The sequence below is a fragment of the Solanum dulcamara genome, chromosome 5 (genome assembly GCF_947179165.1).
Source record: "Solanum dulcamara chromosome 5, daSolDulc1.2, whole genome shotgun sequence".
Classification (NCBI taxonomy): domain Eukaryota; kingdom Viridiplantae; phylum Streptophyta; class Magnoliopsida; order Solanales; family Solanaceae; genus Solanum; species Solanum dulcamara.
Window position 1 is genome coordinate 76,087,514 of NC_077241.1, and position 71,493 is coordinate 76,159,006.

At 32.6% G+C, this 71,493-nt stretch overlaps 7 protein-coding genes across 12 annotated transcripts in view; 3 read left to right on the forward strand and 4 right to left on the reverse strand.

Moving 5' to 3' along the window:
* Window positions 1–661, reverse strand: part of LOC129889912 (putative transferase At4g12130, mitochondrial) — a 5,008-nt gene extending 4,347 nt beyond the window's left edge. The window contains exon 1 of the mRNA XM_055965384.1: window positions 79–661. Within this exon, the coding sequence (XP_055821359.1) occupies window positions 79–539 (461 nt within the window). The 5' untranslated portion in view covers window positions 540–661. The remainder of the gene's footprint in view (window positions 1–78) is intronic.
* Window positions 662–9,464: 8,803 nt separating this feature from the next.
* LOC129888549 (uncharacterized) lies at window positions 9,465–10,685 on the forward strand. Its single transcript, XM_055963509.1, has 2 exons — window positions 9,465–9,793; window positions 9,891–10,685. The coding sequence occupies exons 1-2, from the start codon at window positions 9,734–9,736 to the stop codon at window positions 10,488–10,490; spliced, it is 660 nt and encodes a 219-aa protein (XP_055819484.1). The 5' UTR covers window positions 9,465–9,733; the 3' UTR covers window positions 10,491–10,685.
* Window positions 10,686–11,216: 531 nt separating this feature from the next.
* LOC129889913 (uncharacterized) lies at window positions 11,217–15,949 on the reverse strand. 4 transcript variants are annotated; one of them, XM_055965386.1, is made up of 7 exons: window positions 15,529–15,940; window positions 13,062–13,121; window positions 12,896–12,978; window positions 12,255–12,319; window positions 12,138–12,171; window positions 11,910–11,980; window positions 11,217–11,783 (listed from the first exon to the last, which is right to left on the reverse strand). In XM_055965386.1, the coding sequence occupies exons 1-7, from the start codon at window positions 15,839–15,841 to the stop codon at window positions 11,765–11,767; spliced, it is 645 nt and encodes a 214-aa protein (XP_055821361.1). In that variant the 5' UTR covers window positions 15,842–15,940; the 3' UTR covers window positions 11,217–11,764. The 4 variants fall into 4 exon arrangements, 2 of the variants coding, with proteins under 2 accessions (XP_055821361.1, XP_055821360.1); XM_055965385.1 differs by having other exon boundaries at window positions 11,217–11,794; window positions 15,529–15,934; XR_008766969.1 differs by having other exon boundaries at window positions 11,716–11,794; window positions 11,910–11,988; window positions 12,082–12,171; window positions 15,529–15,949.
* A 1,091-nt stretch (window positions 15,950–17,040) lies between these two features.
* On the reverse strand, window positions 17,041–22,198 carry LOC129889914 (uncharacterized). Of its 2 annotated transcripts, none has more exons than XM_055965388.1 (7): window positions 22,043–22,198; window positions 19,155–19,634; window positions 18,877–19,043; window positions 18,705–18,785; window positions 18,517–18,592; window positions 18,347–18,439; window positions 17,041–17,578 (listed from the first exon to the last, which is right to left on the reverse strand). In XM_055965388.1, exons 2-7 carry the CDS (start codon window positions 19,618–19,620, stop codon window positions 17,358–17,360), a joined length of 1,104 nt encoding a protein of 367 aa, XP_055821363.1. In that variant the 5' UTR covers window positions 19,621–19,634; window positions 22,043–22,198; the 3' UTR covers window positions 17,041–17,357. The 2 variants fall into 2 exon arrangements, with proteins under 2 accessions (XP_055821363.1, XP_055821362.1); XM_055965387.1 differs by having other exon boundaries at window positions 18,877–19,046.
* A 6,960-nt stretch (window positions 22,199–29,158) lies between these two features.
* LOC129889915 (IRK-interacting protein) lies at window positions 29,159–31,284 on the forward strand. 2 transcript variants are annotated; one of them, XM_055965389.1, is made up of 2 exons: window positions 29,159–29,428; window positions 29,788–31,284. In XM_055965389.1, exons 1-2 carry the CDS (start codon window positions 29,360–29,362, stop codon window positions 31,162–31,164), a joined length of 1,446 nt encoding a protein of 481 aa, XP_055821364.1. In that variant the 5' UTR covers window positions 29,159–29,359; the 3' UTR covers window positions 31,165–31,284. The 2 variants fall into 2 exon arrangements, with proteins under 2 accessions (XP_055821364.1, XP_055821365.1); XM_055965390.1 differs by lacking the exon at window positions 29,159–29,428 and adding an exon at window positions 29,435–29,660.
* A 4,735-nt stretch (window positions 31,285–36,019) lies between these two features.
* Window positions 36,020–50,234, forward strand: LOC129889917 (SNARE-interacting protein KEULE-like). The gene is made up of 21 exons (XM_055965391.1): window positions 36,020–36,323; window positions 38,043–38,101; window positions 38,755–38,836; window positions 41,219–41,297; window positions 42,074–42,124; window positions 42,952–43,048; window positions 43,147–43,179; window positions 44,943–45,068; window positions 45,138–45,329; window positions 45,422–45,505; window positions 45,585–45,683; window positions 45,763–45,839; window positions 46,405–46,501; window positions 47,070–47,195; window positions 47,271–47,366; window positions 47,716–47,835; window positions 47,918–47,995; window positions 48,354–48,550; window positions 48,658–48,748; window positions 48,917–49,006; window positions 49,879–50,234. The coding sequence occupies exons 1-21, from the start codon at window positions 36,251–36,253 to the stop codon at window positions 49,930–49,932; spliced, it is 2,001 nt and encodes a 666-aa protein (XP_055821366.1). The 5' UTR covers window positions 36,020–36,250; the 3' UTR covers window positions 49,933–50,234.
* A 1,114-nt stretch (window positions 50,235–51,348) lies between these two features.
* On the reverse strand, window positions 51,349–55,562 carry LOC129889919 (deoxyribodipyrimidine photo-lyase). Its single transcript, XM_055965393.1, has 9 exons — window positions 55,163–55,562; window positions 53,691–54,031; window positions 53,373–53,613; window positions 52,978–53,135; window positions 52,743–52,779; window positions 52,423–52,481; window positions 52,108–52,189; window positions 51,959–52,030; window positions 51,349–51,705 (listed from the first exon to the last, which is right to left on the reverse strand). Exons 1-9 carry the CDS (start codon window positions 55,463–55,465, stop codon window positions 51,532–51,534), a joined length of 1,467 nt encoding a protein of 488 aa, XP_055821368.1. The 5' UTR covers window positions 55,466–55,562; the 3' UTR covers window positions 51,349–51,531.
* Between the last annotated feature and the right edge of the window lie 15,931 nt (window positions 55,563–71,493).

Below are 71,493 nucleotides of genomic sequence, written 5' to 3' on the forward strand. Positions count from 1 at the left end.
GATACACCAAAGCTACATTTACAATTAACTTCAATTTCATATGCAAAATGACATAAAGCTCAAAACTTGAAAACTCACTTTTTCAGTGTCTGCAGGAGCTCGTCCAATTCAGAGCCATCAACATCAGCAAACAATTCCAGCTCCCCAGGGTCCGGGCCGGGCCTGGAACCAGTCCGATCAAGCTTATCATCAGCCCGAGGCGGCCTGTACAAGAACATATCGTACAAAAACCTTCCTTGAGGAGTCAAAAGAGCAGCATACACCGGAGGAACCGAAACAAAAGGGGCATTGGTAGTGGTTAAAGTGGTCCTATCTTCGGGTTGTGGATCCACTAACCTCCGAACATCGTTGGTAACAAGGCCCTGAAGGAATTTAACGGTTTCGGGTCCGGTGAAACGGATAACGGATCGGGTCTTGAGAAGTGAAGCCATGGGTCCTGCATTTTCGAGCTGGGATTGATGAGAGAAGCGTCTGTATGAATTGTTAATAGTTGAATTTTTGGGTATCAAGAAGGGAAGAGATTGTTTGAAACGATACATTGCTGGCGGCGATGGTGCTTGTGGAGCGGTGAAGATCGCCAGTATATGGAAATTGGGTCTTGGACACCTGGATTTAGACGGTGCTACGTGTTGAATACGGAAGGAAGTTAGGTGTTAGGTGTTCGATAAAATTCCCTACAGAAAATAAATTAGACAGCTTCCGGAAAACTTACTCGCCGTTCAATAATATTTGTCCAATATTTATTTAATTTTATCATATCACACTTTTAATATAATAAATATAATTTTTTGAAAAATATAATAGAAAAATGACTAGTAATTAATGATAAGAGTAAATTAGGAACTAAATTAAAATTATCTCTTGATTTCATAAATTGGACAAGTATTGTTTAACATTTATTTTTAGTATAATGGACAAGTAAAGATGGATGGAGGGAGTACTTTGTTATTAAATATTACTCCCTACATCCCATAATCGTTGTCAATTTAAACAATCTAGAGAAAATCAATTATATCTTTTTCCAACTTTGCCCTTAATTAACATTAATTATTCTAGAATAAATATGCACATAAATAAATAAAGATTAAATAATTAATAAGGGGTATTTTAGCAAATAACGTTCCTAATTCATAATTTCTTAAAGATTATGCATAACCTTATCATGACAATTAAAATGGGAGGGAGGAATATTTAATATTTAATTCATTTTCAAAAATATTAAATTTAAAAATATTCAGAAGATAACATTACCCCTATTTAATTATTTTTTTAAAAATTGTATCAAATTAATAGTAAATAACTATTATTGGACTACCAATTTAAAAGTTGAATAAGATGTCAATCTCTTTATATCTTTATATCTATACTTGTTTTTGATGTATTTACTTTATGATTTAATTTCATAATTATTCTTCGTATTTAATGTATAGAGAAACGGATTAGATTGAAATTGGTCGAATTATAAATGGGTTAAACCATTTTGTATTCGTCTATGTTTGTTCACAAGTTAAATGTCATGTATATGCTGCAAACTCATGGGACGTAAAAAAAAAATAGTATGTGTTTTATCCAAAATAATTTTCTTTACGTAGATATTATTTTATTTTATTTTCATTTGTTGATAAATCGCATCATAGTTTGAGAATGAATCATATATATTCTCTTTATGTTTCATAACTTTGTTTAATTAGTGAGCAATTAATGTGGGATGATTTGAAAAATCTAAAAGGATTTGATCAACTAAGTTCGAGCTATGTATCATCAAAACTTATAATCTAACGTAATATTAATTGATGAGAGTGTACCGCATAATCAGTAATTCAATATTGATTTAATTCTTACTATCCTCCTTCATCATTTTAAGATTTCTCAATGAAAAAAAAAAATGTGCAACTTACATATTTGATTTGCCGATCAAAAAGAAAACCAATTATATTTATTAGTTAAATATGTAATAAATATGTACGATTTTTTATTAAAAATATATATTTTATGTATATCATGTTACAAAATACGTAAAAAATATATAGTTGATTGACTATTATTTTAGTAAACGATTGTATATCATCGTAATTTCCCAAAAAGAAAATCTCAACTTGTGCAACACGACCTAACCTGTTGGGTCCCTAATCAAATTGCTTGCGTGCAAAGAATTAGCCATTAAAATTCTAAAGTAAGATTAATTATTTAATTAGCATTTGAACATTATTTTCCAAGCTACCAAATCCGTGTACTAAAACAAACCAGATGTTTTCTAAGACTACTCTCTCCATCCATCTTTACTTATTTATTATTAACTTTGCACAATTTTTAAAAAATTATAAATAGAACGGTAATTTTATCATATCACCTGTTGAATATAATAAATATAATGTTTTGAAAAATGTAATTGAGAAATGATTATTAATTAATGATAAGGATAAATTAAAAACTAAGTGTAAATTATCTTTTGATTTTATAAATTGAATAAGTACTGTGGCACATCTATTTTTAGTATAATAGACAAATAAAAATAGATGGAGAATAACTTTTTTCAACTATTCTGCAGAATATAACAACCCAATAATAACTAACCAAATTCAATATTTTAAAATTAATGAAACCATGGTAGTTAAACTTGGGCTGTGATTTCCAGTTACATCATCATGTTTGTTTGTGCATAATCCGATTAATTAAAATAAAGATTGCAGCTTGTGTAATTATGTTATTGTAATATAAGGTCCATTTCGGATAAATTTAGTAATCTAATTAACTTTTAATAAATTTCAATCATTACATCAACTTCTTGGCGGGCTGCTTAACAAACTCTATCCAATAATTATTATTGTGATACGTTTATTTTGATTATGTTTTTGTTTTATTTAATTTATTCACCATCACCCCTACTTAAAAAGTATTAACAATCTTATCAAAGGATTAAATTAAATTTGTGTTAAAAAGAATTTTCATTTTTTAGTGATTAATATCTCATAGTTGAAGGCTTGAAGCAAGTTGCAAACCTATAGTGACACGATCAAGTGGGATTAATTAGTGCTATGGGATATTAAAAGTGGCTTTGCACACATATCACTTAAATATTGAAAATTATATATGTATTAAAGTAATTTTTCTATATTTTGTCACAAAAAGTTACTTTTCTATAATTATGTCATATCAAAAATCATTTTTTGTAAATTTTTTTGATATCTTATCCTTGATTTGACATTTATAATATTCACGAGAACTTAAATAATCGCAAAATTAACAAAACAAAAAAAAACTCAACAAAAATTGCATTGGGCGCTAATCTCATGAGAAAATTACACACATAGTGACATATATATAACTTTCAATAGATGAATGACCATTTAAGTAATGAACTCATCCATTTAATAATTTTCATATTGCAACAACTACAGAAAAGTTATATATAACCTTAATTTGGGATGAGTTTTAATTAATTACTATAGTAACTACGTAAGAAAGAAAGAAAGAAAGAAAGGGGGAAAAGAACGTATATCACTTTGAGAAAGAAAAGATCGTATATACAACTTGTCAAAAACTGATAAATTTAACAAAGTCGCACGCACTTATCATGATATCAAAGTGATTGGTGCCATGACATATTTGTGTCTAGAAAAATGTAAATGTTTGTATATACCTCCTATTAAAGTCAAGATTTTCACTAAAAAATATCAAAATATAAAGAATTAAATTCACACAGAAGTTAAAGAGTGTCATATATAATATATTATATATGCATAAATAATTATTTTTATATAGCTCTACAATATAATTTTTTTGATTAAGAGGTATCGATTGACATCCATAAGTACATATGGATCCACCACCGCATTTATATTATATAGTGTTTTTAATTTATATATGCGAAATAAATATTTTTTACATAACTAAGAATGTATTTTTTTAATCTATATATTTCTTAAAAGATCTGTTCAAGCTAAAAATATCATATAATATTTTTGAAAATATTAATATGGATTATATATCTCTTTGACCTTGTGGTATATATGTTGAGTGTAAAGTGTAAACTCACAAAATAATTGTGATTATCTGCTAAATTAATACAATGTTGATAAGCTTTAGCTATATATCGACCTCTCCTTACTGAAATAATTATTATATAGTCAACATCTCTCTATAACAGCCGATTTCTATAATAACATTTTATTATAATTTGTCAATTTTTTAAAATTATTTTTTCATGTTATGTTATGTTATATTATATGTTTTCTATGATAGTATTTCACTAATAACCAAAAAAATATTTTTAAAAAATGATAATGTTATAAAGAAATTTGACAATATAAAAAATTATTATCAATAATATGTCAAAGATTCGATAAATGTATTGAAATCTCTCATTTTCACTTCAATTGACTTTGAGGAAGTAGAATATGTCACTATCCTTCCTTATAATAAAAAATACTTGAATATTTAATAGTACTATGTATTTCAGTTTGGCAGAGAAATATTTTTATAAAAAATAGTTAGAAATGTAAAAAACTAGAGTGATGATTGAAAATGCGTTAAATGAATCTTGAAATAAGATAGAGTGATACTTATTCATATTAATTAACTAATTTCAAGTGTTAAAGGAAAAAAAACTTTTCTAATTCAATAACTAGCAAATTATATGATAATCAGATAGTAGTTAAATATAATATTGTTTAATATTTCTAAATTAATATTTTTAATTTCTACATACAATTTTTTTTTCATAATACATGCATGTTGACTTTAAAAGATGGAAGTAGCCGAGATGAGAATGTTGAGTTGGATGTGTGGGCATACCAGGAGTGACAGGATTAGAAATGAGGCTATTCGGGACAAGGTAAATGTGATCTCGGTGGAAGACAAGATGCGGGAAATGCAACTGAGATGCTTTGGACATGTGAAGAGAAGAGACACAGATGCCCCAGTGCGGAGGTGTGAGAGGTTGGTCATGGATGGTTTCAGAAGAGGTAGGGGTAGGCCGAAGAAATATTGGGGAGAGGTGATTAGACAGGACATGGAACAGTTACAACTTAACGAGGACATGACCTTAGATAGGAGGGTGTGGATGACTCATATTAGAGTAGAAGGTTAGTACATAGTCTCGTTATTCTTCCGTATTAGTAGGCGCATCAGCTTACTATAATTTTTTGTGCTCTGACTTCTGTTAGTATCTCTCTGTTACTTTCTGTACTTTGATTTCTCTATTTTATCTGTGTCGCTTTCGTTATTTGTGTTATTCGTTATTTGCTTTATCATATCGCATTGAACTTCTTAGCCTTATCTGACCTCTTTTTATGCTTCTTTTAAGCCGATGATCTCTCAGAAACAGACATCCTACCTTGATAGGAGTAAAGTCTGCATATACTTTACCATTCCCAAACCCCACATTGTGGAATTTCAGTGGATTGTTGTTGTTGTTATGCATGTTGACTTTATGATGTACGAAGAGATAATAAAAAAAGTACGGCAAATGATGAATGGACAAATGAGAAAGTACGATGACGTGGCAATATAGCCAGCCAACGAGGAAGGAATATATAATCTTTGAAGTCAACGCAATTGTCTGCTAAAATAGTCACAATTTTGTATATTTTTTAATAGAATAATAACAGACGTTTAATTTATTTAATTTAAAAAGGAAAGACAGAACAGGATACGTACGCGGTACTATTTTCTATAAAAAAAACTATATTTTCAAATATATAAGTTAGAAATAGTCAAAAGGGATGAGTTATACAATTAGCAAATGTGATGAAAAATGTTTATATCCTGTTTTATTAAATCTAAAGTTTTGTGGAGATCTAGAATTTCGATGTCTATATATGTATTATAATATAATATATCTATTCCTTATCTTCGACTTAAGTTAAATATTTAATTATGAACTATAGCGTGTACGGAAATTGATATTAAAGTAAAACTAATATACCAAGTATAATGACGATTCAATAAAATCATATCAAAGTTGATATGAAAAGAAAAGATAGTAGTTAAGAAGTCATGTTGGAAATAATGGAGAAAAGAATAGTAGCAACAATAAATAATATGATAAATCGGAGCAAAGAAAACATGTAATAATAAAATCGAAGAACAAGATAGAAGGAGATTGAGTAATATTAATAATAGTGATAAGGAAAACTAGACAATGCCCGACTAATATAGCTAGTAACTATCTACCTTAATTTTCGACCTCCATATCCTTTTATTTAGAGTCATGTCTTAGGTAAGTTGCAGGTGTATCATGACCTTTCTAATTACCTTTATATAATATTTCTTCAGTTGTCACCAACCTCTCCTCAAACCTATCATAGTCAACCTCTCACACTTCCTCATTGGGGCATATATATGTGCATCTCCACGTTACATGCCTGAATCATCACAATCACCTCCCTCATCTTATTCACTATAGAAGTCACTCTCACCATGTCTCGAATATCTTCGTTTATAATTCTATATCCTCTAATATACTCACACATCCATCTCAACATTCTTGTTTTCTTTATTTTCATCTTTTGGACGTTCAAGTTTTTGATCGACAGTCTAACAATTACTTTATAAAATGTACTTCAAATCTTAATTGAAATATTCTTATCACACAAAATATTGAATACGAGTCTATATATTTCATCCATCCAGATTCAATAAATGTAACATCGATATGGGGACATCCATCAATAGGTATGGCAATAGGGCGGGGCGGGTTGCGGATTGTTGCGGGTTTGTGCGGGGTTTAAGGTATCAAATAGGAATCTGAAGAAAGTTAAATCTTTGTAATTAGCAAAAATCAAAGATATAAACTTTTTATATTAAACTTTGACTTTAATTTTAACTTTTTTAAAAAAAAAAAATTCACTAGACAAATATTAATTAGAGTTAATTAGTGATTAAGAAACAATTGTTGAAATGTTAACTAGAAACAATTAATTAGTAGTTTACATGTTAATTAGCAAAAAATGAAAAAAATAATTATGAATTTTATTTTTCACATTAAACTCAATTAAAAGAGAAACAAACATAAAAAATTATGCGGGGCGGGTTTATGCAGAGCAGATCTATATGGGGTGAGGCAGGGCGGGGCGGATTAAAAATGAAAAAAATTATTATGCGGAACAGAACGAAACGATTTAAAAAATTTGCGGGTTGAACTCAACCCGCCTGACACCCACCCCGCCCCATTGCCATCCCTACCCATCTACCTCCTTTGCTAAGAAATGGCAGAAGCACAACGACAGTAGCTCAAACCTACTTATACGTATTAGTGTACGTACGTACTAGCTAGTGTACAACTTATTGTTTAACTTGGTAATTGGTACTGTGTTTTTGTATGTTGGTTGCAGGAAGAAAGAGCATTAAATTAGAGACGGGGAAAACAGAAAATGGGGAGAAGCAAATTAATATTGAGCTGTCATTACTCATTACGAATTATCGTGCCATCTTTTATTACGTCTGCTGAATATTAATAGGAAGTAGACAAGGATTTTGTTGTTTCCATTATCAATCAATCGCCGTATACACTTTTGCTTTTGCTTCTGACTCTCTCCGTTCATTTTCACCGTATTAAAAATAGATTTTCAATAATATTTATTTAATTTAAAAAATTAATAAATTATTTATCGTTTTATATTCATTATACTCTTATTAGTAGGTACTATTCAATATCAAATATATTTTTCAGAATATTAAATTTAATATGTTCAAAGAGTAGTTAATATAGTAATACTATCTCTGTTGTTTATTGTTTCTTAAGGTGTGTGTCAACTGCCAAATCAATAGTAGATAACTATTAGTGGACGGAGAAAGTATTCCATCTATTCCATATTAAGTGAATTTTTGAGGAATTTTTCATTGTTCAAAATAATTGAATTGTTCAAAGTTCAAGATATATGTTTGAAACTTTTTCCATATTTGCCCTTTCATTTATTGAAGTTTTATATTTTCTAGGAGATAAATCACACTACTTGCAAAGTTATATTTATGATTCTACAAAGGGCAATAATATAAAATATGATTCAAATTATGTCATTTAGTGTTTTTCTTAATATGTGCGCATTACCTCACAAATTCACTTAATATGAAATAGAGGGAGTATTAAATTGGTACCCCCAACCCCCAAATACCTTTCTCCTCAAAACATATTGATTTTATCAGTTCAACTTATGTGATGATGTGTGATTGGATATAAAGTTTAAAAAAGAGAAATAAATTGTTCAATTTTTTTTATTTAAAATAAGTTATGAAAAATATTTATGTAATTATAAATCATCTCATTAAAATTAATTTTGTCACTACACATCAAAAAATGTCATTTTTTTTTTGGAGAGAAACGGTTATTACTATACGAAAAAGATTAATTTTTACTCTCGACTAAACTTTCCGTTCAAAAATACTTTTCCTATTACCAAGTGGTTAAAATATACCCTTCAAAATGCATATCTAAATTTACGTGATAATGATATTTTGATGAATGAACACCATACGACATATCACCTCACCTTCATGTTTTCTTGTACCTCTAGCACCATCTTCTCCTTCTATGTACCACGTACACAAATTGATCATTTTCGCATAATAAAAGGCAATGCTACCTTTCTAAAAAATAATTAAGAATAAAAATATCACATTAAATAAAATTGAGAGAGTATTATAGACTTTTCTTTTTCATAATTCCATTTTGGCAAACATTCTCTTTCCTTTTGTGTGAACGTAAAAAAGAATTGAAGTGTAGATTAGGAATAAGTTGGATGTACAGCATTTCCTAATAATTATTATTGAGAAAAAAATGGAATTGCACCGCGTATGCGATGACAAAGGTGAAGTAAAAGGCCAAATACCAATATATTGATATGGTTATATCAATATACCTTACTATTTGTACAATTATAAAAGTTTCGTGAAGATAAAATGATAATTGTAAAAAGCTAATTGTTTTCAAATTTAAAAATATGTTACTTTATTATTTGTCTTAATTTATGTGATACATTCTTATATTTGAAAATAATATAATTTTTGATTTATCATTTTACTTTTGATGAGATAATACATATAGCCACACAAAGATCTTCTTCTTTTTCTTTGGTTTCTTATATCTGGTGTTTGATATCTGTATATTCAAATTCAAATTTAGATTGAGAGTCCACACTTGGAGTAAGGCGTTCCTCTAACAAAAACTATTCTATACTATTCGAATTCAAAACCTCTAGTTAAGAATGAAACAGTACATATCAATTATCACAATATTAATAACATAATATCTATGTCTTATTTAAAGAATAATCTTTTTTTAAAAAAAATATATTTCTTCAACTCTATATCTAATCAAAATAGATTAAAATAAAAAAATATTCAGACAAAAAAATTAAAAATATTTATTTTATTCTATTTGTAAGTGACGAAAAGATGTCGTAGCGCGGTGGAGGGGTGTGAAAAGGCAAAAACTAAAACAGGAGAAGTAAGGCAAAAACATCCACAGAAAAAGCTAATACCACCACGTTGGAATTGCATGGAAACCGAATGTCAACTCTCTTGAAAATTTGACCTCTTCCCTGTTTCATAGCTTTCTAGAGAGTCCCTTCCTTTTTTTTCCCCTCTCTCTGTCTCTATCAATATAAAAAAAAAACCATTGTTATAACTTAATAAGCAAATCCCCATTTTCAATAACACAAGAATTTACCAACTACAAAACCCCATTTACACCAAACAACAGTTTTCAAAACAACCCATTAATAGAGAAAAAGAAATGAAGTTAGTTTGGTCTCCAGAAAAAGCATCTAAAGCTTATATTGATACTGTTAAATCCGTAAGTATATATATATATATATACAATTTCAAGAAATTCCCAATCCCCCTTTTGTTTTTCTTTCCCAGTTATTGATTTTCTTGATTTTTCGATACAGTGTAAGATATTTCGAGAATCTAGTGTAGCTGAGATGATATCAGCTATGGCTGCAGGATGGGACGCACAGATGATTGTAGAAACATGGTCGAGAGGTGGGGTTATGGCTACAAGTATTGGATTGGCTGTGGCAAATCATCATACTGGTGGTAGGCATATTTGTGTAGTTCCAGATGAAGTTTCAAGAACAGAGTATGTAGAAGCTATGGAAAACGCCGGGATGTCGCCGGAAGTTGTGGTCGGAGAACCGGAAGAAGCGATGAATGGGTTGATGGGGATTGATTTTTTAGTGGTGGATTGTAGAAGAAATGATTTCGGTAGAATATTGGGGGTTGCTAAATTAGGACATAGAGGAGCAGTTTTGATTTGTAAAAATGCAAGTTCAAGAATTGCTTCTGATTTCCGGTGGCGGAGTGTCCTCGACGGAAAATCAAGAATCGTTCGGTCGGTTTTTCTGCCGGTGGGTGAAGGTTTGGATATTGCTCATGTCGGAGCCACCGTGAGCGGCGGAGGAAAAATGGGTGGTTCCGGGAAGACAGAAAGTCGATGGATTAGACATTTTGATAGAGAATCAGGGGAGGAATTTGTGATACGCAAGTGATGACGTCCACTGTTCAACAAAATGGAAAATTCAAAATTCTTTTATATGTTTTAATTAATTTCTTTTAGTTCTGTGTATATAGAATAATAGATGATACAAAGTTAATCAGGTTCCTGTTTTTGCCAATTTTGATATGTGCTAGTGCTTATATTTCTATGTTTTTATTGAAAATAGTCATTTTACTTATGAAATTATACTTGTTATTCCGCTTATCTTGGTGATGAAAGTTGTATTAAATTTTGGATTAACTAACACACAACTTTCATAATACTTATTATTGCGCTTATCTTGATGATGAAAGTTATGTAAAATTTTGGATTAACTAGCACAGAGCTTTCATAGTTGTTACAGAAATCAGAATTGACCAAAAACAATAACTTCCGTTACTTGTTCGCGTCTTCGAGCAAGGCAAATAAACATTAAATGCTTAACAATATCTTACGTATTTTTGTTGTTTCTTACATGTCACTACCTAGCAAAAGAAAATACGATAGCCTTCCAACGCATTTTAGACTAATAATTAAAGGAAAAACGCTTGCAATTGCAGATGTACATGTAATAAATACGAGAGACTTTATGTCCAAAAGATTGAAAAGAAAAAAATAGCTTATTACTATTGGAAAATTCCATTCATTTCTTGAAAATATTTCCTACAAAGATACTATCCCTTGTATAAGTAACTCATAAAAAATTATGTGAAAGGTATCCAACTATCCACACATCACATACTTCAATATCGACTCATCTGAATCCAATATATTCATCACAAAGTATATTTAATAGAAATACAATGAATTCAATGCTAAAAACCTTACAAGTCGGATTCATAGAATAAAAATCCTGGACACATGAGATCTCAGTACATAAAAAAGGCAGGTGGCTACATTCTTCTTCTTTTGTAACTACAGAGGCATACTCACCTGAGCTTATCTATCCAATATCAACATAAAGAAAAGAAAGTGCAAAGATCTTTTGCTCTCAGTAAATCCTCTCAGCTAAAGCTTAGGCTGGTCAGCGTCGTCTAGATTCTTTTAGCATATATGGTATATAAGTCATATCAAGAAGGCGCCATCTGAAGGACCTACAAAGGATTCTGGACTAATTCCTCAAAAACATTTTCGTATCGTTTAAAAGTAGGATGAAGAAAATGATCAAAGCACTGGGAGAATTTGATATCAAAGTGCCTACGCTAAGACATCTCGAGCTCTTGGAATCAGTCATAAGTATCTCTGCTTCTTCGCATAGCCTTCTTTTGTGACTGGGCCTTCTTATTGTCAAGTCGTTTGCGCTCCCCTATAGCAGCTCTTTTTAAGAGGGAAATGAGATTGGTCATTCCAGAAAATTACAAGTTTGCATAAAATACAGGCAATTGGTACGTAATAAGTGCATAACATAGGTTATTGATTTGAGAATGCTTACAATTTCGTTATTCGTTTCACTTGCTCTTCAGATGGAGGTGGTGGTACATACGAGGCAGCATCAATTATAGCCTGTGATACTGAGATTAATGAGCAATTAATAATAGACCTGTATATTGAGGAACAAATCTACTCACTGAAACATCAACTGGCATTCAAAGATGAACTACTACCATTCCAATTGATCAGAAGTAAGAACAGTCATATAATGAATGTTCCATATGGGTACCTGTAATTTACTCAAAGCATCTTCGATGTTACCCCTGAAAAGAATCATAGCACAATCAGTTTTGTGGCCTTCACTAAAGTCTAAGCAAACAGAAGAGATTACAGGGAAGAGAATCACTTCTGAGTTCTCGTCTTTGTTGAAGAGATCACAAGCTCTCCATCCTTATTTATCCGATTCTTTTCCTGTTTAGAATATTACAAATTTAGTACAAGTGTTAGGTGAGTTGCAAACATGTAATAAATAAGATAACAATAAGTATAATGCAAATTACGCATAAGAAGCATTATGGCCTTTTCCAGTTATCAGATATGCGAACGTGTAGAACACGCATCATTAATCAGTATACTTCAAATCTTCAATCACCTAATTATGGATCTAGACGTGTGTAGGAAAGTTATCAGCATATGGTAAAGAATTATTGCAACCAGTCCATAGCCTATTGAAACCATACATTTATGGAAAACAACAGTGGCAAAGTGTTCTTTCAAACCATCCTGAAATCATGATAGATGAGCCACTTACTCCACAAAACACCATAAGCGTTCATGATGGTAAACTAGCAAAGAGATGGCGTGCTGTATCTCTCTCACTTGCAAGCGATGTAACAGGAAGAACCAAGAAACGAACTTTTAACATTCTTGTACCAACTTAAATAACAGCTAGCTGAATGAAATGAAAGCTGAGATACTACTTGATCAAGTCCACCGAGTTATCTTTCTAGAGAAAACATAAACAGAGAAATACAGGTGTACGCTCACCATTTGCAAAATCTTCTCTCTGACTCTGTCACTTAACCAGTAAGCATTTTCAACATTGAACCGCATATCCACCTTGGTATTTACTGTAAAGATAGGAATTTCTTGAAAAAGAATGAAATGAAAACTTAGAAGGCAATCTTATCTTCTGAGACAAGCTGTATCAGACCTTTATTGACATTTTGACCTCCAGGACCTCCACTTCTTGCAAAGTTAACGGACACATGATCTGGACCAAACAATAGAACAAAGAAGAATACCACCAAAAGACTATTAGCTTTTCCAGTTTGTTCAATAATTTCAATAAATACAAGACATCCTGATCAAAAAGGTGAATAATAAATCAAAAGCAACACTTCTTCCATGTGAAAAACTAAATCGAATTGAATATAAAAACAAGAACATGTAATTGTACAAGAGATCAACCATTCTCATTTTTCTAACCCCCCCCCCCCCCGGTGTCCTCTCATAAGAGTAAGTTACAAAGATATTTTATAGGTAAGTATAAGAAACTTGGCCTTGCTTTTAGAAAATATGCATGAAAAAGAAAGCTTTTGATGAATATTAGATAGTCCAAGTGGTTCTGGGCTTTTCACTGAGCAGAAGAGCCATATTAAGCAATTTCATACTGTAGCTGTTACAACTACTTCTGTCCTAAGAAATTGAAAAGGAAATCCAGAATAAGTTTAAATTGGCAGTAGTCTCTTTAGTCCTGCTCTGCCTGTGGTGCAGATTTGATATGTATCCCTGTAGTCTTTGATATTGACATTATGCAATACACATGCTTCTTTCCTTTTCAAAGAATTGAAGGTGGTGCCTGGGCTAGTTTGTGCCCACCTCATCTATTCCACCGTGTACTTACTTTTTTCCACAATTTAAGTTATCAGGCAAATCTACTCACCAAGGCTTAGGCTATAAATATTCTAGCAGTCCCTTTTTTAGTAAGGGCGGTCCAAAGTATTTTAACATTTGTGACTATTCTAGACAAATTTCCAGATTACCTACCGCTCTATGCTTCATATACAAATTCCTCAAAATCTTTCTGCTGAAAATCACAAATAACTCTGAGACCAAGTAAACAAAGACTCTAGACCCCAACCCAAAACAAAAAAAGAATCACTGAAGAAGTAACACTCTCAGCATAACGCAAAACTCATTTGATGACACCGATCACCTTATCATATAATACAACTTCCAAGCTAACACCACTATACCTTAGTCATGTCGATATCACTTGTAAGGTAATAAATTTACACAGCTGATTTCAAGAATACCATTTCATATGCAATTAGTCAGTTAAAAGGGATTACGTTTGCTTAACCCTATAAACTTATCAAGTACACCGACACGAAAATGGAAGTAAAAGGATATCAATCGATCAACTATGTCTCCATCAAAACTAGTTGGATGGGCCATTGGGACAATCTCAAAGTGAGATGATACACCAACTAATTTTAAGTGCCAAATCTGCTTCAAGGCTGTACCACTAATACTACAGTTACTTCATTTAAAAATGGACCTTAATCCACTGAGAGATCAAAACAAAGGCTAAAACTTGCAAGAAATGTAAGTTTTACAAGATAAGGTGTTCTATACATTACAACTACTTCTGTCCTAAGAAGTTAAAAAGGAAATCTAGAATAAGTTCCAATTGGCAATAGTCTCTTTAGTCCTACTCTACCTGTGGTGCAAATTTGATTAGTATCCCCATAGTCTTTGACATTGATATTATGCAATACACATCCTTTCTTTTAAAAAAAATAAATGAATGTGGTGTGTGGGCAAGTTTATGCGAACCTCATTTTTTCCACCGTGTACTTAATTTATTCCACCAACAAGTATCTGGCAACTCTATGCACTAAGGCTTAGGCTATACATATTCTAGCAGTCATTTTAGTAAGAAGCAGTCCGAAGTATTTTATTATTTGTGGCTACTCTAGACAATTTTCCCTACCACCTACCACTCTGTGCTTCACATACAAATTCCTCAAAATCTTTCCGCTGAAAATCACAAATAAATCTGAGACCAAGTATACTAACTCCCAAAACAAAAAAAGAATCACTGAAGAAGTAACACTCTCAGCATAACACAAAACTCATTTGCTGACCTTATCTTATAATCCAACTTCCAAGCTAACACCACTATAGCTTAGCCATGTCGACATCACTTGTAAGGTAATATATTTACACAATTGATTTCTAGAATACCATTTCATATGCAATCAGTCAGTGAAAAAACATTACATTTTGCTTAATCCAATAAAATTATCAAGTATCCCTACATAGAAATAGAAGCGAAAGGATAGGCCATTGAGACAATCTCAAATAGAGATGAAGCACCAACTAATTTTAAGCTCTAAATCTTCTTCAAGGCTGTAACACTTATGCTACAGTTACTTCATTTAAAAATGGACCTTAATCCTCTGAGAGACCAAAACAAACGCTAAAACGTGCAAAAATATAAATTTTACAAGACAAGGTGTTCTATACATTGCTAATCTAAGTCCCGATAGTTTTCAATTAATAAGAAAAAAAAGAAGGAAACCTCAAAATATAAATTCCAGGCATTTTCAGTGGAAGTTAATGAAAAATGGAGCTGGAAAAAGATGAGATTCAAAAAGAGGCAATTGAAATACCAAGAGTAATCTTAGGAATAGGATCATTTCCAGCAGCTTGAGCTCGCTCCTTGGCTTCATAAAGCAGCTGTTGGACCTGAGCAAGCCGCGCAGGAGATTTCTTTCCATCATCAGCACCACCGTTGGACGACGCCGCACACCTAATGGGACTAAAAGAGAGACTACGTGTTAAAATCCGATGATTCACAACAAGGCTCTTCGCCCGAAACGGCGCCGGTGAGATATGGATGAAGCGAACAACATTTGGTAAGTGTATTGACGGACGGAAAATTTCCCGGACGAGAAAGCTTGTGGTAGTTCTGAATGATGCCATTTTCCGGTGCGAAAATTGAGGCCCAGCTCTTAATAGTGGTTATTAGAAGCCCACGAAATAATTGTGAACAATGTTTGTTTACTTGTAGGCTCGTAGCCCATTTTGGCGCAAAACATTCACTTTCATTTTGTTTTCCAATTCTGTGAAAAGACAGGAAGCCACTTGGAGACTAACTATGAAGACGATTTTCATCCAGAATTATATAGTATAATATAATTAATATAGAGAACAATAATCAATTTACAAAGAGAGAGGTATTGATATAGGAGAAGATAACTGGTTCTGTGTATGGACCTTGAAATTAACTCAGATCATAAAAATTACTTTCTCCGTTTCAAAAAGAATAACCTAATTTAATTTGACACAGAATTTAAGAAAATAAAGAAGACTTTTTCATCTTGTGGTCCTAAATTAAAGTTATGTTAAATGCACTAAAATACCCTTTAATCTTGTGACTTTAAACATGTCACGTAAAAAGTTGAAATTAAATTTTTTTTCAAAAAAGAAAAAGGCTCATTTTTTTTAAAACATATTAAAAATAAAAGGAAACCATTCTTTTTGAAATGAAGGGAGTACTTCTTTTCATTCTAATTCTAAATTAACATCATTTTGATTCAAAAGTTGTTTCATATTTGAGGGAATGAAAATGAACTTGCTTAGCCTCCGGCCCTAGAAGAGAGCTTATAGAATCTTCTTTGCAAGGAAGATCCGAAGGATGAGCTTATAGCGTCTTCTTGAAGACGCGAGAGAGACCTGAAGGGTGAGCTTATAGAGTTTTCAAAAAGACAAGATTAACACAAATTAAAAGAAGTTTCTTATTCAAACACAAATTACGGCAAAAAGGACTAATTTATCCCAAAATAATTATCAATTTAGAAATTTAAGACTAAACTTTATTATTTCCAACTACAATATTTAAGAAAAAACAATCAATCTTTTATCAAATAGGAGTAACTTTATAAACCATACCTTGTAATTTTATTCTTTAAATGAACGTAATGTGACAAATATTCAAGATCAGTAAATCAAGGGAACGTATAATAGATAATTGTTTGGAAGGTGATTTACTAGAAGCCTATTTGTATGCAAATATTCATCCAGAAGACTCAACTTCTCCTTATAGATCATTTTCACAGAACAAAGCATGCACATGCCTAACAATTCTATAATCAAACGTGCAACAACCAGAATAACCTATGTTTATGAAGCTGCAAAACATATTCAACTGATCAAAATTACAAGCTACTAATATTACGTGATTATGTTCAACCATCCCTGACCAATCTCTCTCATACCACCCAATAAAAAGGGCGGGAGCGGCCACACATTACAACAGCTACACAAATTTGCTACTTAACTGCTACAACGATTATTCAATGGTAGCATGCGGGAATGATAAGGGTGCATAGATGAGCCTGCTTTCTGCAAAAGAAAAGCAGAATAACAAGATGCTAGAGTAGCTGCTATACATGACAACACATTGTGAAGCAGCACAGAAACTTTTGCGACAGATGCTTCAACGTTTCTTAGCTCTCTCCATATTACTACCAGTGGTGCCCTTTGAAGAACCCATCACATTCCCAGCATCTGTTTTTGGCCTCCGTGAATGCATTGGATGGGAAGGGCCAGCAGCATTACCTACACCTTGTCCGAGGTTCCCCGAATGATGTGCGCTCTCTGTCGAAGGAAGTGCCCATCCATCCCTATTCACACCATTCTGAACACTGCTCCCAGACCCTAGAACAAAGAAGTTGAAACATTAGAATAATGGCCTCATATCCGTCTGGCAGTTACTGGTTTACATATATCACACCCATATCCGCCAAATATACAATTATCTCTGTGGAAAAGAAAAGGACTCCAGACTTCCAAAACCAAAAATATCACACCCATCGCTACATCGTGCAATTTCTCCCACAATGTGAACAAAAGAAGGAGAGCTGGTTTGATATTCAAGTATCTTTAAGAAAAGAAAAAGTATTCTTGTCATCCAAAACCAAAGATATCACACTCACTATATCAACCAAATCCCACCAAAATGTGAACAAGAGAAAAAAGGAGTAGTAGTTGGATATTTAAACAACAACAACTAAGTCTCAGTCCCAAACAAGTCTGGATCGGCTATATAAATCCCACTTCTTCATTTAAGTTCATTTTATATCGTTACACTAACGAAAAAATGCTAGTGTGAAAACAAAAACGTGTGTGTATATATATTATTATAATAATAATAATAACAACAACATTAGACGTTATCTAACAAGTCTAAAACCTATTCTCAACTAGTAGATGATATTCAATTATCTCCATGGAAAAATAAAAAAAGTAGGGGGAACATAACACCAACCTACAGAATTTTACCCCACCCCCCAGAAAAAGATACTGTATTAAAGATGTTTTACACAAATGGGATGGTATAGGACATACTTGCATAGCGAAGACAGACGAGTTGAAAAGCTAGGAGAGCAAACAGAATGATATACTAGCATATCCTAGTATACTTACCAGTATCACCTTGTAAATTAAACCCACCATACAGGCCAGGTAGCTGATTTCTAGCTTTTCCTTTCCAGGTTTCTTCAAATCCATCAAGTTCATCTACCAAAAGACACCAATTATTCAGAAGCAGTTCACAGGAACCAACAAATGAGGACTCTCGTTTAGCAATCACTTACTTTCATTAAGGTTGTGTAATGTCTGCATGGTGTCCACCCTGCCATCTGAATCGAGTTTCCGCGACAAAGAATGACCCTATATTATCAAACTTCCATCAAGTCATTTATGCATAAAAAAAATCAAGGTCTTGAGAAGTCAAGAAAATAAATAGGTAGTTCCACCTTTACTGTTAGCGGGAAGAACATACCTTATTATGTATTCCCCTTGAAACCCTGTGACTTGCTTTCCCAGTAGCTGAATCAGCTTCTTTACTTTCCTCGAAAGTCAGCTGCAAATCCAAACAAAAATGAAAGATATGGCAAGGCCCTAGCAAACCCGAGCTCTATAGTCCTATAAGTGCTATAGTCAAAATCACTTACTCCATCACTTCCGCTCCTCCTTGTTTTGGAAGAAGTGTAATAGGTACCATTTGCACCACCATAGGACACGGTAGAACTCTGAAAGCTAAAGCTACGTACTTGCGGCTGTTGGACATTATTTGCTCTCTGGAAATCATTCTGGAATACCATTTGCTTACTCTTTCTCTCTGCTAAAGTAATATATTATTCTTCAATCAATATCAATACAAGCAAAGACCTTACAACCCTGGAAATGAAAATTAACTATACACACATAATTATAATGGAACTATGCTCACCTCCTGCTCCATCATCTGGATATTCAATAAAAGGCTCAGTTCTTGACCTAGCATGCTTTCTCTTGTTCTGTTTCTCCTCTGTGTTCTGTTCCTTATCTTTCGAAATATCCCTTTCCTCCTTCTCATCATCAGAGTCCAACTCCTCAATAACAGGACCCCTAGACCTAGGCTGCTGGAAGGGGGCAGAAGGTTGTTGGAAGGGGACAGAATGCTGTTGGAAAGGGACAGAAGGCTGTTGTTCCAGAAATCCAGTCATGTGAGAGTCCATGAATGGGCCTCCGCGAGGACCGAAAGGGGTCGATCCAAACATGCCTCCAAATGGGTTTGTGAAGAACGGATCATCAAACGGGTCTCTGCCTCCAAAAAAGCCAGATAATAAACTCCTCTGGCCTCCAAATCCGCCGAAACCACCAAAGCTTCCAAAAGGATTACCAAAATTGGAAAAGGGGTCTCTGCCTCCCTGCATTTTCAACTTTTTGCCTGAAAATAAACCAAAGGTCGCTTCACTCAGTAAAATGTATTATAAACAACAATATCTTCATGCACAGTGGTGGAAACAGACAAAGTGAAATAAGTCTGGACATATGACCTTGAACCCAAACAAGGCAAGCATTTCAACTGTACAGAAGCAAGAAAATATGAATGTAATCCACTGTGAAATGATAAGAAAGTGAAAGCTGTATAAGACTTCCTTCTCTTGGAACCAAAATTACTTGGAACTGTGACCAGGAGTAAACTTTGAAATTTGGTGACTCGTGTTTCGTAATCTCCATTTGTCTTCCCCAAAATATAGTTCTATCGTCTATCCCTTGCTACTTTGTACATTGAAGCTCAAACATAAGTCACCTTTTTGACTATTGTAGCAGTGTATGCCGCTACATATAAGCAGACATACTTGCATGTAAACTGCATTCTATATATTATAGTATGAATGCAAATCTTTTAACTAGTATTTCGTTTCTATCACACCAATAGTAGCTTCGCAAATCCAAGTGAAAACAATCCTCCAACTGACTTTCTCTCTTTTCAAACCAAAAGATATTAAACATTTGGATAAAGTCAAGGAGTACAGTGGTGTGAAGGGACCATTATAAGGTGTTGATCCTTTCTTAGGGGTACAGATACTATGACACAAGTTAGACGAACATCTTCCCTACCAATTAGTCAATCAACAAATCATTGGCGCCTTATTCTCACAATTGTGGTCAACGCTATAATCTGCTATAGTTAGGCTTAGTTTAAAACCAGTACTGCTGAGTAGTTTCCCTTGTTAGGCAAATTGGGTTTCTCAAGAACCAAAGATTCCCTAAATATATCAGGACAACAACTAGACCCTAAATTCAACAAGTTGATATTATTTAAATATGGATCCATTTTTTTCCATTTTTTATGACTAGGAACTCACAGCCGTTACACTTCGAGTGCACCAGAGTAAACTGCTTCGGTGTAATATAGCCCACAAATCATACCTGAGAGGTAAACCGCACTAGGGAATCCATGTACGACGAACTCAACCGAGAAAACATGCAGAGGGTTTCGAACCTGAAACCTCCCATTTGGGATATTCCCTGCTCAACCAACTCGGACACCCTTGTGGGTAGCTTCAATCCACTAAATCTGTGTTGCCTTTTACATTCTAATTTGCCCACATTTAATGTGATCTCCTCTAGTCTTGTCCGATCTTATATGATTGTTCATTTTTCTTAACATATTGTTCTAATGAAATTCATTTTGTGGATGGGCTGATCTTATTCTACACCATTTTTGTATTGCTCCAAACTCCAACATCCCTACTTCAATTTTATGTTACTTCTGATCAATTTAAGAGTCTTCTGAAAGATAAAAGACAAAACCTAGATATCTGAGTTGTTTGCATTTAGCATTTTGCACAACACTACCGCTCACTCTCACTTCTCCTTTCATTCTTCCTACCGGTAGCTAGACATCCCATTGGGAACTAACTTCCAATACATATAATCTGTCTTATTTTAGTTGAGGAGAGTTCAACTTCCTAGTTGGTCTCACCAATAAAGAAAATATCACCTGTCCCACTATCTAGGGGAAATTACTACTCTCCCCGTCCATCTTTATTTGTCCACTATACTAAAATGAATATCAAGAGATTTAACACTTAGTTCCTAATTTACCCATATCATTAACTATAGTCATTTCCCCAATGCATTTCCCAAGACATTATATTTATTATATTCAAAGGGTGATATAGTACAATTGTCATTTTATTTATTGCTCTTAAAAGTGTGTCAAGTCAATACTAGACAAGTAAAAATAGACGCCCTACCTTCAACTAATCGTCTAGTAAATTGCTAACAATAAACGAACACAGAAAACGCTGAACTTAAGAATGAAAAGGCCAACCACCAATACATCATATATCAAAATTCTCTCTACCTAACCCATCTATCAAAAACCAAACAACCCTCACCCCCACAACCACCAAAAAAACAACGTGGTTACATCCTCCTTGCTACTAGAGATTCTTAATCAATGAACCCGACCCAAAAAAAAACAATAAGAAAACAACAGCAATAAGAATAACAAGAGATCTTGGAATATAAGAGAAACCATACAGAAAGTTATGGAGATAATTGTTTGAGTAAATCAACAAAATTCCTGCAATTCTATTACCAACAAAACCGAAAGATAGTCCATTTATCATTTACGAGCATAAACCATTCATTTAATCGCCGCGATCAACTCAAAATTTGAAGAACAGATCATATACAGAAAATTTCCAACAATACTAACCATAAATTAGGTTCTAACGATAAAAACTATCATCGATCCTCAAATTAAACCAAAAATTCTTCTTTTTTACAGTAAATACAAGCAAATTAAACCCTAATCAGAGAAAATTGACGGAACGTTACCTGTAAAAATCAGAATTTAACAAACTTTGCGAAGATTGAATCGGATCAGAAGGAATTAATCCACAATACGAAGAAGGATATTTCTTTCCTGATATTCAGATGAAAAAATATATAGATTTACGGATATCGGATTTTTTTTATTAATAACTGTTTAAATTAACTGACGGTTTCGCGAGGAATGTTCTAGTACGTGCCAGCAAAGGTGTTAAGTGTCAGGTCATTTTTAATAGTGGGCTGGGCTTCTGGGTTATAAAGCCCAATCTTCTTTTCATGAAGACCAAGATCTAGTCCAACTACTTTATGCATATATCGTGTACTTCCTATCAACCATTTAAAAAATAGGAAACAACACAAATCTCCTTAGTTTTGATCGTAATTACATTCAGACACAGTAGTTTAATAAATTACCTTCCGTACCATTTGTTGTTCACCAGATACATGTATCTCAAATACATGCGACTCAAATTATGTATAATTTGTTCCAGATATGTTGATTGACTCTCTCGCTCGCCTCTCTCCCAATATATTTGCATTTTATAATGTGTTTGAATTTCACAAGTTTTATGTACTCGTGTATCCAGTATCAATTTTATGTATTTATGTATTCAAAATTAATTTCAGTCAATTGACTCAATATATCTGATATTAATTTTATCCTCGTATATCTCATATCAACTTCATCTAGTGTATCTGATATCAACTTCATCTAGTGCATCTGATATCAATTTCATCCCGTGTATCTCATACTAATTCCATCAATGTATTTGATATCCAATATTTACATGTATATAGACTATACTATCAAAAAATCCATTGATACATTCATCAGTATATTCATGCATAGAGAGAGCAAAAAGAGTGGGAGAGAGAAAGTGAAGGCGAGAGAAAAGAAAAAGAGGACATAGCGAGAGAAAGAAGGAGAGAGGGGTGGACAGAGCAAGGTTAGGAGAGATGAGTAATTATGTTATTAATGTAGAGTATATGTAATTATTTTAAAGTAATGAAAGATTTAATAGATGTGATAGAGATGTTTGTCTGATTGGGTAGTTTTCCCTTTAACAAAGATCAATACATATTTTGGATTGATTTACACAAATATACCTTTTTAGATAAAATATTGAATTCTTATTTTTATTGGTTATGCAAACATAGATCATGAGTAATTACTCTTATGAATAACATTAACTTGGGTCTAATATCGATGAAATATTAGATTGTCCTCTAATATTGTAATAACTCATAAATTTATAAATTATTGTCTAATATTTTTTAATAAAATTTTTAATTTGCTCGAAAGAAATCTTTAGAACGTGATTCAAAATATTTATAAATTGCAACAGTTTTTTTTTTAAATTTTTAAAAAGGACATTTACTAAACAATTATTTCAAAAAGAGCTAACCGTCGAAATTAGGATCATAACTCTTACTTAAATATGTCGTTCTTGAGTTAGTGTAAACTATTTATTGTCAATTTTGTTACAAAATAAATGCATTCTGTGTCTAAATTATTTCTTTATTTTTTAAAAATAAATATTAAAAACAGATACCCGTGATCTTCTGGAAATAGTCAGCGCCTCTTATAAATATAAAATTAATTTAAAATGAAGAGGGACCACATTACAATCACAAAACATAGTGCACAATGACTGCTGGATCTATTTTCACATTGTGTCTCATTTATTACTTTCACATGCCCTATTCCCCCTCTCTTTTTTTGCTTCTGTATGTTTGATTAATGATATGTGTCCATCTTTGCCTATGAAATTTAATGAAAGGTAGATGAAGGGAGTTAATACTGCTACCATGAATATTCATATTCATATTCAATGCCACCACCAAATTTAAACACCTAGCTACCCTTCTTAATTTAATGCTGAGAATGACACCTTTCAGAGTTTCAGTCTAGACTTTTGCTTTTTTTCACTTCTTGGAAAGTTGTGTAAATTCATCATCAGAACAAAGATAAACTAAAGCTGATATTTTCATGAGAAATGGGGTTATATTATGAATGTTACTAAGTTGAACTGTGACCTAGCTAGTAATTAATAAGTAATGACGTAACTGTAGTGGCGGAGTCAGAATTTTTAGTAAGGGGGTTCAAGTAGACATGTGAACTAATCGAAGGGGGTTCGATATCTACTATATATACATAAAAAAATATTTTAACCATGAATAAATAATATAAATTTTCGCCAATCAGAACCTCCGCCGGAGTATCATAAGGTCTCTCACATGTTCAAATTTGAATGGAAACGAAAACACTAAACGATTGTTTTCCATTTATTTCAACTTTGGTGGACAAGTTATTTAATATCTATGGCTAGTGAGGGATAATAGGTATCTCGTGAAATTAATTAAGATGTGCGCAAATTGGTGAAGACATCACATTATAAAAATAAATAAATTATATGAATGTTACTAGCTAGTGCTATAGTTTGTATGAAAGAATTTCAAAATGACACATGTGAACGTTTTGTTTGGTTTAGCCATACGTTTTTTGAAGTCAATTAGCTCGATTAGTGCGGATTTGTGACAAGCAAATTCACTAATGGAAGTAAAACACTTATTAACAAAAGAATATTGTTTCTTAGGACTTGATTTGAGATTCTAATTAAAAGTGAAGAAAACCTTACATCTGACCACACTCTCGTTAGTAGTATCCAAGGATGAAAGTTACTCTTGCTTGTTTGAAACAATAGTGAAATAGTAATGTATATGAAGTTGTGTAAATTCAGAACAAAAAAGGAGGTGGTGCTTTCATCTAAAATGGTTGTATTATATGAATGCACTCTTGTTTGTATTTAAGAAGAATTGCATAAGGAAACACATGATTGTTTTTTTTGGTTTAATTTGTCATTCAGAATTTGAAGTTTATTAGTTCGATTAATGTGTATGGTCAATGAATTCATATCGATGCTAAAAGTAGTAGAGATTGCAAATAGAATGATACATATATAATTTGATTTTGGAAAATATGAACTTTAAGTAAATTTTAGGATGGAACCACTAAGTAGTAAAGATTGCAAATAAAATGGTACACAATTTGATTTTGGAAAATATGACATGTTAAGTAAATTTTAGGATGGAACGATTCCAGTGATGAATAGCCAACCTTATGGTTGAAAAATGCAAAAACTTTACTTTCTTCATTTTAACGTTTAGATGATTTTAGCCTAAAGTGACCACTTCTATGAGGCTCTTTCAGCGATACTCGGATTCGTACAAAATAAATCTACTATAATAAAAGTAAAATGATTGTTATCAAGAAATATTTATTTTTATTTTTCAAGACTCGAAATATTTGAGACTTTAACTTAAATCTAAATAAATGGTTCTATTTTGCATTCACACTGTTAATTTAATTTCACTCTTTTTGGTACTTCATTCTTTTGCCTTTATGATTCTCATGCAAATAAAGAATATACGTAATTGAATGAAACATTTAATTTTCCATGACTTTTTTTCCTGCTTATTGTATGATTGTAATTAAAGGGTATCGGCATATGAACTATTTCTCTCTTTACAAGTGATGAAAATTTCAGCATCACTACATATTTTAAATTGGATATATATATATATATATATATATATATATATATATATATATATATATATATATAAGTAACATAAAGGTGAATTTAGAATATTATATGAGTTTTATCTTTAAAATATGTAGTATTAAATATGTTGTATTTGTATAATTATGGATTGATCAGATTTCCAAGTTGTTGCAATTTTAATAAAATATTATAATTTGTGTTCAAACTCAAAAATACTAGGTTCAAATAAACTCGACACTGTAGCTCTACATTCATCATGATTGATAACAAATTAAGAATTTTAACTTGATAAGTTTATCCTTTCTTTCTCGTCCACTCAGGGGGGTGCGGACACACCTGCGCGGATTGCAGGTGACAGTTACAAGAATGGCGTGGAAGTTAACAATACCCGACGACATTCAGGGATGGATGTAGACTTCAATCATTATAATTTTACCTCTATACTCATTAACTTATAGAATTGTAGATTAAAATTGTAATAATTATTGAATATGTATATATTTAACCTTCATATTAGAAGTCGAATTAAAAGGACGTCATAAATAATTTAATTGAAATCGAATATTTTTAAATGAATTTGGTCTATTTTTATTGAAGGATATTTTTGTTAGATTTGATAACAACGGGGTATAATTGGCCCCATAATATAATGAAGAATAAAATTAACAAATAAATAAAAGTAAAAAATTCTTTTTAACTCTTTTCCCATAAAAGTTTATCTACTAAATATTTAGTTTCCATATTATAATTTTGTGATAATTTATTTCCCAAATCAAACGATCTCTTAAGATTTTAAATAGAGCGAACCTTTGATTATTATTTTCTTTTTATAGGAAAAAAGGATTCCATAAAAATAAAATTAAAAGAGGCAGAATAATGAAAGAAAGTGGTTGTTGGGTGTACCATGGTGGTAGTAAATGCAGAATGAACAAAACATTGTGACATTAATTACTAACTTTAATTTGGTCTTTCATTTACGTATTGCAAAAATGGTGTGTACATCACATCAACTAGGTAGCAGTGAATAGGCAAGTGCTACTTTCATTTTAATAGGTTTTAATTTTGAGATTTGGATATGATATCGTCTTTATTAGGCAAGACACCTTAAAATATGAGGCTCTTAGATATAAATTTGAGTTCAATAAAAATCCAATATAAATACCATTATTCAAAAAAGAAAAATAATTTAAAATATTTAAAAGAGGTATAAGAAGTTTGATTGATTCTCAAAACTCTGTTGGTACAGCACAAATTGAAAAAAATGAAATAACATATATTATTTAAAAATTGCATAATATATACTATAAATCATAGTAATTAAAAAAACATATAAAACATTCAATTGAATATCAAAATTTAGTGCAGAAGTAACATATATTAATTTGAAATGGCGTAACAGTAATATAAATAACAAGAATTAACATCTTAAAAATTTAAAAGATATATAAAATAACAATGCTACATAAATTGAAACAGAAAGAGTAATATATATATCTCAAAATTACGTAAAAAATATTATAAATCACAATAATTAACAACTTAAAATATCTAAAAGATATATAAAAGTTCGATTGATTCTCGAATCATTGTCGCATGAATAGGGACGGATGAGTAGCATACATTGTTTGAAAATAATGTAAAAGTAATATAGATCACAATAATTAAAAATTTTAAAATTGTATCGATGTCACATAAATTAGGATAAAAAAATAACATATATTATTTAAAAATTATATAAAAATCCAATAAATTACGATAATTAACAACTTAAAATATCTAAAAATGATATTAAAATTTAGTTGAATCTCTAAATGCTATTTATGTCACATAAAAAAAAAATAACAGACACCGAGCCCGTATTAGCACGGACACCTGTGCATAGTAGTCGACATTATACGGCAGTGACATTTGAAAAATGACAAATTGTGAAGCTTTGGAATTTCCAAAATCATGACGAAAGGACTATACATAAAGTTTTACTAATTTTATCAAAAGAAATAAAATTTCACATGATGTTTTTTTTTGCTTCATTTAGTTTATACTAATTTATTAACATGTTATATTGTCCTTCTTGAAATTCAAAAGATTTCTTTTTGAAATTTTGGCTGGAAGAAGATAAAAATCCATTTTGACCAAACAGGCAAACTTATAAAGAGGTATGGTGGAAATTTAACAAATAGCTGCCTAGCTGGTTAAAAGACAAATCCAAAAAAACTATCGAACCATTTTTTGGGAGATCACTGTCCTTATTTAATTACTCTAGACAAGGATATGGGCCTACTCATAAATGCTGCAAATATAGATTAGTAAAATAAATAAATAAAAGAATTAAAAATATTATTAATATTTTAATAATTTCATTCTTTATAATAATTTTATTAATTGATGCAAGAAATATGTGAAAAACATATGCCCTAAACTATAGTAATATCTAATAGTGTGTGGGTTCCTAGCAAGCAAGTGTTCTCAATTATTACTATTTGTTTTGTTATAATTGAGTACCATGATCATGGTCTCCTTCTAAGTTCTAAAAGCAAAATTACAAAAATAAACAAATAAAATCAAGATTGATTGAATCATTTTCCTACTTAATGTTTCTAATTGTAAAATTTGACATGTTAGATGATTTACAACCATTTATTCAATTTTTTCCTATGTCGAATTTACAGTAATTGGTTAAGTTAAACACAGTTACCTATTCTATACATATAAAATTGCAAATTCTTATAAACCAAATTTAAATGTTAAATTATCTCCATTTAAATGGTGTCCAAATAAGAATAAGAGACTACCAAAAATGGTACTGCGTTCTGAGATTGGATAAAATTCTTTTATCTTTAGCTAGATTTTCAATTTCAAGCGTGAATTGAAAAAATTTAATTAACGTGAATTGAAAAAATCTAATTAAAGTGATTTTTTTAAAAATGGATGTTACATAATGCAAATTAATTCATTTACGCAAGCCATTGTTAAAGTTTTATTTCTATTTTAAAAGTTGTACAAATATAATCCTTAGAAAATTTTCCTTCTAGACAATATAAAATTTGCATATAGTGTTTACTTATATATTGCTCAATTTTACATATAATTTTTTTTTGAATATTATTACTATTTATAATAACTTATTCTAAATAGGTCATAAATTACAAATAAAAAAAGAGTTATTCACTTAATAATATCTCAAAAAGGATAGTTGGCGAATATTTTTTTTATTTTTTTCACTTAGTCTTTGATGTTCGTATTGAAATTCTGATTTAATTTGAATCACACATTATATTATTTCTACTAAATAAAGAGGATTAAGAAAAAAGGTATTAAACGTAAATTAAAATACATTTGACATTTGACTCATTAAGTCATAACGAAGACCCAAACTCAATATCAGCACGTGTAACTCACGAACCCATAAGTCACGTGATAGTAGACCATTGTTAACGCCCAAAACACTTCATAGCGCGTAGACTTCATAATTCTGACCTGGTAAATCCTGATTCTTCTGATTTCTCCACGAGGTGGGGGGTAGGGCGTGGGGGTGGGGGTGGGGGCTGCTGTTTATAGCTTGGAAGAAGCTGAAATATAATTTCAGATTTCAGAAAAAAAAACCTGCAAATCTGTTGTGCGATTCATTCAAAACCATGATTACAAGCCGACGAAAAAAAAACACATTTTGAGTTTTTTTTTTAACAAAAAAAGAATCAATCTTTTTCTTACATAGTTTATATAATCACACACCCTTTTGGTTTTAATTTCAATTTCCATGGCTAATTCTTCTTCTTCCTCCTCAAAATCCTCCATTTCTCCTCGTCATCCTCCTCTTTTCACTCCTGTAAGTTCACCATTTCCTCTCTAACCCACTTTTCTTTTTTGGGTATTCAAGCAAATTCTTGATTTTTGCTCGTTGATTCTTGAATTGTGATTTTTTTTTTCTTAAAAAGATGAGTTTTTTTCAACACCCTTTAAGATTTTCAACATAAAGAAACAATCTTTTTAGTTTATACTCAATACCCTTTTCGTTTAATTCAGTTTCCATGGCTAATTCATCTTCGCCTTTTACTCCTGTAAGTTCACTCCTCACTCTTTTACTCCTTTTTCTCTTATGGGTATTGAGGGAAATTCTGTTTAGATGATTTTTTTTTCTCAAAAAGATTGATTTTTTTTCCTTTTTGGTTTGTGTTTTGATTGTAGATTGAAGAAGGGAATGAAGAAGAGGAGTTTTCACAAGGGAGAAGCAGCTTTAGAGCAGAAACAACACCAAGTGAAGCTGAATACAGGCACCATCCTACACCTTTACACTCTAAAACAGAGAATAAAGGCAAAGTGTCTAACAAAAAGAGGCAAGAAAATGATGAAAAGGGAGTTTTGTGTAACAAGTGCAGGCCAAGCAATAGGGAGAGAATCACTGTGGTTCCATTAGACAACAAGGGCAATTCTGTAAATAGCCCACATGGTGGTATATTCAAATCTGTTCTGTCTAATCTGGTTAAAAAAAGTCCAAGATTATCATCATCATCAGAAGTTGAGTCATCTTCTGTTGGTGGAGTGTCAACAAGAGAGGAACAATGGAAAATTGCATTGGCTGAGGTTTCACATAAGCTAATTCAAGCTACACGAAAAAGAGATGAGGCTGTTTTAGAAGCATCAAGATTGAAGTTTTCTATGGTTGAGCTTGAGAAAAAGCTAAACAAACTTGAAATTTACTGTCACAACTTGAAATCTGGTCTTGATGTTTGTAGCAACAATGTTATGACCAACAAATCCCCTTTAAATTTGATCCAAAGAGTGAAATTTGGTGAAGAGGATAAAGTGATTGAGCATTTCTTGGTTATGGTCTCTGAGGCAAGATCATCTGTTAGGATTTTAAGTCGATCGATGACTCTTCAGCTTAGACAAATTGGTAGCAAAGTTTATGACCGAATTGCATTACTACTTCAACCATATGAAATCAAGATTTCAATTTCAAGAAACCCCAGAGGCTTACTTGTGTATCTTGAAGCCTTGTTAAACAGAGCTTTTTATGAGGATTTTGAATCTATTGGATACCAAAAGAGTTCTTGTAACCAAATCTTGAACCCCATTGATCGTTGCGAATCGAATTTCAGTTTGTACAATCGATTAAAGGACTTAACATGGGAGGAAGTATTGAGCAAAGGGACAAGATTTTACAGTGAAGAATTCAGCAAGTTTTGTGATAGGAAAATGAGTGAAATTGTTGCTATGTTAGGATGGAACCGTGCTTGGCCTGAACCACTATTGCAAGCTTTTTTTGGTGCATCAAAAGCAGTTTGGCTAGTGCACTTATTGGCTAACTCACTGCACCCAACTTTGCCTATTTTCAGAGTGGATAAAGAGATGAAATTTGACTCAGTATACATGGAGGACATGGGTGCAGACAGGGCCAAGAAGTTGGTCCCTAACATGGTTAGGATCATGGTTACACCAGGGTTCTATGTCTATGACAATGTGGTCAAGTGCAAGGTGCTTTGCAGGTATAATAATAATATTGGAATTTACAACAATGAGGTTAATGATCTAAAAGGTTTAATAACCCCATCACCTACATAACAAAAATAGACATATGATAGTATCATATATCATGTGAAAAATATTTAGTTTAATTTTGTTTTTGATGTACTTATTAGATTTTGGAGGACTTTTTAAAGCAAAGTGAAATATTTGGCGTTTTGTTGTTGTAAGTTTTCTTGCATTGATTTACTCATTACTTGGTCAAATTGGTGAGTTTCTTTGTCAAACTTTTCTTGTTTGGGAGATTGGAGTCTAACATCATTTCGGAGTGACCATGGAGTGTTTGTGGTGGGATGGATTTGATTTTTCAACCTTAAATAGATGTTTCAAATGTAAGTTCTGAATGTAGAAAAAATTATGTTAGGAAGCGCTTTTCTCCTTAATGGTGTTATGCAATGCTAACCTAGATTAATTGGGCTGCATTGTTTAGATTAATCGTGACTTCCAATACAGATATTGAACAAAAAAAAACCTTTGAAATGAAAGATAAAAAAGAGGACGAAAGGAAATCGTAGTTACTCACTTGGTTGACTACTTGAATTTTTACTTTGTTGGTAAAGTTCGATTCCTCACTTTATAATCCCTTGCCTACTTTTTTTTTAAAAAGAGCTAGGACAAAAACTTACCTATGGAATCTCATTATTATGTACAACTAGATATATAGAAAGGTACATATTCATTGTAAGTTGTGATGAATGAAAACTTTTTTTTTTGTTTGAGTTGTTTCATTTCTTGTGGTACCTAAGCCAATACAAGAAAGTAGTAAAGGTTCTTGTTGGTGTACATGAGTTGTTATTGTCTTTGACAGCCCTCATCTAGGTTTCCTCATCCTGCTAATTTGTCTTATTGAGTACTTGGCGGGACCAATGCAAGAAGTCCCAACTCACTAGTTGTTAAAAGAATCACTTTCGTAGATTTTCTTATCATCTCCATATTTTTGACATCTAAGATTTATTACATATAACATTAAATATTAATTATATTTCACCAACACAAATACGAAATAATTTTACTAATGATAGCTTTAGACATGTTTGAGCCTATGTTGCCCCCCCCCTCCACAACAACAACCAATTCAAATAAGGGATTTGAATCTTGATTTATATGATTTTCAACACTTTCATTAATCGCAAAGTCACACGAAATGAAGTTATCTCCATATATTTTGACATCTAAGAGTTGCATGTACAACAAACACTACATGTTAAGGGAAAACGTTTTCATTATAGACTTTTTCTCTCCCTTTGGAAATCGAATACTTATTGAAAGTATAATCTTTATCCTCAGGGGTGATGTTACATTGAAAGACAAACATTTGTCCTATGTAGTAATTTATACACATTATTTTAAAGATGGTTAAGTAGCCTCAAGAGCGAGTTGATATATTTTGATTACTAGTATAACTAATGCAGTATGGTTGACCACTTTCACATAAAATAATATGTAGTGCATAGTTCGCTTTCATCATATGAATATGGCACTTTTTTTTGTCTCACATAGTGAAACATTAGTTGACTCAAAATAACATTTAGGATGTTAATTTTGACTTATGTAATATAAAGAGGGAAAAATGATACTATTAAGTTAATAATTAAAAGCATAATTGGCTAAATCCATCGGTGACCTCGTAAAGTTGACACCAACTTTCACTTAAACACCTTAATTAGACTTTATTCATTTTAGACACCTCATGTCATACTCCGCTGTGTCATTTTGACACTTTTTGCTGAGTTGACAAAGTGCTTGTGTTGCACTCATTTTGAGCGCGTGAAAAACATTTTTTTTTTGAAATTTTTTCTTCTTCCATCTTTCTCCTTCCACCTTCCACCATCATTCATCAAATGACCACCAAATTAATTTGGAAAAATCTTGTAAAAGCATAGAAATGCTCTGATTTTGAACAAAATAAAAAAAATCACTGCACTGATTTTAAAATTTCTTACAAGAATGTAAAAGAATGAAACACGAATAAACTTCACCAGAAAATTACTATCGATAAGTACTACTCCAGATTAAATCTACAACTCGCCGGAAAGAGATGGAGATCCACCATTGTTGTCACTTTCTTTATCTCTTCCTTCCTCTCTTCCACCAAAACACATTTTATCTAAAATTAAAATCATTAACTCTAAAATTAAATATAATAAGTCATTGGAGAAAAATTAGATCTAATCTCATAATTTTATCCAGTGAAACTCCATTTTTCCGATAAAGAGGAGTTCCTGTTGATTGAGATGAATTTTCTAGAAAATGATTTTTTTTATTACTGAAATATTTTTTAAAAATAAGTTTAAATAGTTTTTCTTTCTTCTTCTTGTAAGTTTTTTTTTTGGTGAACCAAACTGACGTGTCCTCCCTTTATTAGTTAGCATGCCATGTCACCTGCGAGTGGATTACACATATTTTGTAATGTTAGCTGATTTACAAAAATGTGTCAAAATGACATAGCGGGACTTGACATGACATGTCTAAAATGAACAAAACCTAGTTGAGGTGTCTAAGTGAAAATTGCTGCCAACTTTAGGGGGTCACCAATGGATTCAGCCAACATAATTTAACAGATAAAATCAGAACAAGTCCTGATTATATTCTGGCAAAAATGTGTATTTTAGTCATATCTACATCAAAAGGAAGAATTTTGGTAGCTAATAGTGAGTTTTCAGACACATCGTACTTCTGCTCGGGTTGAGGGTTATATCGAAAGAAACTTTTGAAATATCAATAGGTATTAAATGAAAGAAAAACAAAAATAATATTATATTTCATTTCAAGAATCACGGCTGCTGATTCACAATGTTTCCTAATTGGTATCTTAAAAAACCATTACCATTATATATATGTTGTAACGAAAAATTAAGCAATAAAAATTCAGTTTCGTGCACAACTCATGATGTATGTTTAATTCAAATATTATGTGTTGCGCTCTTATCACTAGACCTAAGCTTTGAGAACCATGCCGCAGACAAAAAAAGTTAGATGCTTAAGTGGAAAAGAATAAAGAGGCAAGTTCATTATTCATCAAGTTTCAAACCGTGCACTACCAGACCTTATTAACAAATAAATAAAAGAGAAAGACACTACATGATGAAGTCTGAGGTAGATACATACCAATGAATTATAGAGCGAAACAAGTGAATATAAGAGGATTGATGGACTGAAACCAGAGGAATAGTAAAATAAGGACCTTACTTCATGAATCTGTGACAGAACATGAGCCATGAGTTCTAATGCCATCATCTGTATTTATCCTCGGGGCGTTAAAGCGAAAAGAAATCAAAAATATAAAAAAATAAATTTAGGTTTGACAAAAAACATGATTGATAAACTTGTTTACTGAATAAAAATTAAGACATAAGGTCCTAAGAAAAAATAAGAAATTAAATAAAGTCCATCTCTTGAACATACATATAGAATATATAGTACGTAATGATAAATGTATTGCTTATAAAAATCTTAATTTAGTACTTTATAATTGGTACCACCACTATATATTTAAATAGTTTCATCATCAGTATAATGCACAAATTAATTAATTAAGTTGATACAATAAAATGTAATTTTTCTTGTTAAATCTAATGTGATGATATGATAAATAAATAAATAACCTGATATAACAAATCAATTTAATATGACACTAACAATATATTTATCTTAGAGATTTCTTTTACATGTAAATGTAAATGCATCATATTTAAAACCTTTTGCCTCAACTTAAAGCCTAGCAAATGAAAGTCAAATTCAAAATTTTACTACTTTTCAAGCTAATCTCGTGTCACCAAAAAATTCCACCGGTAATATAATATTGATAATACTGGAATCATTCTAACGCGGACATAATTTTCTAAACTTAACCGTGTCTATGAAATTAATAACATCAAACGCGGACATAATTTTCTCAAGAAATAGTACTCCGTGCGATTCTGATTTAATATTTTTAATTTTTTTTTATGATTTTAAATTAAATATATATAAAATGTACCAATATTTTTTAATATTATGAGTTTAATCATGTCACGTAAAAAATTATAAGTAAAAATTATTTTTTAAAAAATAAAAAATAAAATTAAATACTAATTCTCCAAACTTTCCTAATTAGTTACCTACAAATTCCTGGCACTTTCCTTAAAAAACAAAGCTCCGTAAAACTTCGCCGATAGGCATACCCAAAAAAGAATAACAGGAGTCTACTTGTAAATTTGGATATCAAATTGTTTCATTATTTCAAAATAAAAATACATCTAGAGATAATGTGACAAAAGGGAGTTGTTCGGATGGTAAACACCCCTCACTTTCAGTCCTTCAATCCAAAAATTGTGAGTTTGAATCACCAACAAAGTAAAACGGGTGGAGGCTCTTAGAGAGGGGTAAAACAAACATATCTAGAGATCATGTATAAAAACTAATATGTCAAAAAAAATATATTATTTTTTGCTTTTTGGATTGAGAGTCGATCATGTATGTCTTTGATTACATTTTTATACACATTTAAACGTTTTTAATTATGACAAATTAAAATATATAGTGTTATTTTTTAAAATATGTTAAATTAAGTATGTTTTTTATATTTATTTTTTAATGCTCGACACATAAACAAAAAGATAGTATCTAAAATATTTATATGTAATTTAAAAAAATACTATAAAAATGAAGGCGGAGATGAAGAGCGGAGGAATCACGGAATGTAGTGGTCAAGGGGAATATGCTCTTTTTGTAAAAATAACATTTTGATTAATCAAATATGATAAATTAAAAAAATATCCTAAGAAATAATTTGAATTGAGATTACAAATTAGATGATTTGACCTGCTGTCGTTTGACCACGAAAGTTTTTACGGACCTTTGGACGGCGGTTCGACCCGGAGAATGATCAAATCTTCCGGGTCATAGTCATATCGTCGGAGACAATTCAACTTCGGGCCTTTCAACAGTCAACGTGCGAAAATTGCCCGATATTTCTACGACGCTTCTCTCTCTCTGTGGATTGTTAAACCACTGAGAATTTCCATTTCCAATTCCAATTTCGATTACAACGATCTCTGTGATCGATCAGTTATATAAAGGCCACAGAGAGAGAGAGAGTGAGAGAGAAGGAAATTGGATTATTTTTTTGGGTGGAGAATCAATCATGTCCATGTCTGATTCCGATACATCGTCTCAAGGCAGCGATTACAAGAACTTCCGGCAAGTTATACGTGACAGTAAGTATCCTACAATCATATTTTTGCATCTAAATGTATGTAATTAGCCTTTGATGCAACTATTAGGGCATTAATCAATCTGTTAGTAGAATAGAAATGTGCTTTCCTTGATCCAGCCTTGTAAATTGTGCCTTTTTGTTTATCTTCTTACTTTAAGACAAATTATATTCTAATGAGATGTGATTGAATAAAGTAGACTGAATATAAAGGATTAATACGCCCAAACTAGACTAGTTGATGATTGAGGCATATTCAGTTGATTGATTGGGTGTTTAGTTCTGTACCTTCATTTGAGGATTACAACAAGAAAAACATACGCAGAGTAATCTCATAAGTGGGGTTCTGGGGAGGGTGGTGTGTATAGTCTTACCCCTACCTTGTGAAGAAAGAGATGTTCATTTGAGAATTATCATTTGGTAATCTGATTATCAAAGTCCTTGATTCTTTTAGTAATTTTGTGGAAGATAAAATGTTAAAATGATTTGGAGTGAAATCAAGTTATCAGGTTATATTCACTATTAGTGACCTAAAATTAGGTGGATGTCGCGTTTTTGAATCCTACTGCAGACGAAAGCTTGATATTTAAGTGGAGAAGGGTAGAGAGGGGGGCGCTTGTTACCCCTCGAGCTTTGAACCCTGCAATCACTATCCCGCGGGAATTTCTTGGTTATAAAAATTTATAATCTTTATTGTTATCTACTGGGTTCACTTTGAAGTCTCGTAGTAAAGTAATATTTTCGTACTACTTTTAGGTGGTAGGCTTATAGAAGGGGACCGGAGTTTATGGTGTTGAATTTGGGTTCGGGAGCTTATTGAAAATTAATTGTTGCATAATATTGTGTGAAGCATATGAACCTCAGGATATTTGGTGTTGAGTCTCCTTTCCTGGCAAATGGTTAAGAGTTTTCTTGTTTATGTGTAAATTCCTTTAAATTACCAGGCAACTGTTGCAACTTTTATCTTCCACTATGTCGAGCATCGTCCACTGCAACTTTACTTGGTTGTTCACTGTAGTAACATCATAAGAATGAAATTATACCATCTGTTCTAGTGTAAAGTAGAAAATATTTTGGAGTATTTGCAATTAATGTAACAGAGAAATATTTAGAAAGTATACATTGACTATACAATATAGATTAGTTATACATGAGCTATACACTGAATATACATTATGATACACTCTATACATCTGCGTATACATGAATGTACACCGAATATACACCGAATGACCCTTTTTTTTTGTAATTAAAATGACCAAATGGCCATCTACTGTAATTATCCTATTTTTTATAATAAATATTTTGATTAATTTTGATATTTGTAAATAGGTCATTGCAAAATGAAAAACTGATGAATTTAGTTTGCAAATTGCAATGATGGGAAAAGGTTCTTATATATAGAGTTACTTGCTTCCCCTCCTTTTGTTTTCATGTCTGCATATCGCCTATTAATGCTCCCCAGGATCTGCTGCTATCAAACCCTCCAGTTAATTGTTTTGTACTAGCTTTACAGATGGATCTCTAGTTGCACTAATGCAGCATTGTCTTGTACTTATGAGGAATACATGATAAATTATGTGTTTGTTTGGAGTCAGTAATGATCTCAAGTTTTGCCTCAAGAGTTCTTCCGTCATCACTTATTTTCACTTGCAATGAAGTGTGTCCGTCTGATATTCTATTCAGATCAACCTATTCCAACCATTTCCTTCTATATTTGTAGGATTACTATATGAAATGCTCAGGTCTGCCAAGTCAAAAGACTCAAAATCAGCATGGAAGGTACAAATACAATCTGTTTCACATATTGGAGAGATCGTTCTATTTGTGAAATTTGTACTTCAAATTATGTGGTTTTAGATGAAAAGCTTTTTCCTTACCAAATCAATGCTTTAAAGTCTAAAACTCATAGCAACTAATCATGTTACTTTTAAGTGTTCTTTAGGAACTATTTCCAAAAAATGAAAAACATTGGAACTTTCTTTTATGTGTAAGATTTCGTAGATCTCATTTATGGTACAAATCATACTGTTCTACCATCACACACTCTGCAACACAATCTGCTTCCTTTGAGGTTTGAAATAATTTTTGGTGCTCTTCCACATGCTGCAACTGTTGCATTTATGATGTGATTACCATTAATTCAGCCTTCTTTTTTTCTTTTGGGAATTATAATGTTTTAGTTAGTTTGCATGTCAGAAATTTATAATTGGACAGGTTTACACTCTGGGGGTCTTCAACTTTGTGTATTTTATTATTGCTTGTCATAGATCATTCTTATAATTCTGAAATTTGCAAGAAGATTATATACCAATTTGTGACAAGGTTATGCCTTCACTTGTGTTGAAGTGGCTTGAAATACTTCTATTAAATATCCAAGAATGCAGGTTGATGAAACGCATAGATAGCACTTCTATTGATCCTCTATCCTGCAGGTACTCATCATGGATAGACTAACTGTTAAAATAATGTCATATGCATGCAAGATGGCAGATATCACAGAGGAAGGAGTTTCATGTAAGTATTAAAAGACCACTCTTAGGGATATTCATTCTTTTTTAAATGACAATGGTGTCCATGTCGGCTTGTTGACACTTTGACTATTCCGCCGGGTATTTTCTACTTTCCTCGAACATAGATACCAGATAACTCTGCACACCAAGGCTGGTGGGAAGATATCACCTAGTGTTTTTTTTTGCCTCCTTGGACTTATACTAGAGATCACATAGTTCTCCTCCCACTTCATTTTAATCACTAGGCCACACCCTTGGGTGCCACATATATTCATTTTTTACTTCTATCTTGATTTACTGTGAATCAAGTCATTGATGGTTGTGGATAAATTTAAGGTGAAACCCATCGGTGGCCCCTAAAGTTGGCACCAACTTTCACTTAGACACCTAAATCAGGAGATGTTCATTTTAGACACCTCAAGTAAGGGTCGAATGTGTCATCTTGACACTTTTTTGACATTTTAGACACCTCACGTGTTTTCCACCTATCTGAGGCACGTAGAAGCTGTTTTTTCTTAATTTTTTGTTCTTCTTCTTCATTTTTTAGCATTGTTTGGAGAGATATTCAACTGAGTTTCCAAGAAATACCTGCAAAATCAATTAGCACGATTTTATTTTGATTATTTAGCTCCATTTTTGTCAATCATACCTCTTACTTATTAATTAACCTTTCATTTTCTCTATTTACTATTTGCGCCGTTAATTAATTGGAGCCATGTGAATGAGGGAAAAAAAAGAAGAAAAAAAACTTAAATTCGTAGCTTGTGCAGTGCATTGTCTCTGTTGACCACTGCTTTGGGTAATTACTTGAGCTCTTTCAAACTGACAGTAGTAACATCTATTACAACTCAAGGTGGCAAACCTGGATGGATTCCAAACAACTTGAATAGTGGGCATCTCGATTATTTCTTTTGGCTCTTGGTTGCACTTAGGTGGGGTGGGGGAGGGGTTGGGGTTGGGGTGGGTGGTGTTGGAGAAGACGATGGCGGGGTGGGTGGTGTTGGAAGACCACTGATAGGGTGTGGGTGTGGGGGTTAATTAGTAGTAATTTTAGATTTGTATTAATCTTGCCGGAAAAAATGGAGGTTCGTCGGATTTTTGACCCAATTTGATTTGTATTTTTGTTTGCCATTATAGCTCCATATTTTCCTCTTTAGATGATATGAATAGCGTTGGGTGGGTGTTGGAGGAGAAAAAGATCTGGTGGGATGGGAGAGGGGTTGGGGTTGGGGTGGGTGGGTTTGGAGAAGATGATGGTAGGGTGGGGGAGGGGTTGGGGTTGGGGTTGGGGTGGGTGGGATTGGAGAAGATGACGGCGGGGTGGGTGAGGTTAATAGTTGTTAATTTTTATTTTTTTGGATAAAAAAAATGCCACGAGTCATCAAATTATTGGTCATTTTTTTTCTATTCAAAAGTTATTATTTGATATATATGCCATGTGTCTTTATTTAATTCAGTGCTTTTGACACGTCAGGCGAGTGCATTACACACACTTAATATATTTTGGTGATTGTCAAAAAAGTGTCAAAATGACACATCAGAGCCTTACTTGAGGTGTTTAAAATGAACATCTCCTGGTTTAGGTGTCTAAGTGAAAGTTGGTGCCAACTTTAGGAGGCCACCGATGGGTTTCGCCTAAATTTAACTATACATGCTTTCAGATGTGATACATACTTAATGTATATGTGTATAGATTTTCACATACAAACATTAACTGTACATATCTGAATTAAATAGATGTCTCTCAGCGTTAGATATATCATTGGAATGTGCAGATTGTCTTGTTTTCCTCCTGGGTTTATGTGATCTTAACTTCTCACTGGAAGGTATCCAAATGATGCTGATGGTGCCTCATAATGAATTAATGTGCATAAATGGTGTTGGTAGTATCATGTATTGGGTAACATTTCTATTACAGTATTAATCTTAACCTCTTCAACCCATTCACCTTTACGTTACTGAATAAGATGATGTGTTGTTTTACTCCTTTTTCTTTTGTGTCGTTGTATTTTAGCAGGCTACATTTTGCAGCTACCATACATATAAGTGCAAAATTATCGTATTAATGATTGGCAAACCTTAAGTTGGGCTGGAGAAGCTTGTATTAGTGCAAGAATATAAAATAAATTCATATTTCCTTCGAATATAGCAGTCAATCAGGAGAAATTTCATGGGAAAACACCATAGCATGTTCCGATCCTGTGATTTGTCGGTTACTATTGTCTATCAGGTGGATGGTTGTTGATGAACTTGATCTTGAATGAGTGAAATAACTATTGTTGTCTGCTGGGTTTTCAGTGGGGGTTCTGCACATTCATTGGTTACCTCTCTTGTATGATTGAATTGAACTTGATCTTTAAAAAGTCTGTTTACAATGTTTCTGCAGTGGTTGAAGACATATACAAGCGACGGCAGCCGCTCCCATCCATGGATGCGATATACTTCATCCAACCAACAAAAGAAAAGTACTGAATACTAATTTCTTTATTTGACTTCCTTACATAGTTCAATCTTTCCGATCTCTAGCATTTATAAGTGTATACTTCTATGTTGCAAATTAATTTCTTTCCATTTTGCACTGAACATTTCTTTTTTTTTTATTGATTAAGAAAACAAGATTTCATTAATCAAAAGGGCCAGAATCGGCCGCATACTAGAGGTATACCAAAAGATAAATAACCTACCAAAAGATATAGTTCTCTTCATCTATACAACCAGGAACTACATGTGTGCACCAAAAATAAATGAGGGATCGGTATCTTGCCTATGAGTTTTTTTTAAAATAGGATATCTTTTCTATGAATTTGCCCCACACATAAGCTATTATGCAGAGCTTAGAGAAAACACACAGATATTGCGAGCAATTAGTATAATGACTATTATCAGAGGCTCCATTTATAGTAGAGGTTTTACCATTCTGTTTTGGTTCTTCTCCATGGGTGATTATTTTTTCAACTTAGCTTTCGATATAGAAGGATCTTTTTATTCTGTCTTGCCACTATAATCATAGGTTATTATGATACTATTAGCAGAACTTTTGTGATATGTGTTTTTTTTATCAGGAACTTCTGTGATATGTGTTTTTTTTATCAGGAACTTCTGTGATATGTGTTTTTTTTATCAGGAACTTGTGTTGATAAATGTTATTATTACTATGCTGGGTCTTTTACAGAGTCTATATACAGACCCTATGTCTTTATCCGTACAGACACTTGTCGTTAACCTTTTCTTTTATTTGCAGTGTTGTGATGTTTCTATCTGACATGGCTGGGAAATCACCTTTGTACAGAAAGTATGTCCAGAAATATCTTGAGTTCCTTTATGAATGCCTTTTGTCTTGGTCACATATTTTTCTTTGACAATTGTGCATTAGTTAACTAACCTCTGTTGATAGAAATAATGCATTACTGTGTTGTACGGTTGTACCTATGAATGCACGAATTCATATTATTGAAAAAAGAAGTTAATTGACATTTGTGTTAGGCGGAAAAGAAAAAATGTTATATATAGGCGGAGGACATTTTGAGAGAAGGATAGGCTGTCCCAAGTATCAGTTGAGAAAGCATTTTCTCATATAACCCCAGACTTCCATCCTCTCTGTGAGTCTCTTTTTTTTTATATTGGAGCTTGCGTTTAGACTGGAAAAAGATTCTAGCAATACAACCTTGTAGTAATTAACCTAGAGCTAGATTTGCTCTATGTGAAATTTCACATCGACTTTTACTGAATGCACGCCAACATTGTGAAAGTGCAGTCCCACTTAAATGCAATTTGAGTGAGAAGACCTCTGTTTAACAAGTGCATTCTGAAAAAAGGACCTCTAAGTTATCCAGATTTAGACCCTTGTCCTTTTTATGATTACCACAAGGTCCCAATTCACATATGAATATTCATGGTATGCAAAGCCAGCTGTTTATCTCAACCCGACCTATTCTTCTGTATCCTAACGTCTAATTGTTCAATTCCTAAGATTCCCTTTCCGAAGATTTAGGCGAGCTTGACTTTATCAAAAGAATAGAGGGAACCTAGATATCATAGATGTCAGAGTCTGATTTGCTTTGGTTATTTTTTCTCCTTTCTTTCTCTCTCATCCTCTGCTCTTCTTTATTTCCTTTTCAGGGCATTTGTCTTCTTTAGTTCACCTATCGCTAAAGAGTTGGTTAATCACATAAAGAGGGATTCAAGTGTTCTGTCTCGCATTGGTGCCTTGAGAGAAGTTATCATCCTTCTTTTGTGACATCCTTTCTTGAGCTAATTTTACTCTTTGTTGCTTTCGTTGGTGCCACTGTTCTTATTGAGGGCTTTATTGTGCAGATGAATTTGGAGTTTTTTGCTATTGACAGCCAGGTATGTGATGATGCATTACTCAAAAAGTCATGAAATTTGTTATTTTTCTGCTTTGATTCCTGTGCTTAATTGGAGAATGTAATTTTGTGAAAAGGGGGCTATCCTTTGTTATTGCTGATGCTGCGGGAAGCTGAGAATCATAGTGTATATACCAAACTTGTTGTCTAACGTTTTTTTAGTAAGAAGGTATTTCAATGCAGCAGCTCTAAATATGGCTTAAACCAGCAGATTTTGCCCTGGTGTTGTCTAGAATAGTGGTGTATGATGTTGCAAAATGGATTGATCTTTGTTCTTGATATTTTTGAAGAACCAGAGTTAAACTAATATCTCGCCTAGTTGGATGTCATACCTGAACTTTGCTTTCCCTTTACTATTTGGAGTACAAGGACCTGATAATAGAGGAACTTTTTGTAGTGTAACAACTGCTCTCCTCCTTCCGTGGAGTATGCATGTGAAAGGAAAAAAGAAAATGACAGGTCTAATTATTTAGTTGATATGCTGACCATATTATCTTGGCTTCTAGACACTTTTGTCCTCTTCCATGCAGTTATTGCACATGAATTATCACCAAGCCTGTAGCTTTTTAATCGAGAAATCCTCAAGGGCCAGCTAGTGCATAGTTCGTGACTCAGTGGTTAATGAGCCCACTTTACTATGTTAAAGTCCGAACCCCTGACGTGCGCCAAACCCAAACATGACACACTGTCCTTACCACTGAATTAAAGCCCTGGACCCAGTCTGGAGCTTTTTCCCTAGTGATTCTTCTTGATCCACTTTAGTTGTTTCACAGTGAGGTGTGCATCCATATTAAATTAAGTGATGCTTGCATTTCCTACTTCATATGGGTCATCAGCTGATAACAATCTATACTTGGAAGCAACAAATAGACATGATATCAAATAACAAGATAGGATAGCAAGGATAGATCTAGAAATAGAAATGGGAGGGGAAGATTTAGAAGACAGAAAGGATAATCTAGCAACTAAAGACAGTTAATCACTAGAATAAATCCAAGGGGGAAAGAGACATGGAACTCGTACATTGTATTTTCACACATGGATCAATCCAAGAGAGGTTCAAAGCGAGATGCAAGGGAACAATCCCTAAATCCTTACCAGGCAAGGTAAATCTTCTATCATTTAAAATCTAGCTAACCCTACCAAATGGGGAAAGAGGAGTAATTATACTAGGGCTAAGAGAATAGTAAACAAAGTGTAAAATAATTCTAAACTAGGGCTTTAATACAATTAGATAAAAAATATAAGTAAATGGCAAGCAACCTTTTCCCCCCGAAAGGGGTTCATGGACACGAACTGCCTTTGTAGCTTCTGCCTTGCTCCACGAACTCCTGCGTGGCCACGTAGTTTGGGAAGTTTTCCTCCTCTTCTTCCTTTGGCTTGTTTGACTTGAAAGCTTGGTTTCTACGACCTTTTGTAGGACTCTTAAGGATTTGATATTGATGTGGAAACCCTCCTTAGCTTGAGCACTAATCCGGAAGTTGTCAAAACTCAATAACTTAAAATGATGTAGCATGGAAATAAAAATGACATGTCATATATCTGCAGTTAATGAAGAACTACCATCTAGTTTTGTCAATTCTAGAAATTGTATAGGCTTGTTAATCTTTTGCTGCCAATATAAATGAGAAATAAATTGATAGAGGTGAAGGTGGCCCTTGATGTTGTCCTATAGGTTGATAAGCCATCTCTGTGAGACTTTGTAATTGATTTATCACTTCCTAACAATCCCATATTAACCTATAGGGTTTTATCACCGATAATGAGAGGGCGCTTGAAGAACTTTATGGAGATGATGAAGGTTCTCGGAAGGGTGGTTTGTGTTTGAATGTGATGGCGAACCGTATTGCTACAGTGTTTGCATCATTGCGGGTAAGCATTTAGATCTTGATCTGGAGCTTTCAAGCATAGAGACGCCCTTGCTAACAGGAATTTCTACAGGAATTTCCTTTGGTGCGCTACCGCTCTGCAAAATCACTTGATCCTACCACCATGACAACCTTTCGCGATTTAATTCCTACAAAGCTTGCAGCTGGTGTTTGGAATTCTATTACAAAGTACAAATCTACTCTTCCTCACTTTCCACAGACAGAAACTTGCGAGTTGCTTATTGTGGACAGATCAGTAGACCAGGTTTTAGTCAAATTTGTTTCCTCCATTCTCCAGGTAGTCTTGTCTATTTCTCATTTCCGTGGCTTGCTTCTCTGTCTCCCCCTGTTTTCCAGATTGCTCCCATTATACACGAGTGGACATATGATGCAATGTGCCATGATTTGTTAAACATGGATGGGAATAAATATGTGCATGAGGTGAGTTGTGTGTTCTGAGTCTCTCTAATGGAGATGCTGTTGAATCTACTGTAACAGTGACATTTTACTGTAAGGCTAGGTTCCTGGCAAAGCTGGTGGCCCTCCTGAGAAGAAAGATGTTCTTTTGGAGGATCATGATCCTATCTGGTTAGAGCTCCGCCATGCACACATTGCTGATGTAGGTCTTGTGCATAACTAGCTTATAAGTTAGAATAGGGCGTATTTATGCTATCTCTAACCAGTAATTGGTTTGTCAGGCTAGTGAAAGGTTGCATGAGAAGATGACAAACTTTGTGTCAAAGAATAAAGCTGCACAAATGCATCAAGGTTCAAGGTCAGTCTACACTTTTTGTAATTTACAAGACCTTCTTTCCCAAAAAAAAAATCGATTGAATGTGTGTTTGGAAATGCTTTGTCATGATACGAATTGAAAATAATGCAATTTGCAAGAGATGATATATAGGATGTAAGAATCTGGGATTGTGATTGATTCAAATAATTGTTGACCTGAGATCTGCTTTGTTGATCCTTAAGTATGAAAAAAGCTTTCCAAGTCTCTTCGAATTTGCAACTGAAGTAGCTTCCTTATTAGTAAAACATGCTGTTTTCACTTTATGGAGGAATCGGTGTGTCAATTATCAACTACGAGATGCCGTACAAAGCTAAATCCATGAACTTTATATTTACAAGCTGGACGCCTGTTAGGCTATTCTTATTTACTAGAAAACGTCTTTAGCCATATAGAACTATTTGCAGCATGAGTTGCCATATTTTATTTGGGTAAACTGGAAATACCTGCAAGTCTGGACTTAAGAGGCACAGCCCCTTTTCCCCCCATTCTTTAGATTCTAAATCAAATAGGTTATGTTGCTTATTCCACTTTTTTCTCGAAATTGTAGGGATGGTGGTCAATTATCTACTCGGGATTTGCAAAAGATGGTCCAGGCTTTACCCCAATACAGTGAACAAATTGAGAAGCTCTCTCTCCATGTCGATGTGAGTCTTCTGAAAATTCCACTTGATGGTTTGCACTTTGATGCTAATCAGTTTTATGACTTTGTCTCGATTCTTATATCTAATAAAACTCTGTTGTACGAGAAAAGAGAGAGGGAAGCATATAGGAAACACATGTAGGTATCCCTGACAAGTGCCAGAACAAATGTATGTAGAGAGGATCCATTTTTTGGGACCCAGGGTCTACAGGTTACTGAAAATATCCATTGACCTTTGCACAATTGCAAGTATCAATGAACACACTGTAGTTTTCTAGTGCTTTGCTTGGATTAACACAATATTTGGTGCGATCTATGATTTTATTTTTGGTAGTGAGAGTTTCATTGCGATTGTGACTGTTGAGGCGACTTTGTGAGTAGCTGTAGATAATCACTTCATTTTTTATGTGTGTTGGTGGAATTACATTTACAGGTCATGCTTTACTGAGAAAAATGGACAACATAGATGTTTTCAGTTTCCTATTAATTTAGAGTTTATTGTATGGTGGATAAAATCTTTTATTGAAGAAGTCATCAGTGTGTTTATGATGACCATTTTTTCCTTAATCCAGATTGCCGGGAAGCTAAACAGAATGATCAGGGAGTCAAATCTAAAAGAAATTGGCCAATTAGAGCAGGACCTTGTTTTCGGAGATGCAGGGACTAAAGATTTGATTAATTTCCTTAGGGTTCATCAGGTAGAAACTGTATAGAGTGTTAAACCTCCATCATGTCTAGATCTGTTTATCTGAGCAATTAGCTGTGGTCTGTAGGATGTGACACGGGAAAGCAAGTTACGCTTATTGATGATTTATGCGTCCGTTCATCCTGAGAAGTTTGAAAGTGACAAACTTTCAAAGTTAATGGAGGTCAGTGATTTGTTATTGTCATTTCCAATATTTTGAATCGAACTAGTATCACCTTATACTGGAGATTTTCTTATTCTTGGTTGAACTATTAACAGCTTGAAAATCCAAATAAAGAGGTATCTACTGCATGTTATGTCTTCCTAGTGGTCGAAAACACAATTTTTCTGTTTGACTTGAATTCTCATGTGTTGGCATTATTTTAATTCTGATCCCTTTTCATGTTAATTTGTGTCATCTGGAAATACATTGACATTGAACTTCACTTTAGTACTATTCTAAATGGTAGACAAAGCTGCTCTTATTCTGTGGAGACAATTACTCATGAACACTCACATTTGTATCCCTTTAGTTGGCGAGATTGCCCCAAGATGACATGAATGCCGTGTACAATATGAGATTGCTGGAGGGATCAACAGATAATAAGAAAAGCTCACTGGGACCTTTCTCTCTCAAGTTTGACGTTCACAAGGTACATGATTGGCTATGAAATTGTTTGTATTCATGATAAGCTCCTTCTGATGTAGATTTCCTTGTTCTATTTTTTATAACAGAAGAAGCACGCCGCTAGAAAAGACCGTACTGATCAAGCATCAGCGTGGCAGTTGTCTCGTTTTTACCCTATGATAGAGGTATGCTACATGGGTGTGTGTTATGACACAATATCTATGAACTGATGATTCTGATTATGTTTCGGTTGTCATGATTCTACATGTAAAGCCAACAATGTCAAAGGGCTTGATAATTTAGGTCCCTTCCATGTTTTCTCCCTCAGATCCAACCACCCACCCCCAAAAAAACAACCAGGGATAAAGAACAAACTACAGGCTTTCTGAAGAAAAGTGGTACATGACTGTTAGTTCTCACAGCAAGAATAAAATCTAATATCAGGGCCAATGTATTCATCACATTGTTGGGTTGGAGTGACTCAGAGACCCCAAGATGCTACTTTGAGTTGGTTAACTGATCAAAGCTATTCTATTCTTGCAGGAACTTGTTGAAAAACTCAGTAAAGGGGAATTACCAAAGAATGATTATCCCTGCATGAATGATCCAAGTCCAACTTTCCATGGGACCTCTCAGTCTGCATCAATACAAGCAAATCAAGTTTCAACTCCTCATTCAATGAGATCGAGAAGGACAGCTACATGGGCCCGCCCTCGAAATTCCGATGATGGATATTCTAGGTACACATTATTGCACCTCACCATTATATGTCATGATATCATTTCTGTGCCAGCACTAGGCAATCATTTAAAGGAAGTGCTGATTGAATTCTTTCACTCTCTTTCAGTGATTCTATCTTGAAGCATGCATCAAGCGATTTCAAGAAAATGGGTCAACGCATTTTTGTTTTTATAGTTGGTGGAGCTACACGATCAGAGGTGTTATTTTCAGACTTTACACTTCCCATTCGTCAGTTATGTTTTTCAAAAAAGAACGAACTTTACCCTTTCAATTTCAGGCTTATATTTGGTTTCCTTGGTAGCATGTTAATGTTTTAACTTGTCATATATGTTAATCTCAAAGTCATTTTCCTTTGCATGTTTCAGTTGCGGGCTTGTCATAAGTTATCTACAAAGCTGAAGAGAGAGGTAGTTCTTGGTTCATCGAGCATTGATGACCCTCCACAATTCATTACGGTATGACACTTCATCTGCTTCCTCCCCTATCTCCTTTTTTCTTTTCTCATTTTGGGTGCCATTATAAATGAGGTCTATGAATATGTTACTGCCCTCTACAGAAATGGAGAGCAAGCGCTTTTCCGTCGTTGTTTTATTGCTAATTGAAAAGCCTTCTTGAGAATGTCCAATAAAACTTGTCCTTTCCTGGATCTTGTTTTACATTTTTTGCGTATAAGCTTCTGTTTGCATTATTTTGGACCACAAACAATGTTTTCGTAGGAAAATCCCAGCATCTTAAATCATTTGGACTCCATGATTTGTTAGTTGGAAACTAGTTGGTATGGCTTTAGGGTGCCATGATTTGTTTGTTGGAAAACTAGTTGTATAGCTTTAGGGTGTGTTACGTGGAGGAAAATATTTTCTGGAAAAGTGTTTTTGAATTTTTTCTTGTTCGGTTGGCCAAAATTTGTGGGAAATAAGTTCCTTCAAAACGAGGGAAATGACTTCCCTAGTGGAAGTAGCGAAAACAAGTTACACAAATGACATTCCACATTGATTATGTCCTCCACACCCTCCAACAAACCTCATCTTCACCCCCACCTCCTAGGACCCCATCTCCAAAATCCCACGTTCCTACCTCTCGTAGTATTTGTCTAGAGTATATACAAATGTTTTAGGATGACATTTTTTTCTTATGTACCGAATACAAGAAAATAAGTAAGAAACGCACTTATAATAATCTGTCATGGAAAACATTTTTCTTCATACCAAACACACCTACTTATCATACCTTTTCTACATCTATATGCTGGAAGTCTGATAAATTTCAGTGTATTGTAGTTAGAGATGTAAAAGCCCACACTGACTTGTGATGGTTGATTGTGTTGCAGAAATTAAAGCTCCTGACTGCAGACGAACTCTCGTTGGATGATTTGCAGATCTAGAAACAAATTGCCGGGGAAGATGGCAACTGAAATCTCTTATTTCCCAGGCTAGCATTCCAATTGTATACCAAACCTACGTTGATTCATTTCAATTTTTGGCAAGTCTTGGTAGATATCTGGTACATTGAAAGGTTAAATGCAAAGTTGCTGGAACATTCAGATTCCCTAGAATGTTAATGTCAATGTGCCGCAATATTGGGGGTTTGGGTGTGTTGTATCATTTTTATAGGTCCCATTCAAGACTTCCATTGTGTGTATAATGTAATTTCTATTAATGTAGAAGCCCCATTTGGAAAGAACAATTCTTTTTGAAAAATTTCCACCCTCTTTTTTCCATGTCCAATGTTTGTTGTGAAAGCATGCCTCATGACGTTCAGTTTAGTACGAACACGAGACATCCAACTTTGTATCAGAAAGTACGAAGTAAACCAGAAATTACCCTTACAAACAATGTCAGACTATTATAATATTTGTTCCAATTCTTACTGACAAAAATATTAGACTGTTGTGTTACAATGGTAATAACCTATTAACTTTTAGTCCATCTAATGTTTTCTCACAAGATTTTAGTTTGTTCAAAAAGGATCTTTGAACTGTGATCTAAATTACTGGATGCTATCCCCAACCCTGAAGGCCAAACATGAAAATTCTCAGTTTCAGTTACTGAATGCAAGCGCACAAAATATGGTACAAAGTAGTTTTCACCGAAGTTACGAACTTATAACCTATTTGGCCAATTTTTCAAAATCTGCCTTTTTTTAGAAGTATTGTTTGAAGTAGCAATTTGTGTTTGATTAAATAACTTAGAAAGTACTTTGCCCGCCACTCCTGGGAAATAGGATGGCACCAATTTACCATGAGCATTACAACAACAACAACCCAGTGAAATCCCACAACGTGGGGTCTGGGGAGGGTAGAGTGTACGCAGACCTTACTCCTACCAAGGTAGGACGGCTGTTTCCGAGAGACCCTCGGCTCAAAAAAAGGCATAAAAGGGGGTCAGATAAGGTTAAGAAATTCAAAGCGCTATAGGAAAATAAATAACGAAGGCATCACAGATAAAATAGAGTAATCAAAAGTACTGAAAGCAATAAATAGTAACAGAAATAGCAGAAATGAGAGTACAAGGAATTGTAATGTGCTAGTGCGCCTATGAATGAGAGTACAAGGAATTGTAATGTACCATGAGCATTAAAAGCCAAAAATTTAAAGACCACCTATAAATTGGGAGAGTCTATGCAAAGACTGGTATTACACAACCATACACTCTACTAGGCCCGATTAAAGCAAATATACCTTTGTAGGTCATTATTTAACTTTTGTACCTATTTTTAAAAGTTATGCAAATATAATTCTTTAAAAATTATCTTTCTATATAAAATTAGACTGGAATCTAATGTTATCTCATGGAGTATATTGAATTTTTAATCTGATATATTAACGTTTTCTCATTTTGGATTGTTCAAAAAGGATCTTAATAGTGAGATCTAAAAGGTTCCTAAGTTCAAAAAAAAATGTCATTTACTAAACAACTATCAATCTCTGCAAAATCCAGGAGTATGTGACATTAGATGACAATAATAAAGCCTTTTAGTAATGCTAACTGCGCAAGTCTTTTGCCGCCTTGTCTAAAAATACTTCTGCTTTTCTTTTCTTGCTTTCACCTACTAGCCTCTTAACGTATGAAATATATCCATCCACGTTGAATTTCCTCTTGCAACCTGCATAGTTCATGTACCTGATTTTCCCAAACACCGGGCGCTCTCGCCAACCCTGAAGGCCAGACATTAAAAAACTCAGTTGCAGTTGCAGAATACAAGCATACAAAATGTGGGTTAACGTAGTTTTCACCAAAGTTACAAGTTTATAACCTGTATGGCCAAACTCTCCAAAAATGTTGTTGTACTCGTGTTGGATCATCCAAAAATGCACTATTTTTGGAAGATCCGACAACTCAACCTGTCAACATTTTTGAAGTGTTCGAAACAACATCAATAGACGGGATTAAGCATGTTGCAGTAAGAACCTGGTCATGTACGCCACATATTGACCACATGCATCCAACATAACCACTAGGATCTCTTCCATCTATATGATACTGCAGAACAACAAAATTTCAGATCTGAACTCTGATGCATCACTAAAAAATGCAATCTTTGACTGCAGATAGATTACCTTATCATTTAAATATATTGTGATAGCCAGAGCTTCTTCCGGTCCATTTGTCCATTCGAGTATCTTTTTAGCCCAATACATCCTGCATAAAAAATTGCAATCCCGAACTTGGGAAAACGCAGCAATAAATTTCTGTCTTTTCTTTTTGCCTGTTCTCTAAAATTTTGCGACCTTATTCATGCTTGCTAGAGAAGTGAGAAGCATTATTAAATCATTTAAATGATGCAGACGAACATATAATGCATCGTGGTGGAGTCACTTTTCAGGAATTCAACAAGCAGGAGCAGGACATAAATATGGAGCAGTATTACTTGCCTCATAAAACCATGCATTTTTCCATAATGAACCATCTCTAATTGAGAAGCATTCCAAAGCTGAACCAAACAAAAAAAACGAAAGCAATCAACAAGTTGGAGAATATATTTGAACATGTAGCAACTGAAACACATGAAAAGAAGGCCATGTCATTGCAAGATGTGAGGAGGATCCTGCTAGAAACCTAAGAGCAACAGGTGAAATAGCACGGCTATGCTAAGGTCTTTGAATCAGATCGATAACTCTTCACTCACTACCTAATATTATCACTCTTTTGGCACTTTTTGTTAATGTAATAATTAGATGAAAAGGTAATTTACAGAGTCTGCAGTTTGCGCCTTCTCCAATTGCTCTCGCCTGCAAAAGACCATACGCACTTCCAATTCAATACCATATAAAGTAGATACTAGCATCTTACACGATGTTTTCTGTTTCATCTTCAAGGAAATTCTTATGAATTTATTGAGATTTGAAGAACAGATAGTTAAGAATCTTATTCTTTTCTTGCTTAAGCGAGAGATCTACTGAGAAAACAAATGAAAGCATTTAACTCACGTGTATTTATGTTCCCGTTTATCAGATGCATGTTCCATCAAGGTCTTACGCGCCCATTCCCATGCACCGAGTAATGAATCATAATGAGGCTGGTAATAGCAGAAGTTATCAGCAAGCTCTCTCCGCACAATCATTTCCTCCAGAAATGTGTCAACTGCCTGCATAAGCAGCAATCGACCAAATAAGCATCATAACAGGATACTGAAATCATGAGAAAATATAAAACCTTCTGAAAAACAGGAGCAGCTACTAAAAGTTCAAACTATGTTTGAAATACTGCACAAGGGCCACAAGGGCAGAGCTAACTTATCGACTAATTCTATAGACTGAAGAAAGGATTTCATAATAAGCAGAATTATAGCACAAATGTAGATAGAAAGATACGATTCCACGACCTGGGTATAATTTTTTCGAACTTTGCGTGCTTCTAAAGCACATCTCTGCGCTGATATATGCCCAAAGTGCAAATAAGGAGAGAGGCCAGAAAGTGCTTGGGGTTTCAGAGGGTTGTTCCGGTCCGTTGAATAATTCTTCAACCTGGAAGTCAGGAACCCTTTTTTACTTCCCATTAGCACTTCCAATGCAGCGTCTTCACCTGGTTCACACCATTCAAGTTCAGGAACTTCTGCTCCTTTCCTGGTGCAGTAGTCAATTTATAGTATTTGTATACTTAAAAAAATCGCTAGATTCTTAGATCAGAGCGAATATCTTACCTTACAACATCTGAAATTAGTTTTGGCCAATCTATTGGAGGGTTTGAAGAAGACCACTTTATCTTGGGAGGCTCTATTGCAGGTAATTCAATCAGATACTCAGGAAGCAGCTTATTTATTTTACCCCGTATGGTTCTAGCACTGTATTCCAATTTATCTGATGCCACCCAAAGAGGAACAATGTTGTGTGCATCAACCTCGTGTACTGTCACTGATTCATCCACCCTCTCACAAATCTTATCTTTCCAACCCCGAACATCCCTCAAAGGTGAGAAATCCGTTACTAGAAGAGAAGCTCCACATTCTTTCAAAAAATTGGGAATTGTGTCTATAGCTTCTCCCTGTTCAAGAAAAGCCATTGCATAATGAGCTTAAAAAGGACTACTAATAAACAAGGACAAGAAAAGAAAACGTATTGGAATGTTCCATCGTATAGATCAATACAAGAGTTAGTTTTGGGGTTTCAACACAAAATCATGGGAATATTTACATCTAGAAGCATATGCATATTGAATTGGAGCACTGGAAAATGAAATGAAACACAATGTCATATTTGATCATAACTAATAATCAGCCAAATCGATCGAACTGTAAATCGCAAAACTAGTTGGAGTACTTGTCTATATGAATCTTCAATATCCATTCAACTCACGCTCATTTCATTCTAATACTGCTTTGGGTTCTCCAAAACTAGATGTTATCTAAATTCCACATTGTCCCTTCTTCATAAGTAACTAGCTACTTTATTTTTAGTACAATTTCTACTAAATGATAACTAAGTTACTCAAACATCTTTTACACTATATTAGGTAAGAATAACAGTTCAGCTGCTAATTCACTAAAAACATGCAAAGAAAGAAAAATCTATGTTGCTCGGACTCTTATAAAATGTCAAATCGGGTGTGTGTCATATTCTCCAAAATTAGTGTATTTATGGTGAATCTGATATGGGTGTGGCATCGAAATTGAAGAGTCCGCTATACCCTATTGCTGGTTGTAGCCTTTGGCTACCACGCGAGCCTTGTAGCAATCAATAGCCCCATCAGACTTTGACTTTCTCTTGTATAACCACTTGCGAGCCGATACAAAAATTGAAGCTCTAAGTCCACACAACAAAATAATAAGTCTACCTAAATATGAATTTTCTTCCCCATTTTCTAATCAAACCACTACTCAATCAAAACAAATACTCTCTCTGCTACAATTTGTTTGTCCGAGTTTAAAGAAGACTTTTAAATCTTGTGTTATCTTAAATATGTAAGTTAGAATTAAATAGCTCCAAAAAAGTAAAAAAAACATTCTTGTTTGAAAAGGACTAAGAGGAAAAGTAAGACAAACAAATAAACAAAGAGGGAGTTAAATAACAACACATATATAAGTCCAAAATGAACATTGTATAAGCAATGCATATTCAAAATACAAAAAGAATGCACGTAAATTGGCTCCGACATATAAATACCAATTTCGTTTACCTGAAATAGAAAAAACGGAACTTGAAGAGTACTTTCGAGGTTGCCCTGAAGCTTCTCAAGGCCTCTAAGCATAAACCCTAACTGTCTAGCTTTAGCACCTAAGAACTGATCGAACAAATTGAAAGCAACAGCTACAGGTACATTTGCCTTGTTAGCTTGATCAACGGCGTGGATTAACGCCCAGTTATCTCTTATCCGTTGATCTCTAAACATCCAATACACCACCGGTCCAACCACCGGTCCTGATCCTTTCTTCAGAACCCGGATCCGACCCAACTGAACAACTTGAACCGTTGAAGCCATGGCGGAATACGGCGAATAGAAACTATGCTAACGTACGCCGGACGGAGAAAGTGCGTAGGTTAATCGTGTTTTGGGTTTGTACAGAGGTACAGTTGAGAGTTAATGGAGGGAAAACTGAAACCGTTAACGGTTGTGGTATTCGAATGAGACACGTAATGTTTTCTGATTGGTTGGATTAGTTGAGTTAGTGAATTACTTGGGCCGGGTCAGTTGAACCATTAAAGCTAAAAAAATAGTCTGGGCCATATAATCATAGGAGTAGCCCAATAACCTTTGAAGTTTGGAAGGGAAACAAAGTTTTAACTTTCAATTTGAAACAATTTAGTAGTATTAAATGAAGTTTTGATGGTAGAAGTTCTAGAAGTTTCACAATGTATCTATTTGGGATACCGTTATTTAATATGTATTTACATTTGAAATTTTTTGTTGCAAGGCTATTTACGATAGAACAACTTTAAATATGTATGTATGAAGTTAGGTCACCAAAATATTTGAAGTTTCATATGACTAAAGTTTAGACTTTTATATAAAGTTTAGGCAAAACTAAGTAAACTTTATTCAAATGAAACTTTAAACACGGCGTGTCAGGAGTTATTTAAGTTTCATATGACTAAAGTTTAAACTTTTAAACCAAAATTTAAGTAAAAATAATTGAACTTTAGTTAAATAAAATTCCAAACACTACAAGTCTATCTGAAGTTTTTTTAAAATAAATAAATTTGTATATGTTTACGCATGGTAAATATGGCTCAAATGATGATGCTAGAATAGAGTGTGTGCACTTCAGCCAGTTCAGAGTGGCTATACATATCAAGCCACACAAATTATCTTTGTATTATTTTCAAGATTATGAATTTTACTCTATATGAAAAGTTGTTTTTAGATATTTTTGGGTGATTTAATAAAGTAAAAAAGTTTATTTATGTTATCGGTGTATATAAATTGGACTCAATGGTTATATTTTTAAAGGTCACAATCACTCACAATTTATATTTAAAGAATCCAAAAGATATAACGTGTATTATTCTTTTTATTTTTCTGTTAATAGTATCAGTCTTTTGCTTGTTATTAGTACTCCCTCTATTTCATATTAATTGAATTTTTAAGGTAATGCATACATATTAAGAAAAGCATTTAAGGATAAAATTTGAACTATATTTTCGTCTATTACACTTTTGTTTAATCAACTTTATAAAGATGATTAAATGTGAAATCATAAATACAAATAGTCCCTTATTGGAGTATAACTTTGTAAATAATGTAGTTTAACTTCTAGAAAATGACAAAACTTCATTAATGCAAAGGATAAACATGAAAAAAGATTCAAACATTTCTTTTGAACTTTGGACAATTCAACTATTTTGAACAAAGAAAAAAACTCTAAAAATTTAGTTAATATGAAATAAAGGAAGTATTATATAAGTGATTTGGCGATGTCAAGGCATATAATAGCTCGTTGTAGCTTCCAAGAAAAGTAGGATTGAACTTTTAATCGGATTTGAGATTTAAAGTTGAAAAATTTCTATAACGATTATAAATTTATATATAATTAAATTCATAATCATATTTTATAAATATTTACTAGTAAATTTTATAAATGTAGGCAATAAGAAATTAAAACCACGTTTGAATTAGTTGAAGCAAATGATGAAGGCCAAAAGCTATCTACTCTTTTTTTCTTCCTTTCTTAGCGCTTAATCAACCATTATTTGATTAATTATGACTCTTTTAAACTTCTTCTATTATCTTAATTTATTATTCAGTTACTCACAAGCGTAAAGATTAATCATCAAATCCCAAACTAGTTGCTACAATTAATTAATTATCAATTGGTATTCAGTAACATTATGGTCAAATACAATGTCACATGTTAATAATACTATAGAAAAAGTAGGCTGCTAAGGGAAATTATGTGGACCTAATTAAACTTAAAATACAGACAACTACTTTTGGGGGGGTAAGCAACCCACTAAATCTTGGATTTGTACAACAAATCTCCTTTAAATATCTTCTTGATGAAAAAGACAACTTCCATCACATAATGATGTAATTTGTCATCCTACATTTCTTTGTAATTGTACGTACAACTTTAATTTGCCTTGTCATGTGGTGCTTTGCTTGGGCTTGGTCTATTAAAAAATATCTTTTTTAAAATAAAAAAAATTCAAGGTAGCGTTAGCGTCGCTCGCATACACATCACCTCAAACTTAATTGTAGTGTTTAATATTCATAATCGATTAGTTCAGAATCGCGGAATATAAGGCTCATTTATTAGGGGAAACTTGACATTTTTAACAAAAAAAAATGCCCATTTATGAGGGATGGCTTGACACTCTGAGCAAATAAAATTCATACTCAAAACTCAAATTCGAGATCTTGAATTAGGTAGGAAGGATCCCAAAATCCATCCAATCACAACCCACATTGACCGACATATTCAACTGCAATGTCATCATTCGAGTTTTTCTCCTTTTGATTAATTGGTTATTTGTTTTTTATGAAAAAAATACTGAAATTATTATTTCGAATGATTTTTTGTAGACCACGTATGTCAATAACTTGGGAATTATTTCTATACTAAAATTGAAAGTGCTTAAATAGAAATTATTTTTATATTAAAATTAGAGAACATGTATTCATACAAACATGGTACGATTCACCTACATTCACAACTTATAAATTATACAGAGATAACTTCATCATTATTTTATTGCTTGTTTTCAAAAAGAGTACTACCCCACTATACATATTGGCCTCATGTTAGTATAATATTCTATACGCGTATAATTCTGCACCTACACATAATTTAATAACAGGAATAATAAATCAAAAGTATGACCTATGCCAGAAATGTTATAAAATAAATTAATTTAGCAATTTAATAAGAAAGAGAGTAATAGAAAAGGAGAAACCAGAGAGAATTTTTCATATTTGTGTATATATTTTTCAATGCCAAAAAATTGGCAATTTATAGCCAGAAAGAAGAGAAAAAACTAGTGGGCAACTTGCCCACTTTAAGTGGGCCCCATGTAAGAAAAAGACATCCACTTATATCATAATACTCCTCCTTGAATGTCCATATAAAAGAAAAATTCTAGTAAAAAACAAATATATATATATATATATATAGTTAGTTATTTTTAATATCCATAGATATTGTGCCTCGTTAAAACCTTACTATAAAAAACCCAGTGGAAAAAAATCTAGTGAAGGAAAAAGAGTATACACATCTGGTAATATACCTTGAATACTGCCTTATTAAATTCCTTATCAAGAAAATCCAGTGGGACAAAACCTTGGTTAAGGGAAAAAGAGTACAGCACGTATTTTACTCCCGCTGATGAAAACTTCATTTGATATTTTGGAGACGATGCATTCCAACCTTATATCTTAGCTTCTCAAAAATTGATGTTGGTAATGCATTTGTGAATAAATCTGCAAGATTATCACTCAAACGAATTTGTTGTACATCAATATCACCATTCTTTTGGAGATCATGTGTGAAGAATAATTTTGACGAAATGTATTTCGTTCTGTCTCCTTTTATGAAGCCACATTTCAATTGAGTTATGCACGCGACATTGTCTTCGAATATAACTGTGGATACTTTGACATCATTTTCCAGGCCGCATCTTTCTTTGATAAACTATATCATTGATCTCAACCATACACACTCTCTACTTGCTTCATGAATTGTTATTATTTCAGCATGATTTGAAGAAGTAGCAACAATAGACTGCTTTGTAAATCGTCATGATAGAGCAGTTCCTCCATGAGTAAATAAATAGTTTGTTTACGATCGAGATTTATGTGGGTCTGATAAATAACCTGCATCTGCATAACCAATAAGGTCTGCACAGCTTTTGTTAGTATAAAACAAACCCATATCAATGATACCGTTCCAATGTCTTCACGTTGAGAATGAACTATACCTTGCCAGCAAATTAACAAAAAATGTTATATCAGGCCTGGTTGCGTTAGCAAGATACATAAGTGCACTAATAACACTGAGATATGGCACTTCGGGACCAAGAAATTCTTCATTCTCTTTTGGAGGTCGAAATGGATCTTTTTCCACTTCAAGTGATCGAACAACCATTAGAGTACTTAATGGATGTGCTTCGTCCATGTAAAATCGTTTTAAGATTTTTTCAGTGTAGGCAGATTGGTAGACAAAGACCCCGTCTGCTAAATGTTCAATTTGCAGACCCACACAAAGTTTTGTCTTTCCAAGATCTTTCATCTCAAATTCTTTCTTTAGATATTCAATCGCCTTTTGGACCTCTTCAGGGATTCCAATGAGATTTATGTCATCAACATAAACGGCGAGTATAACAAACTCTGATTCCGTTTTCTTAATAAAAACACACAGAGAAATGACATCATTTATATAACCTTCATTTATCAAGTAATCACTAAGCCGATTATACCACATATGCCCTGATTTTTTCAGACCATAAAATGATCTTTGCAATTTGATTGAGTACATCTTCCGAGATTTAGTACATGCTTCAAGCAATTTTAATTCTTCTAATATTTTCATGTAAATTTTATTATTAAGTGAACCATAAAGGTAAGCTGTAACTACATCCATTAGATGTATTTCAAGATTTTTATGTACAGTTAGACTGATAAGATATCGAAAAGTTATTACATCCATAACAGGTGAATATGTTTCTTCATAGTTGACCCCTAGTCTTTGAGAGAATCCTTGTGCAACAAGGCATGCCTTGTATCTTACAATTTCATTTCTCTCATTTCGTTTTCGCAATAAAACCCATGTATAGCCAACTGGTTTTACACCTTTAGAGGTTTGGACTACAAGTCCAAAAGCCTCATGTTTAGCAAGTGAGTCTAATTCTGATTGAATTGCCTTTTGCCATTCTGGCCAATCACATCTATGCCGACATTCTTTGATGGATTTAGATTCAAGACTTTCATTATTTTGCATGAGGTTAAGTGCACCATTATATGCAAAAATATTATCCACTATAATTTTTGATCAATCTAAATTTATCTCATCACCGGTTGAACTTATTGAAAGCTCTTCATTCACTTGAGTCTCGGGTTCACTGATTTCTTCTGAAATATCAGGATTACTCAAATCTTGACCTTCTTCAAGAGGTTCTTTTGTAGTATCATTTTTGTTATTCCTCACTCTTCTCTTTCTAGGATTTTTAATTTATCCTTTGAACTCAATGGTTTACCACGCTTCAGGCTTATTTGGAATTCAGAAGCTATGATACTAGTAGATGGTCCTTTTGGAACATCAATCCGGACAGGCACATTCACTGCAGGGATATGTGACTTAGTTTTCCATTGCAAATCAGTAAATGCATCTGGCATTTGATTTGCTATTTTCTGTAAATGGGTGATCTTCTGGACCTTCTGCTCATATTTGCGGGTACGTGGATCAAAATAAGATAGTGATGAAACTTTCCACTAAATTTCTCTTTCGGGTTCCTTTTTCTCTCCCCTAATTGCGGAAAGTTGTTTCATCAAACCGACAATCTATAAATCGAGTAGTAAATAAGTTTTCTGTCAACGATTCAAGGTAGCAAATTATGGAGGGTGAGTCAAACCCAACATATATGTTCAACATTCGTTGAAGGCCTATCTTTGTACGTTGTGGTTGTGCTACAAGCACGTATACCGCACAAATAAAATTCGTAGATGGACTATATTTGGCTCATGACCAAATATTAATTGTGACGAAGAATATTTATTATAAATTTTTCAGTCTGAGACATACAACTTCTGCTGCATGTCAGATAGCATGACCCCAAATAATAATTGACAATTTTATTTTCATCAATAAGGATCGTGCTATCAATTGTAGACGCTTAATAAATGATTCTGCAAGGCCATTTTGAGTATGAAATAAGCAACATGATGTTTAATTTTTATCCCAATTGATAAGCAATAATCATCAAAATTCTGGGATGTAAATTTTCCAGCATTATCAAGGCGAATAACCTTAATTGGATAATCTGGGAATTACGCCCTTAATCTTATTATTTGTACTAACAACTTCGCAAACGCCAGATTGCGGAATGATAAAAGGCACACATGAGACCATCTAGATGATGCATCTATTAGGACCATAAAATATCTAAACAATCCACTAGATGGATGAATAGGTCCACATATATCTCCATATATACGCTCTAGGTGTATTTCGGCATCTAGTGCCAATGATGAGTAGCAATTTTAAGAAAATAAAATTCTTATCCTTTTGTTACCTTGTTAAAATTGGTCAAAGTGATGAAGACTCGTGCTGATAATGTGTTATAAAATAAACTAACTTAGCAATTTAATAAGAAAGAGAGAATAATAAAAAAGGAGAACCAGAGAGAATTTCTTCATATCTATAAAAAAATTGGCAATTCATAACCAGAAAAAAGAGAAAAAACTAATGGACAACTTACCCACTTTAAGTAGGCCCCACGTAAAAAAGACATCCACTTATATCATAATAAGAAAAAGTATTTTAAGCCTAAAAATCATGGGTGCTCCGTTTAATTTTTCAAATGGTAGATTTACCCACAATATGTAAGCAAAAGTGGATCTCCATTTGTCAACCTACATCATTAAATTAATGCTAGACCTACCTATGTAAGAATTTACTACTCATTTTATTTCTTTTTACTTATCAAATTTTGACTTAGCACACTTATTAAGAAAATAATGATTGGTATAGTGAGTTTACCATCTTACCCCTATTAATTGATAGAGTTTTAAATATATTTACTCACTATATTTTTTAAAGATATTAATTCAATATTAATAAATTGAAGGTATAATAGAAAGAAAAAAATTATTCTTTTCTTGATTTGTCAAAATTAACAAATAAAAAAAAATTATATAAGAAAATATTTGACAAGTAAATAAAAGGGAGTATTACAAGCATTGAAGAGTTGGATAAAACCTTTGAAAAATGTGCACCTACCAAGTCAAACTCCAAATTCCAATTAAATTTATGAATTATCACAATTCTTTCCAAGTTAATTCATATTGCAATAATAAATGGATTTATAATTAAATATTTATATATATTTAATAAATCTCTTTTAATATTTCCTCCCATGTTTACTTAATACTTAACTTGAAACATCTCGTAAGAAGCAAAATAAAATGTTAATTTTGTCATATCATAATCAAAATAAAATGATAATTTTGTCATATCATTACAAGGAACGCATTGGTTTGTGGACAAACTCACCACAAAAATTGTGATAGAATTTACCAATTCTGAAATAATTATGATAAATATCTCTTATCCCTCGTACCAAACGATCTCTAAAAATATAAGTCATCTTATTCATTGGGAGATAAATTGAAAATAATATTTTATTTAATAATAAGATAAAATAGATACAAAGTGATAAATTATCTTGGAAGCAAAAGTTGTGTTGCTGGAGAAAAGAAATAAGTCCTTTAATTAACAATTAAAAAAAGAATATGATTTATGTTTAATCAAGAACGTGGATGGGGTATAATTAGGAGAAAAGGAAGATGAAGCATTTAAGTGTAGTAGGAGTATTAATTACAATAATGATAACAACTTAGATGGGAAATTAGTAGAGGCCAAATAGCAGTAATAATTTGGTCTGTTGTTCTGTGAAAGCTCTCTTCTAACTAAAATTAGTATTTGAATTTTGAACTACCATGTTCCTCTATATGAGTATGTCTCCCTCTAGTACGTTCCACATGAATATATTTCAATTGAAATATTAGTGTTATGAGTTCAAATTTCATCGCCAAAAAATTGTAGGTTTAAGTCGTAAAAATTATCTCATCCATAAAATTCAATGTAAAATCACCTAAGATAAACCTAACATAATGTTCTTTTTGTTTAAAAAAGAAATATATATTTCTTATATTTTGGAACAAGTTGATTATAGAATTTACCGCGAAACCATAAATTTTGTTAAAGGTATTTGATATATACATAAGAAAAATAATTTTCAATTTATATACTTTGTATAATTTTTTCTATGTATATTTAATTTTTCACTACATTTGGCTCTGTCATTGATTTGTGCAGAATGTATATCTATATATGGATATATAGATGAATCCCTTATATTCACATCAGAGATCTTTCTACAAATAATAAAGGTATTTACCTCGGTGACTATATTGTATTTAAAGGAATAAAATAAAAATAATCTTTCAAAAGTATGATTGAGATATAACAACCTTATAAATCTATATATTTTTATGCAAAGAACTTTTTCTTAGAAAAAAGAAAGACTCGATTGCAACTTCAAATATATAATTTAAAAGGATTTTGAACATAATGATGGGTTTAAAATTAAAATTTTCAAAAGTTTTAAGCAATCACATATATGTTAATTTTGTCATGTTTAAGAGAACACACACATATATATATATAAAAACTTTTGGTAAAGAAGTGTAAAACTAATCAATCCCAGTAAAATAAATGAAATTTTCATAAAATTAAATTTTAATTTTAAATTCAATTGTATGCATAATAACCACTAAGTGTACAGTTGGTTGTCCTTGACTGCTATTTGCTAGCTTTGATTCTAGATCAGATAATTTTGTTGTGAAAACCTACAATCCAGTTCACAAATATGACCCGACCAATAGAAACAAGCTTTGTAATAGCAAATTCTTATCTAGTCACTATAATGAGAGTATAAAGAAACAACCCAATATTAGAATTTTTGAGTTTCAAGAGATTATTAAAAAAAATTGGATTTATATGTTGGAAGAACAGTGTGTAGGAGAGCAAGAAACAAAGTTTTACAAGAGTTAATGGGTGACCATGTTCTAGAGTTTGGAAGGATTTTAGACTATAGAGATGAGTTGGTAAGAACTGATCCAGGTAGTACATGTGTAGTCAAACTTCATGAGAAAATATTTGAAGATGGTAGAAAAATATTTCAAAGCTTCTACATATGTTTTTATGCATTGAAGAAGTCTTACTTGGCTGGTTGTAGGAAGTGCATTGGTTTGGATGGTTGTTTTCTAAAGGGAGTATCTAAAGGTCAGTTACTGGTTGCTGTTTGTAAAAATGGAACAATTAAATGTTGCCACTAGCTTGGGCAGTAGTTGAGGTTGAAAATCAAACCACGTGGAGCTGGTTTGTCAAGCTTCTAAAGGAAGATCTTTAGATGAGAGATGGAACAGACATCATAGTTATAACAGATGTGCAAAATGTTAGTTTCATTCTTGGTTTGTAACTAAGAGCCCGTTTGGATTGGCTTTAAGTTGGTCAAAACCAACTTAAAGCCCCTTTTTAGCTTTTGGACGTGTTTGCCTAATGCTGACTTTTAACCCTAAAATTCACAGCATAAGCACTTTTATCCAAACACTCAACTGCTTATTTATAAAAATAACTTTCAGCACTTCAAAGTTCTAAAAGCACTTCATACATAAAAGTTACTTTTTTAAGCCAATCCAAACGGGCTCTAAATATTTATTTATGACATTTTGATTTGTTGCTTTATGACTGGTTTATTCTTGTTTTAGGACTATTAATCTTGCTTTATGACTTAGTTTCGTTCTTGGATTATGATTATTTAGTTTATTGGTTTATGATTCTTGGTTTATGTTTGTTAGTTTTCCCTTTTGCTTTATATCTACTAGTTTGATTCTTTCTTTATGACTGTTATAGGGTCTTAAAATGCAATTTGTATTCATTTACCAAATGTTGAGCATAAAATGTGTGCTAGACACATCCTTGCCAATTGGTCCAAGACTTGGAGAGGTATTGAGAGGAAAAATTATTTTTTAAGGTGTGCAAGGTCTATTTTTGAGGCTGAGTTAAAGAATAACATTAACTATATGAAAAGGTTGGGATTTATGATAGTTGATGATTTGTTGTATTATAACCCTGATAGATGGAGCAAGGTTTACTTCAGTTTCACTATAAAATATGACATTGTAGACAATAACATGGCTCAATGTTTCAATGCATAGATATTAACAGCAAGGTACAAGACAATAACTACCATGCTTGAAGACAATAGGGTAAAATGATGAAAAGAATAGGACAGATGAGAGAGTTTTGCAATAGTTGGATCAATAATATTTCTCCAATGGCAATGAAAGTTCTCCAAGAGAACATTGCTAAGTCTATGAAATACAACATTGAATGAAATTCAGATACAGGGTATGAGGTACTTCATGGAGCATACAGACATGTTGTGGATGTTAATAGATAAACTTGTAGCTGCAGAGCATAGATGTTGAAAGGCATACCATGTACTCATGCAATAACAGATCTTCACTACAAAAAAATTGGAGCCTACATTTCCCATTGGTATAACAGAGAAACTTACATGAAGATATACAACTACTTCATTCAGCCAATTCTGATTATAAAAATGTGGCTAGAATCACAAAACATCTCTGTTGTACCATCTCATGTTAGGAAGATGCCAGGAAGACCTAGCAAGGCTAGGAGGAAAGAGCAAGGTGAAAGTAACAAAATTGAAAACCTATCCAAAAGAGGGCTTGAGATGTCATGCAACACTTGTCATAGTAAAGGTCCGAATAAAAAAAAGTGTCCTACTGGTGCTCCTGCTTCTAGCACAAGTACAAGCTTTGCTGGACAAAGTTCTACACCTGCTGCTTGCCAAAGTTCCACACCTGCTGCTGGCTCAAGTTCTATTCCTACTGCTTCCCCAAGTTTCACACCTACTGCTCCCACAAGATCAACACCTGCTCCTCCCCCAAGTTCAACACCTAATGCACCAACTAGAAGAGGGAGAGGAAGACCAAGGAGTTCAATCGAAAAGGTAATATAGTTTTGCTTCATGTATAAGTTTTAAATCAATTTTTTTACCTAATATTTTGTTGGTTTTGTTGGGATAATGCTGCTGGGAGATCAAGAATGGTTGAAAGGGGGGTACTACACACACAAAGTGGTGCAACTATTATTAATGTACATATTCTATACGTACATCTCATTTACTGTCATTTATTATATTTTATTAACACAAAGTAAGATTATTTGTATTTATTTGAGCAACCTGAAATGCCCAGTGAAAGATTTAGAAATGTGAAGTCTTCAGCATTTGTCACTAGAGATCTTGGGTATAAATCAGCAAGTGGTGTGAAATGAAAAGGGAAACAAGCTATGACCTCAAGGCAATTTGAAGAAATGGGGAGAAAAAAGCAAAGTGAAACAAGGTTCAAGGCTGTACATTTGAGCCAAGAGAGCTCCAATGCTCAACCCAACATCTAATGCAACCTTACACTATGTTTAGTTAGTAACTATGACTGTAATTAAGACATTGAATTAACAGTTGTAAATGCATTTGTGATGGTGTTTAGGACAATGAATTGGTAGCTATGACTGTATTTTAATTTAGTTTAAATTTTTTGTCTGTTGTGACTGCATTTTTATTTAGTTTGGTGGCAGTTGTGATTGTAACAACTTTAACTTCTTTTTTGGTTAATATTATGCAGCTATGACTGCCCCTTTATTTAGTAATGACTTCTTTTTATTTAGTTTGATGGCAGCTGTGATTGCATCTTAGTAAGAGATGTCACTACACAACATAAATATACAGGTAATTTGTGATGTTTTTGACAGGTTAATATAAGACCTCACTTCTTTACAAAATCAAATAGGGGCTCCCAACATAGATGACACAAATCTGGACACAAGGACATATTCATTAAAGGGAATATTCATTACATACATGAAAGTGTTCATTACAGAACCTTAACATCTAACTCCTTGCAACATTGCAAATACAACTGCACAAATTGATCATGGCAACTTCCTTGAATCTACTTTCAGGGAAAATATGTTTTGAAATACAAAACTTATACCTAAAATATAAACACATAAGAGAGCAATCCAAAGTTGTCCAACTTCGACTCGATCTTGTTCATATCTATTTTGCTTTCCACAGAGTTGGTCGGCCTAGTAAACTTGTTGTCAACCTTTTCTAAAGCTTCAACTCTTTGCTCAAGCGCAGTCATTCTTCCCAACAACTTTGGAATCACAAATTTGGATCTTGAATCAGTATAGTCATCCTTCCAAAGCAAAAAATCACAAGATCTAGCATTCTAAAGTGAAAAAAAAGTAACAAAACAAATCAATCTATGACTCTTGAAGATCAAATCTTGAAATTTATTTTAACTTACCCCATAGTAAGGACAACTCCAATATCTTCTACCAGGATTTCTTTTGATCCAAGAGGTCAACAAAGATAGAACAAATCCATGTTTGCATTGCATATCTTCCAATTCATGATCTTCAATTTTTTGGGTAAAAATTAAGGTCGAATAAGGGTTTTAACAATGGGTTCCAAGAAAGAACCATTGGAGGATTATTTTAATTAAATAAAAAATAAAAAATCTCCACTGATGCGCTAATAAATGTTGTTTGAAACGCGCCTGGAGTGGTTATTGAAAGGGGTAAATAGTCACACTTTTGGATAGTATGGATGTGTAATAGGTCGCCGGAATAGTTAAAGTGTGTAAGTGACTTTTTGCTACAACTTCAGAGGGGTATTTGTGTCTTTTTCCTTTCTAAAAATTATGGCATTTAATGTATTATTATAGCAAAAGGTCATCTCATAATCTCCGTAATAAATTAAAAGAAAAAGAAGTGTAGGAAAAGGTATGCGTGGCGTTTCTTCCACTTCTGTTTTTCCCTTTTATTTTATAAGTAAGTTTTTTAATATAATATTTTAACTAAAATATTTCATCAATTTAAATGAGTTTTATGAGTTAGAAATTAATCATTATCTACGTGCAAATCAGTATTTAAGCTTAATACTGTTAATATATATTGCAATTTTTTTCAGACTAGTTTAGAAAGTAAACATGAAAAAGAATTACCCCATTTTCATTTTACTTGACTCATATTTGATATTTTCCTTAAAAAATACTAATGATTTATTTCATTAGATTAAAATTTTATCCTCCATAAAATAATACATAAAATCATATATTATTCATGTTTCCTTCATAAAATAATACATAGAATCTTTATAACTTATATATTAAATTATGCATGTTTTTGAATTGCAAATCACAAGTATTGATTTTATATATGAATAACTTATCTTTTAACTAACTATCAAATATTATAATATGCTTATACAAAACTTAAAATATATACCTAATAACTCATCTCCAAATCAGCTATCAAACGATGTCCTAGTAATTATTTTTGTAAGTGTTGGTGGAAGACTGGTCACAAATGTAAGATAGAAATGAATGTAGTGAAGGGCCATTTAGTGGAATTGTGTAGTGTTGTAGTATGTCTATGGTCCCAAATGTCCTACATGTGAATTGCATTTTTCTTTTGAGGTTGTAAATCTTCACTCAATCACAATCAAACTTAGGATCATCATGCCCAGAACCCCGGAACTGTCCTTAATTTAACCTAACATAACATGGACTCTTTCCATTCAATTCCATTTTGAAATGATGTTGCATCCTCTAATTTGTTTTGTTCTAGTATACCCACACGCTTATCCAAAACGGATTCAGAATTTAAACTCCATAAGCTTAATCTTAAGATTCTTAGCATTGAGTTCATTATAGATTTAAAGTTATGAATCATATATACTATTTATTATAATTTTATTAAATTTTTACACATAAACTTATGTTTCGTGTCGAAAGTTATGAATTCAATTGAATCCTACACCCTCATCTCCCATAGTAATAGCGTCATTGCATAGATCGAAAAAATAAAATTAATCTGGTTCTGATACAAATAAAGAATCTAATCAAACATACACTTTGCAGGATCTTTGAATTTATTTCACTAATTTAATGGTGCAATCACATGTCTATAAAATTCGAAATGTACTAAAATAATCACAATCTATAATCGTGTATACGTTACGGAAGTTTGCTCTTGATTTTGGGAAAGAATATTGATAAATTCCTTTCACAAGAACTATAGAGATTTGAGAGAAAAGGAGAGAGTGATTTGTAAAGTTTTTTTCCCAAAAGAAAGGGTCATCGATTTTTGTTAATAACACATTTTTTATAATTCTAAAGGGATATAACTTTTCAGAATCTCAATAGTTTGTGTATCTTATCTTTTATTTTATTAATATTATGGATAGCTATATACATAATTTTTTAGACATGAATATGGATTCACCCACATTATGATTCCGTCCAATTTCCTTTGTAAACAAATAAAGCGGTTTGTAATATTTGATGACATTGGCTTTATTATTATTCAAAACGCAACTGGCTTTTCAAACGTTTTTTGTTAAATTCTTTTTTAACAGTTCTCATTAAATTCGTTAAAATATTAATTTAATTTATCTCTAAACACAAGGGATTTTTTTTAAAAAAAATCATTTTTCTAAACCAAGAGAAATCTTGATTAAGGATGCATTCGAGGAGGAAAACATTATTTGTAGATGCTGTTCAATTTTTTCGTGTTGGAATAGTTAAAATTTTTGAAAAATACTTTTAGCAGAAAAATAAATTTCTTAATAACGAATAAAATGATTTTCCTACTTGAAGTTTCACAATCGGCTCTCCACATTCTCTAGAAAAATAAATTCACTAAAAATGAGAAAAATGACTTTCCTATAAAAGTAAAAAAAATAAGTTCCATCATTGTCGTTCCAATTGATTGTGTCCTCTACATCGTCAAACACACTTCATCTTCACTTCACCCCGTAACACGTATCCCCGATACGCCACACCTCTTACCTCCAACCATCAATTTCAAGTATTTGTTTAGATTATGAAGAAAATATTTTACTTATATATCAAATATTAAAAAAATAAGTAAAACACTTATACTTATATATCAAATATATAAAAAAAATAAGTAAAACACATTTTTCTAAAAAAATATTTTCCTAAAGGCCTGTTTCGAAAGCCACATGGTAATTGGATTTGGTGTAATTACAAGGTTATATTAAATTTTAAAAATAAAAATTAATTATCTAAACTTAAAATTTATATTAGACAAATAAGGAATTAAATATTATATTATATATATATATATATATATATATATATATATATATATATATATATATATATTGTCTTTTGAAAATATATTAATTAATAAACATACGTTCTTACTAATATTATAAAAAATAATTGATTTATATTTTTTAAAATTAGTATATTTTAATTAATCAATAATAGAAACTAAAAATACAAGATTTCTTTGAACAGCATGAAATGCATGTTTGACAAATATATTAATATTATAAATATAATGTCATAAAATTATTAAAACATTTGACAAAAAGATGATATATCAAATCTAACTAAAAAGTAAATGGCTTGCAATATGAAATATCAAGTCAATACTACTAAAATAAATGAAATTGAAAATATAACATAAGTTCTAAATTCAAAATAAAATGTTAAACACAATACTACTCTTATGTCAAATTTCATCATAACATACATAAATATGATTTAAAAGAAAAAAAAAACGTAAATCTACAATTTTATTCAACAATGACTTCTACTTAATTTAAAAATTCGAATACTAGCAAAATTATGCTAATGAAAATAATAAACATAGAATAAAAAAAGTAATACAAAAAATTGTATGGTATCACATGAAGTAAAGGTTGAGAATGAGAAGAAAATAAAATTTAAATGATAAAAATTATATTTTAAAAAATATTAAAATAATAAGATTTAAAAAATAAATTAAAACAAAAACAAATAAAAACAGAAATAAAAAAAATAAATTAAAAAATAATTAACTTGTAATTTACATCATATAATTACATCAATTCATAATCCTCCCTCATGTAATTACCATCTATAAATACAGTATCATCAATTACCAAAATGACTTTCAAAACAGGCCCCGAATAAAAATGAAATGACAGAAGCAACAAAAAGTATAAGAAAAGAAAAAGAGCTTTTAAAATAGTTGGCAGCGTAATGAATACGAAAGAAAATGGTTGGTCCCAATAATGTCACAAGGCACAAATAATACTGTACCATGTGAAACTACAGTATAAATTAAACTATATATAATAAAGAGTAGTATTCTTTTTCCTTAAGAATCTATCTCACTGTAATCC

Excerpts from the sequence above, each read along its gene's own strand:
- LOC129889913 (XM_055965385.1), bottom strand. The coding sequence starts at position 15,841 with ATGGCATCATTCAGAACTACCACAAGCTTTCTCGTCCGGGAAATTTTC. Across the intron at positions 12,979-13,061 it reads AGGTCAAAATGTCAATAAAG|TAAATACCAAGGTGGATATG; the intron begins GTCTGATACAGC and ends CTATCTTTACAG. Across the intron at positions 12,172-12,254 it reads ACAAAGACGAGAACTCAGAA|GGGTAACATCGAAGATGCTT; the intron begins GTGATTCTCTTC and ends GATTCTTTTCAG.
- LOC129889917 (XM_055965391.1), top strand. The coding sequence starts at position 36,251 with ATGTCCATGTCTGATTCCGATACATCGTCTCAAGGCAGCGATTACAAG. Across the intron at positions 42,125-42,951 it reads AAATCACCTTTGTACAGAAA|GGCATTTGTCTTCTTTAGTT; the intron begins GTATGTCCAGAA and ends TTTCCTTTTCAG. Across the intron at positions 43,049-43,146 it reads GCATTGGTGCCTTGAGAGAA|ATGAATTTGGAGTTTTTTGC; the intron begins GTTATCATCCTT and ends TTTATTGTGCAG.
- LOC129889919 (XM_055965393.1), bottom strand. The coding sequence starts at position 55,465 with ATGGCTTCAACGGTTCAAGTTGTTCAGTTGGGTCGGATCCGGGTTCTG. Across the intron at positions 53,614-53,690 it reads CTAATTTCAGATGTTGTAAG|GAAAGGAGCAGAAGTTCCTG; the intron begins GTAAGATATTCG and ends CTACTGCACCAG. Across the intron at positions 52,190-52,422 it reads AAAATGCATGGTTTTATGAG|GATGTATTGGGCTAAAAAGA; the intron begins GCAAGTAATACT and ends TTTTTTATGCAG.
- LOC129889914 (XM_055965387.1), bottom strand. The coding sequence starts at position 19,620 with ATGCAGGGAGGCAGAGACCCCTTTTCCAATTTTGGTAATCCTTTTGGA. Across the intron at positions 18,440-18,516 it reads ATTACACAACCTTAATGAAA|ATGAACTTGATGGATTTGAA; the intron begins GTAAGTGATTGC and ends GTCTTTTGGTAG. Across the intron at positions 17,579-18,346 it reads TAATTTACAAGGTGATACTG|GGTCTGGGAGCAGTGTTCAG; the intron begins GTAAGTATACTA and ends TCTTTGTTCTAG.
- LOC129889915 (XM_055965389.1), top strand. The coding sequence starts at position 29,360 with ATGGCTAATTCTTCTTCTTCCTCCTCAAAATCCTCCATTTCTCCTCGT. Across the intron at positions 29,429-29,787 it reads ATCCTCCTCTTTTCACTCCT|ATTGAAGAAGGGAATGAAGA; the intron begins GTAAGTTCACCA and ends TTTTGATTGTAG.
- LOC129888549 (XM_055963509.1), top strand. The coding sequence starts at position 9,734 with ATGAAGTTAGTTTGGTCTCCAGAAAAAGCATCTAAAGCTTATATTGAT. Across the intron at positions 9,794-9,890 it reads ATATTGATACTGTTAAATCC|TGTAAGATATTTCGAGAATC; the intron begins GTAAGTATATAT and ends TTTTCGATACAG.